A 72,089-nucleotide genomic window follows, 5' to 3' on the forward strand; every position below is an offset into this window, starting at 1 on the left:
AATTGCATTTAAAACCTGTAAATAACTTTTTCTAAAATAAGTCGTATTTAACGCTTAGGTATGAAATGGAGTTTAAAACTTTAAATAAGAAATTAATAACTTCTTTATTCATTCATATATTTTAATGTAGTGCATACATTGCATATTGTTTAATACATCGATAGTTCAAATGGCTTCTCAATGTACCTCGTCAGTCGAAAAGTGTATTAAGTGCACATTACTATTTTATTTTATTCTTATAAGAATGATGTAGTCTAGTGTATTGTTTGGTATAGTAGTCGAACGTGAGGCTAGTGTTAAGGCTAACATGCGAGGATTGACATAGGGGACCTGTAGTGGCGCAGACGAGGTGAAGGGGATTGCATCTCGCAAGCCGGGTCATGGGGGCTAACTCAGGTTACCGATATACAATATCACATCAAACACTTTGAACATCTGAAACAATAGGCATTGTATTAGACGTGTGGGTTTTGTGCGTGTGTGTGTGTGGATTAGTTTCTGGTTTCGAATGGGGCTGCATGTATTTGTTTGTTTATGTACGGAGAGTGTAGGTGTTACTGTGGAAGTAAAGCAAGGCGTGAATAATTCTTAATTTCTCATAATTTATTAGTTATATAAGTGATGTTCTTATTAATATGGTTGTCGCAGGTTTTAGAATAAAAATTTTACACACGTTATTTAAAAGTCAGCAATTTTATTTACAAATTGTTACTTAAGAAACACATTTTTATATAATAATACGATGGAATGTATCATGAACTTTGATGATTTATAAAAATCCTAATCATTTTTTGTGCTTCTTTTTCACTATAGGTCCTTCTTGTTTATTCTCTTTCTTATTTACTAAAATTGAATTTCGAAAAATGAGTTTCTCTTTGGAGTGATGATTTAATACTATTAAGATACATTCTGATTTCTCATGATGGTTGAGTGACAATGAGCGTCACATAGCGTCAACTACAGAAATCAACTTACGCAACAAGAATATTCTTTTATCCTTTTTTCGTACACCGCTAGATGGCATAGTTTTGAAAATATTCGCTATTTCAAGTGTAAGTTACGGCTTTATACAACACGTTTCATTCGCGGCGAATAGATGGCGTTTTCGATAATTTTACTTTTCCCGCTTTTTATTTATTGCCTATGAAGTTGCAAAAAAATAAATGTTTTCTTTTCCATAAAACGGGTTACCGACGCTTCTGAATAACGAGGAATCACTTAGATTCTAAAAAGTGACAACAATTTCCGACCAAAAAAAGAATCACGTCAATCGGTTGAGAAGCCCTCGACCTAAGAAAAGAAAATGTCGGTTGAAAATCAATTTATTTAAAATCTACTTTCTAGCTATCGCCATGTATTCAAAAATTAGGTTACTAATACTAAATACCGCGCAACAGCATTTAATACTCCACTAACAAGTAAAACTTTAAGCTTATTATAACTGAAGAGAATGAACTCTGGAGAGGAATGATGCTACTTGAAATATGAAGTCAGTGCAAGGTAATCCCGTACACGGAGTAGACCTTAGTGCAAGCAGTGAGGTATTATTAAATTGCAATTCGCACTACAGTCAGGTATTATACCAATTAATTTAGTTTCCTCCTTTTGACTGAAGATGAGCTCTAATTTCATTTCAAATATGTTGTTATTGCTTTCAGATTTTATAGGTTATATCATAAAAGTAAAGTATAATTTTATGTTTATCAATACGATATAATTATATATAATGATCGTATATCGATAAATGATATTGTAAGTCTCTAAACTTAGACATAGTTTTAAAAAATGTATGATATAATGAAAATGTATATTACATACTTATTTGCAATACTTAAAAAATTATGTCTTTTTTAACACTACTAAATGTAAACACAAATAAAAAAATGTTTAATGATTTTTAAATGATATTTTATTTAATGAAAAGTACTTATAGGTTCTCTCGCGAAAAATCAACTAACATTTATATGATTAAAATGTTATCTCAGACTAATAGAATTACATATTATATCATATAAGTAAATATAAAGAATGGGCCTGCACATTTGAATAATATGTTTAATAAAATAAATGTTATTAATATGAAATCAAATATTAACTATATTAAACAATATTTTTGAACTTTATTGATAAAGCATTTATATCTTTTTAAATAGACATAAAATACATCATAATACTTCTGATAAAAGAAGAAAGGTGGAGTGATGTTTATGACTGATAGATTATGATAACATTTTTAACAACGGTAAATTAAAAATAATTCCTCTTAATTTAAGGTTTAATTAATTCTTAAAGAGAAAGTTAATAAGTCCTACCATTAAAGGCAATGTCACATCTATCGAGACTTCTCTGATTGAATATTAAAACGTATTTAAAATCTTCTTCCTCTTAAACACGATAATCCACTTGGTTGTTTGAAGACTACGTACTTAATGTTGAGAGCTTTTTAAAGATTTTATAAGTCAATAAAATGCTCATGAAAATGTTTTCATGGGTCGTGTTTGATGTAACATATAAAATGAAATATTTCTTCTTTACTTTGAAATTACGAGACCTGTTATACATACGTAGTCTCAGAAAAGGGGTTAATAAATAAACTTTAATTATATTGACCAAATCTTTCATAAGTTTGATATCTTATATGCTAGTTGCTATGGTTTGGCAGTAAGATGCGGGTTCGAATCCCGCCTAGTGATAAAAATTTTTATATTGTTTAAATAAATCTCATTTATAAAGATTTAAATGCTATAAAACTAAATTAAGTTTTATATTTATACACTTTTTTATTAATTAACTCATTATACTGTTATTTACGATATAACTGACTTATACAATGCATTTTAGTGCTTGGAAAAATAAATAAAAAATCTATATAAGCAGAATTGACAAGTTTGTTTGATAAATATGTTTTGTTTGTCATGAAAAATGAATGTCAAATTTTATGTAAGTAATCAAAGGACAAAGGATCATCATATAGATATCTAATAAATATATCGTATTTTAAATAAAATTTATTTAAAGTTACTCACATTGATTGAATCTTTTCTAAGCATTGTATACATATATTTAAACGTTGGCTTTTTGGTTAGTTGGACTTATCTAATAAAGATTCGGAGCACGTATTGAATACGTGTTGGATGTGGACCGTAAACATATATAAAATGAGGTTGACGAAGTGGCCATTGGCGAGATTGCATTTGCCGGCTTCATTCTGAAACTTTGCATTTAGAAACAGGAATAGTTCATCTGAGATTCGCTTCTGGGAAATTCGGTAAATTACATTATTGATCTTAATATTGACTTTTAACGTAATATTACTCTATTAGGAGTATATAATACACGTCGTTAAGTACCTATGGCACTATCTCTTGTATTACTTTATCTATTAAGCAGAGCACCTGAAAACCCGTTGCTGAGTTTTAAAGATAAATACATTAATGGGTAAGGACATTATTTTATACAACTAACGTTATAAATGGAGACACAAAAATGTTGTTTAAATGACAGATATATTAAGTCAGATTACAAAGTAACCATTAATATGTTTAAATTGGAATACACGTATATTTGCAATCTTTTATATCATAATTAATGCAGCATCAAACAAGCTCTAATACTCGCTTTGATTCGAGTTACAAAGGCAGCACTACAACTCTGTTCTTTGTTATAACAGAGTCTTGTTAGATACGAATCAGGTGGTCACTGTTTGACTTCGAGATATTCAAATATTCTTTAGCATAATGTTTTTAACGAACATAATATTTTATGCAAAAATCTGCTGTAGCATGTAATATTTGTAAATAAGTTATATTACTTTGTGTGATTTATTTATTGTTGTTTTCATTTTAAACACAGTTTTAACTGTGAAAAATCTATTGTAAAAAGAAGAAATATTCCTTTATATGTTATGATATTAAAGGTGATTATGAGAAGCTCCTATTAAGAATTTTCACTAGTTTTATCTGTACATTGATCAGTCAACCGCTCGGTAATTATTATTTTTTTGAAGTTTTTGTTCTAATTGATGTAAAAAAACACAAAAAGCTTTTAGATCTGTTTTGCATCTCACAGCCTTCCCTTGGGAAATTACTTTCAAGAAGGTTCAGTACATATTTTTTAATATGACTCCGAGTCATTGTGAAAGAAACAAATTATTGAGTTTACTAAAATTTGAAATAGGATATCATAAAGGATACACTATTTGTTGATTTATTAATAATGTAGAAGTAAAACATTTTATATGATTTTTCCATATTTAAATTTAATTTTTGAATGAGTTTTTTTATATTAACCTTTTTTAATACGCGTGATTGATAAAAATATATATGAATAGGCAGTGTTTATGACATATCACTTATACTTTTGGATGTTTTTGTGATTACGTTTGGATGTTTTCCTAATTTAAAATCTCTTAAAAAATTTAATTCACGTGAGAGGTCACAAGGAATAGATTATTACGTTTATACAATTAATTACCAAATTATCAGTTATACTAATTGCGTATTGTTGTTAACTTTGATGTCTAATACAGTAATTAAATATCAAATAACAGTTTCAAGGTCTTTGTACGGTGTAGTTAAATTTAATTTAGTGCAACTAACGCCAAGTGTTCACAAACAATTCTAATTTTCTGCTGCTCTCTGACTTATATATGTTATCATGTAAAATGCAAATGAAATGTTTAACGTTCATTGATTTTTGTTTTGTGTGAGAAATGTACTCGTATGACACATATATAAACATAAATATATTCTACACATGAAACACAGAAGCAAGGATAAAAAAAAATACATTTATTCCGCCAATAATATTAAACAATTAAGATCTGGTTCTTACATTTTTTCTTATAAAGGTTTTAACAAGCCTCTGTCTTCAAGGACTGGGAGATATCTGAAACAAAAGATAAATTCATTAATATTAATAACACTAAATCCCCATGTAATCCTTACAAAAACTGGGTACTTTATTTCTGGAGGTGCCCGAATTTTATAGAAAGATATATACATAATAATTATTCAAAATGAAATATGTTTGTATTTGTGACCCTGGTTGTCGTAAAATAGTATTAAGTTAATAGCAATATGTAAAAAACCCTTAAGCACAGATTATGATTTATATCTGAGCCTAATAAACTAACTTCTATAAAATACGAGTACAACATTTTCTTTATATAAGATTCGACAAATCGATAGAAAATTTTATAATTCGTAGTCTTTATCGTAATCGTAGGCTCGTAGCCTCGTAGTTTCGTAGCACTGGACCATATTATAATGAAAGTTCATGGTTGAATGATGTAAATGAAACCTCAATAAACTGGTTTAAAAGTATGACGTACTATGTATATAGTATTACAAAATCATGTTTATAACATAATAAACAAATTATAGAAAAACGAAATATATTATAACATTGTACGTACAGGACGTATAAATATTAAATATTTTTAATCTTTCGCTTACAAAATACATAATAATCAATAAACCTTCCCCAAAATTTAGACCGCTTAATGTATTTATATTTTAAACTAAACAACAACCCTTCCATTCATGCGTAATATGTTATTATAGCTCAGATTGTATTAACGTATAAATACAAGGATAGATAAATATTTATTTCATTCGTAACCTATAATACTTAAATACGTATGAAACTTTGTAATTAATATCAAATAGAATTCACATTATTTTATTATTTTAAACACCAATAGCTGGCAGCAGCCCGCAGGCTTAATTCAAAGAATTAAATTTGTTTTCTAATAATATATATAAATTCAAATTAGATTTCAAATTTAATCAAATTAAAGTTACCTTACCAATGCGAAAAAAGAATTACGTGGTTAAATTCTCTCTCTTCAACCAACATCTGATTGTATTATTATTTTTGATTGGTTTGTTATAAGCCATGGACGTGACTTAAAAATAAATATCCTTGACAGATTGGTTTGAGTCCATTTGAATTTTCTGTATATACTTTTTAAATTTCGTGGGTAAGAAAGTTGTACAATCATTAAGTACTTTTGCTAAATTATATTTTTAAAATACCTTTATTTTGTAGCAGTACACATTCAAATATACTATGCTTTTCATTAAATTAATATAAACAATTGCATACGCATGTAAAAGTACTAGTAGAAAAATATTAACAGGCTATTTGAAGATCGTATACATACAGAGCATTACAAATAAAAATCGATTGTAGCTTGACTATGATAGGTTTCATGTTTCATTTAATACCAATTGTTGTTAATTAGGTTTTACACCAATATAGACTACATACACTTCAATTTATTTTAAAACAAGTTTACCATGCAGTATAGCTTTATTTGTAAAAATTATTCTTCGACATTTGCAAAACTCTTGAAGTAGAAACGTTTATAGGGAAACTGACACTGCCGCCTATATCCGCACGTCAGAGCTACGGATAAGAGTAGTCATTGCGACTCGTCGCATATGCCTAAGGTAACTTCCACAGTATTTTGTGAATATATTTTAATAGTTAACCATATTTTACACATTTCTGTTCGGAATTAATTGATGGTTTAAGATATTTTACGTAGATTGTCGTCAATATTAGAGGTATTTTAAAAGTTAATAAGTAAATGATTAGGAGGTGTATTTATGTAGTTAAGAATACTATGTAATTAATATTGAGACGATATCTGGACAATTATGTGAAAAACACTTAATTTGTACATATAGATATATTTAATTTATACTCTTATGTAGATGTTTTTTTGTATATACGGCGTACTACGTACGTAATAAAATGGTGTGTACTTCTTTAGAGAGTTTGGTCGATTAAGTTCTCACCCCTGTAAATCATTGGTTGGGTTGAAGTATTTTTTTTTATTAAAAAGAGTTTTAATAATTATGATGAATGTCAAATGCACAATACAGTCGCGGTTTTATGTCGTTGCCGGAACAATTGGAAAAGGTTTCCAATTTCCTCAAAGCTACGTTTAAAGGAAATAGCCGCTTTTAGCCTTTATTTTTGGCGTTTCACTGTATGAGGAGGACTGACATTGCAATTATTTTAAGGATTTTCACTTCCATTTCAACCTTTCGCGGCACTGTTTAATCATCTATCGAGGTGTATTTTTTAATGAAGTTTTGTATTTAAGTTTTGTGATATATCACGAAAAAAAGACATACATTGTAGTGGTCATACATATAACCACAAATATGTTTTTCATGAAGTACAATTTTAGGAAAGACAGGTCATTTGGTTATTCATGTATATATGGATAGACTTGAAAAATGTGTGATTGAAAATTCGTTTATCCGTTAAATATAGTACATAATTAGTAATTTTATGTAAGAAATAATTATTTTACTAAATCTCTATTATATATGTACTATGTGCAATATATATGTACTATGTTCTAAATATCTGTTCAGAAAACTATTATTTGGCATTTCAAACGAATATAATCCATGTGTACCACAATAAATATAAGATTTTCAATCTCTTAGTTACAAAATTACAGAATAAAACTTGATGAATGGAACCCCAAGACCCTTTAAGACTATCCTAAAGAACCTTTCAAACATCGAGAAAGAGGGTAAACACAATAATCTTCGGATTAGTTCCATCATATACAGTGGTTTGTACATTAATCATGTGATAAATCGCCATATATTGTTAGCTTAAGATTTATATGTCAGTATATAATCCAAATTTATGGAAATGCGTAAATAGGTTATGTCTACGGCTGCTGTAAATGATGTATTGATGTATTCAAATTTTTTGTTTGAAGATAATTATTTTAAACAAAAAACTTAACCGTCTTCAAATTGTCAGAACTAGACAAAACTTAACTGTTCAACCTACAAAAAATTCAGTCCGTTTTTAAATAGATGGATTCTATTTAAAAATCACAAAAATGGTACACTTAGTATAAAGTAATGAGGTAACAAACACAAAAAAATGTCGAATTGATATCGCCTCCTCCTTTTATGGTATCGTTAGTAAATTTGTATATATCCAACCATCACGCAAATTATTAATATATGCAATCAGTACCATTAATAATAAAAATGTTTCAAGTAAAAGCTGCAGATTTTAGATATGTCTATATAATAGTCTAGATATAGTCTCAAAAGTTCCCAGTATATATTATATAAGCGAAATTGTGTTTACGTGAAAGATTAACAAACACATATCGATCAATTCACTCACAAAGTAACAAGTAAGGAATAAAAGTATTTCATGATATGAATAATAAATATGTATAAATAAATTTGTTTTCATTTGCTTCAACCGCTGAGCAATCAGCAATCTAATCAGTAATTGATACAGTAGGTATACACTCAATATAAAACAACAGCTGTGACAGATTAATTGTGGCTCTTAGCTTTATTCAGAACATAATAACGGTAGCATTAATCTCTCGTTAAATATCATTTAGAGACCATCCATTTCGTAATTTATTTCAATTTCCTTAAGCCAGTCCAAATGTCTCTTTACTTTGGTCGCTTTTGGTACAATAATCCATGACTAATTAATGACATTAAACAATAATGCTATAGGTACTGACTTAAAGTTGTGGACGTGGAAATCATTCATATATTTAAATCATTTCAGATTCTTCAATGAGCTTAAAAAGTCCCATAATAATAGCGCACAAAGTTAATAATTACCAATTATTATTGTCATTACCAATCAATTAAATTATGATAAATACATGCCGTTAGTTTTATCGAAAGTAACACCGTAATAAACATATTTAACAATTAATACGATATAGATGAAACGATGGCATGCAAATTTTTTAAAACCAATTAAGGGCACTCGTGCATGAAAATTGGGAACTGACCAGTGTTTTGTATTAAAAACAAAAATGGCAAACACATGCCAGCTATGAGTTACCTATTCTGTCAAACTGTATGTGGGAAAGTTTGCAATATATGGTTAATCACTTTTCTCGTTAACGCCGCGAGAATGAATTTGCATATTTCGTTAGAATATAAATGCGTTTAAATGTACAGCAGATTGCAGTTTATGTGTGCTTTTTTATATAAAACGCTTTATAAATATTTATTAATTGCTTTCAGTAATTTAGTATCGACGCAATTTGATCACAGAGTTTCTAAGGATAAATGCTGATTGTTGAATTGTTGTCCGTAAACATAAAAAAGTACAAACACTTGCATATAATTTTTGAGAGTTGTATAATTGTGTGAACATTTATTTTGTGGTATTTTGTGATTGAACTCACTGAAAAGTGACCGAAACGAAGGGTTTTAAAGGTTCAAATTTTCCACCTTTTTATGTCCTCCTAAAGCTATATATTGTATACAAATGATCAATGTTAACCTTATACAAATAAATATAAAGGATTGATTAAGTAAGACACAGTTGAGCGAGTCAGTAAAACGGCTGTTACAAACATCTGCTCCGTGACCTACGAACCAACGGTCCTCTAATCTATAAAAGTTGATAAATTAAATAGAAATAAAGTTGGGAATTAATTTCGATAATGGCATCGACAAAGCAGTCGCAATCTGATTGCTTCACCACAAACAAACATAGTACGACTTTGATGTTCGGAACACAAATACCAAACTAATGTTTAAAACATTTTGGCAAACTTATGAACTGTTTCGTTTATGAGTTTCACTGATTAAATCAATTTCGTTTTATTGGCCTTTGACTTTGCGTCTCTTGACATTTAAGTTTGTTTCGCTTGGAAAATACACAAGAACTAAGTATGTATCATTGCATTGCGCACTTTTCATTTCTTTTAAATTTTTACCTTAAAAATAAAACAGGATTACTAAGATTCTGCTGTCCGTGTGTCTGCCTGTCTGTTCGCATATCATCAGATTGTACTTAATGAAACATAAACAACAAACAGTGATATTCAGGCGATTGACATATTTAGATACAACATGTTTCTATTGCCGCTACGACAACAAATAATAAGGAGCAACGGAAGGCACGGTCATAAATTGGATGACTAATTTTCAGCTCTCCCTCACACGCTTCAGCTTATTTGTACCGAGCCCTTAGGGTTATGAGTCAGACTCGACAGTAGACTATTTTTTATCTATTTCAGAATATAAAAAATTGCTCTGCTAAGCTAATTGGTAGCTTATGTACAAAATATACACTTTGGTGTTTATGATTGGATCTATTAAAATTTAGATGTTATAAAATTTATATGAAATATATATACAGCACTGAGTATATAATATAATTATTGCATGTTCATTGAAGCTTATGTTTATGTCCAAAAATTTCTTACCTATTCCGGATTCTACTTTATGGACGATATAACGCCGGGTATCAAGCCTTTTGTTTTAGCCAAACAATTAGAAATGATCAATCAAAAAAGTAATACTAAGAATATCTGTATCATATAAACTTGTTATGTTGTAAATGTTATAAATGTATTATGACGATTTAAAAAGTGCTCCTTTAAAAAGTTTAATTAAATGAATAAATGTTTAAGTTTGAGTATAAATTCATTTTGCTCCTCTTAAAATTTCACTATGTTTTTCTTTAAATATGTGTTTAAATAAATGAAGCCTGTCAAAGATGAATAAGGCTGAGACAAGTAAGTAGCACGATAATTATAGCCCAAGAAATAGCACACGAGACATATACGAAGGGGATCTTTATTTTTATATCTCCTTTTTAAGCCTAGAACCTTTGACCGCTGCTCTAAGCTGGGTCAAAAATATTTAACTTGGGAAATGGACTTAAAGCGGCGAATAATAGGCTTTTAGGGGTTTATCCTTTTATTTCAAGGAAAACTTATTTTGGACAGATTTTTCAAGTATCATATCTTCTTGAATTTATTCAATCTTAGACCATGATAATATAACCAATGATGACGAAATTAATTATTTCGTAACGCTATAACAAAAGCATTATTGGTAAGACGTACACAGATGTTTCCAGTGCTTGTTATTACTGAAATAGAAATTATAAAAAATAATTAAACTAGATACCTATATAGAATATGACGAAATATTAAAACAAATTTTAGCTTTGAAATATTTTTAATCAAAATACCGAAAACATTTTAAATTGATTAAAAGAGAATTTGTTAGCATTTCTATTTGATAAAGTTTGAAACTGCATATAAATTTGCAGGTGTATTTGTATAACTCCAGGCTATGTTGTTTTATTTCTACATAACTAGAGAGTTAATTTTCTGAAAACCCATTTTTTCTGTTATAATGATTAGTTTTCGTTAATTAATTATTATTTATTGGATAAGACGGCTTATTTCAGCTGTAGATAAAGAAAATTCATTTTTTTCGCAGTTATTTAGGTTTATCAGATGAATTTTTAATGACCAATGCATTATAATTAAGATTGCATTTTTATCTAAAACATTATAATTACGTATTTGTATCGGTGATCGAAATATTACAACGTTATCATATCAAATGAATTGGCCGAAATACTGGGGAAATTAAAACTTCAAATTAAATTTCAGAAGTTGGCATTAACATAAAGTTCGGTTAAAATAATCATACACACGATATACGATTCCAATCGACCGAACATGTCCATTGAGCTTTGTGATGCATCGAATCATTTCAGTGGCTTTTCACTCTAGTTAATTAGCAACCGACTGAATATTCCGCCCAATGCCGGACTACTTTTGTTCTACACACACCAATTACAGCATGAATACAGTCTTTTGCAACATATATCCACCAATCACGCTGTGCGGCCCCGATGCCAATTTAAACGGGGATGTGATCTTATTTTATTGATAGTGAGCCTATTGAAAAGGACTTAGTAATTAGTGGAGTCATTAGTATTCAAAGCTGTCGAACTGGCGTGCGGTTGGGGATTTAAATTTCACTAGTGAATAATGTTCTTGAAATGGTAAAGGCAAATGATATGGAGTTTTAAGCTCACGGATGGTTCGCTCGGTAATTGTGCCACAGATATGGAGCATGAAATAATCGGCTTTAATTAGCAATTTGTTATAAGGTGATTATCGTTTTGCAGTTCGAATCGATTAAAAGTTTTGGAGTTAACAATAGTTTTAATAGCGAAAGTTAGTAATAAGAACGCTGATGGGTCACATAATAGATAAGCAAGCTTAAAATGTATTTAGGATTTAGGTTGAAATTAAAATAGGAAAATTTTATGGTCACTGTTTTGAACATGTGGGAAATATTCCAAAATATATATTAAAAGAGCATTGAGTATTATGAAAAAAAAAAAAAAATTACGTCGTACCTCTTTGAGGATATCGAGAAAGAAACATACTGTTATCCTGCTATATTGCTGACATGGTAATAAACCCCACCGGCTAATATTCTGGAGTCAGCAATATTTTATGTATATAATGGGTTGATTTCTTCCTTGCCTTCTCTCTTAATGGTCGCAACACCACCTAAGCTACGGAAGGGTCAGATCTACCGGCTTAGTCTGAGAGAAGCACCAGTAACGCGCGGGGTACAGGGGACGAATCCCTACTTATACACTTGTGAATCAATTGTGTATATTAGATGTGTGTGGTGGAATTTATAAATTAAAAGTAATAAACTGATATTCAAGATGTTTTGTGTTTTTTTTAAAGCAAACACTCGCCAACTTAACAGTTCGTTATATATTATTATAGTTTGTTAAAGATAAATAATATTTTGCAATGGTTATATTCATAACATAATATAGTAAGCCATTTAGATTTCGTATTAATTAATCACAATTATTTGTTCATAATATACACTAATAAACATACCTATTAATGATACAAAAATCTTTCATTAAATTTTGACAAGTTTCAAAGTTTAAAAGTAATTGACTTACGAAGTTCTCTCTCCTTCGCACAATCTTTCGCAGACCTAAAATACTTTGAAATAAAGTTTAACAAATTTATTGCAGCAAAACATACTTTACACGTTTCTGTATTAGACTGTTTATGTTAACAGTAGGAGGGTGACAAGTTACACGACCTAGAAAAAAACTTACAAGAAAAAATGTCAATTCCCAATAGACAAATTTGCATAATAGAGAAGGTTTTATCTGAGGGTTTGTGTACAAATATCTACGCATAATCGAGTATTTGTACAATGGCAATAATATTGAATTCTAGTTTTCTATTTTATTTTATAAGTTTTTATGAAGGAACATGTTTTTCTGTTATTAGGAACTGTAAAGCGTGCAGAGCACGTATCAGAGCAGAGGCCTATGTTTGATTTATTGTTCATTAGGTATCAGTAAATTTAGTTCAGTTAACGCCGGTTGATTTATGGGTTTTAACATGTTAATACCTATCTTGCACAATGTGACCAAAACATTTATTGTAGATTCTTGTAACGAAAAGCTACGTAAGATATTTTATTTTATAGCATTTTCGTACCTAAAAGACAAAAATCCAACAAAAATGTAGGTATTGGCCGTTAAATGAATTATATATGTTGGTCCAAAATAACTACGTTTTGCGGGATATTTTTTTTTATTTAATGAATTTGACATCCTTATATTCAGCACGTTAGCTAAAGAACCAAAAGATGTTTTTACAAATTACGTAGTTATATGCTACCGTGGCTATTATTTATAAATGTACCTTAAACAAAGTAATGAAGAAATCTATCTCAAAAAAGAGATATTAAATTCACCAGATTGGAAATCTTTTTGCAATGTATTTATTTAGAACCTCAGACGTAATAGATTAGTTCTAAAAATAGATGTTAATGAATACAGATTTCACTGCAGCAATTTGATCATTTCAATTGTTGGTTTGCATTATTTTATTTTAATTGAGAAATGATTTATTATAATTGAGATACATTTTCGAATGAAATAGAGGAGACAATCGTTCATAGTTGTGGGCTGAAAAGTTTTCGTTTGTAAAATGGAATAATTATTAGAAGTATAAGTACCTACTATATTAAAAACATTCATTTTCAGGTAATTCGACATTTTCGATTTCGAAGGACAAGGATAGTTTGTATTCCGGTAATCCCTCAGTAACAGGAACTATGCGGGTAAAACGCTGTGAGTGTCTATCGTTTCTTTTGACTGCGCGGGTGAAGCCGCGGGACGAAAGCTAGTAATGAATAAACGAGTGTCCGCGACTATTATGTTCCAGAACATTCCCCTGGGGCAGAAATATAGCAAATATATTTCTACCAACAAAATATAAATTGTTACTTTCAATTCCTCAAGAGAAAGCGGTTTTTATGAAAAGTAATGTGGGGTTTTGGCGTTCTCTCTAAGGATTCTATTGTTATTAAATGTATATTGTTTTTGTCAACGTTCGATAAGGCAATCGATATCTTGAGAGCCAGCTAAGTAGTTTATTTTTTGATGACTTTAAATTGGTGCTATAATGTAATATACGAAAATGTAAACAAAGAACGGTTATTCATTTCATTCGTTAATTTTGAGTAAATTTTGACTAGAATTTTGCATACTTATACCGCCATTTGTGCATAATGTCTCTTTTGTTTTTGTTTCATCTATGTCTTTTTTTGTAAATGTTTGTGTGCAATAAAGTATAAAATAAATAAATAAATAAATACTTACCTCCAGCGAGAAATTAGTTAGTCATATAAGTCAGTGCTGATCTAGTTGCTGCAAATTATGTTAAGGTAAATATAGTTAATGTAGAAATATGCTGCATTTTAGAATCTAGCGACTTAATAGGCCGCGAACACACTAAAGGTTTTATTCGTTCCAGTAAAATGCTTTTAGTAATTATAACGAACCATTTAGCAGCAAATAGCAAAATGCTCCGCAAATTAACGAGACAAGTTATATATAGATCTAGTATTCAGTCCCTCTATTTATCTCATTCACTAGTCTTTTCCTTACGTTGGAAACGTTTGGAAAATAATCACTACAATAAAATTCTTTTTTTTTATGTCACAGTCAGCAATGGAACTGGTGGGACGCCTGATGGTAAGCGCTAAAACCGCCCATGAACATGAACATTTGGAGAGGCATAAGGTCCATTGCAGACCTTATACCTCTACAATTGGATTGCCGACTTTAAATTGGAAGAGGATTAAGAAATTACGAGAGGAACAAAGGAAAGTACTGGGAATGGTAGGGAAAAGGATGTGGGCCTCCGGCTCCCCCACTCACCGCACGAAGCACAGTAGAATGCTATTTCACGCCGGTTTTCTGTGAGGGTGTGGTACTTCCCCGGTGCGAGCTGGCACAATTCGTGCCGAAGCGTGCTCGACTACCACATACAGACTTATTTTCCGTAAATTTTTGGTAAAGAGGTTGAAAGTTATTTATAATTATAAGAAAAATATTATTTCAATATATAGGCACCAGATCGGAAAAATACATAGGCACAAAATAATTTATTTTACAGTAACCATATTTTCTCAAACAATCTTTTTACTATTATTTATTCGATAAAAGAAAACTTCATATCTAACAATGTGAATATAATAAGTTGCAAATAAAAAAATACCTCTTAACCTCGAGTCTCTGTATTTTAAAAGGGTCACTAATCGAGCGTTGAAATATTACAATCCATTATAAGCTGCATTAAACAAGCCCTTGTGTAATGAAGTGAATAAGAAATGTCAGCTGCAAGGGAACTACTATGGCTTAAGGCATTTATTTGTTAGTCGTGTTTTCTAGAAATATATATGTTTGTTAAATTGCAAATCATGTTAAGGAGATAATATCTCCTTGGAACTATATTATTGCTTCCAAGAAGTGATTAACATTGATACATACATGATTTTAAGAAGACAACTTACTTGCACCTGAAAAGCTGATTATAAAGCAAGGCATCTTTTCCTTTTTTTAGATACTAAAACATCCCTCCAATCCTTATTTGAGGACAACAACACAGTCACTTCCTTGCGGAGTGGGTACTTATGGGCGGTGTGTTTTTTACACCAGGCGACACGTCTGCTCGTTGCTAGCCTATATCATAAAAAACATACGTTATGGAAGCATTAATCTCAATATTTTGTTTAAAATAATCATGTACTACACGATAAACAACACACTTATTACGGACTAGTTTACTTCGCTATTCCCGCGTTCATTTCCAGATGAGAATTAAATAGTTGCCTTTCAGGGCACAAGATATTTACTCACAAATACTTCCTAAAATATCGTTCGCCGAAACAGCAGCAAAAATGCTTAGGTTCTGTTTAATTATTTTTACTAGCTTTGTGCTGCGACTGCATTTGTCTAACGTTATCGCCAGTCAGCCGTATCCCATTTATATTTCTATCTCTGCATCACTCCGAAGTACTTTTAGGGATTACATAAAAATTATAATAACACAAATAGGACCTACTAGTTCTCGAGCATAATCATAATATTAAGAAGCCAGAATATCTCAGGCAATCTAAAGTAATTTAAGTTCAAATTGCTGGAACAAGCTATTTCTGGAACATTTTTCTACTTATTATATAAAGACTTACTTGACTTGATCGTGGTCGGCTCCTAATATTAAATATAATGTGGCATTTAGTATGAGTGGCGAGCATATACTTCGCCCCAAATTGGGCCAGCACTGGGAATAGTAGAATGTCCCACATAAGATATAAGTGAAATAGTAATGCTATTATATTTCGTATAGTGAGGAATCAGGAGGCTTGTATCCTTTTCCTTACTCTTCAATCCTTTGTTTATTCTATCCTTTTAAAGTCGGCAATCCATTTGCAAACGCAAATGGCCTAACACCTCTTCAAATGTGCGTGTGTGTCATGACCCATGAGTGGTGGTAGGTGCTACCATTTGGCGACCCACCAGCTTTTTTGCCGCTAATACATACAAAATAAAAAAAGGATCCAAAAATAGACAAGACTTACATATAAATTAATTTTAAACTCAGATTATTAGATGATTACTATTGTGTTTATACAGTATAAATAATGCTATGTATTAAGTAAATTTTAGATGCAAAATTTATTTCTAACAGTCTTGGTAGTCTTTATGAGTTCTATTGTAAAGGTTTTAATGTTCATTTGGAGACCCTCTCGTAAAATAGCCTAATCTCGATTAAACTTTCCATCATTACAAAGTTCGGTCTTAGGGCCTTAAATCTATATTGATAGCCACCTAGTACTTAGAGATGGCTTTCGGAAAGCTTCGGTTTCTTTTTTCAACGAACCTGAAAATACATCACATGAAGCCCGTGTATCAGATACTAAAAGATAACTTTGAAGGCTTTGAAATCCATCGTTGAATTTGTTTTTTGTATATTTAAAATCAATGGCTCAGTGGGTATTTTTTGACGTAACAATGTTTTTATTGATATTATACTATAACAGAGTATTAAAGAATGTTGACATTGAAAGATTAACGAGTAATAAGTATGTATAAATTAACACTTTTTTGGACGGTTGCTTCTGAGAAAAAAAGGAGTGATGACCGAGAAGAATCGGGAAGAAACTTAATAGTTATTCTTTTAAAGAATCTTTGTTCATATAACACAATTTAACAATATAATTCACTGGCAGCACAATAACTGTTTCCTTGTTGATTTTAAACCTATAGGTACATTCCATGCTCCTTTATCATCTTTCATCATAGTATTTTGTTGTGTTTGATTTTACGCGAGTATTATTATTATATACTAACATAGTTTTTAAGAATTAATTGTTACTAACAAAATGAGTCTGAGTTGCTCGAAATTAAATAAAAATAAAAAAAATATACATTTAAAAATTGAAAACATCATATTTTTAATTTCTAAATTTTCATCATCATTTTAATCAGTGAAGATTAAACACATAATTAAAACTGTATAAAACCTAAGTTATATAACAAGAAATTATTATAAAAGTGAGTCAAGGTTTAGCACCCATAAAAGTGATATGAATTTTATTAAGGCAAAAAGTTGGCATACTAATTTTATATTTTCTCCGAGTTTTATAATCTTATGTGTCACCTAAGGTTCAAAATATGTCTGTTCTAGCATTAAAATAAAATATTGCTAAATATGTACTGTGATGCAGCTATAAAAAACCACCCGTCTTAAAATTATCACGCTAGGATTCTTTAAATCCTAACTAAAATATTGCACTCACACATTGGTTAATATATTTTATTCTATAGTTATCATTGTAGACATAAACAAGTATCTGTAGCTGCAGCTTCACTCACGTGGTAAAAATAAATTTTCATGGTACAAACTTTAATCCCCTTGGAGGTAGAAGTTATCCTTTCTTAGCGGTTTCAAATTTAAATGGGTAAACCCGGGTGACACCAGCTTTGCAATAAAAAAAAAGAATAATCAAAAACCGTTTACCAAGTCAAGTTCTGAGGTGACAAATCTTAAAAAAAAAATACAATTGAATTGAGGTTATATCCTCCATTTATTTATTCGATTGGTTTTTTTTTTCATTTACTCTTATTAATTTGTCAATAGACCATATGGCTACAGAGCTATCTCTCCAGTTAACGAGACAAGACAGTTACTGAATGTAAGATACAATAACTGAAACATTAGTATAAATTTTAGCAAAATGGAAATATTTAGAATTTCATTAAAAGCATAATTGACTAACAAACATACCTCGAAATAGCACGGATCGTATTTCCTGTTTTGTATTACACGTTTTACAACGCCGTACTGGTTTTGAATTCCATTTATATCAAAACATGCCAGCTGAACCCGTTCAAAATGAAATTCGACATATTTGGATCATTTTCAAGCCATTGTTACCAAGATATTTCAATAGATTTAACAGTTTGGTGTCTTGTTAATTCTAAATACAGGGTTACTATCTGGGTAGGATAATTATAATCCGCATTGAGTATGTAAAATAAACACATATTGTGTAGTCGGATGGATAATGCTTACAAAAGCTACGACAAGGAACTACAGATATAATGATGTAACAGATGTTTTGTTAAACAAGTTTTTGCTAGTCCTGGATTATCGACACCCATAACACCAACCAAAATACGGCGATCTTATATAGGGGTGCGGTGTCTTCCTCGGTACGAGCTAGCCCAATTCGTGACGAACCATGACCTGACTCCTACGAAAAGAAGTGAATGGTAATGTAATGCATTTTCACATTATCTTTTCAAAAGTGCCAAAACAAATATTGCGTACCTTGCAATTTTTCTTAAAACTGAAACATATAACAGCTCACTTAAATTTTACATAAGCGAAAAGGAGAAATGCCTGAAATTTTAAAAATTACATAGACATTTTTGGTATTTTCCATTTGCAAAAAAACCTTTTTTACTTTTTTAATACCTTCATTTATGCGCAACGTCATGCGACATAACTTCTATAAACCAGTGTAAATACGCCTTACACTGCTGGTCAGATTCCATTCATTATGTTTACGACATTCCTCTAATGAGACGAATTCTCTTTGACGCTACTCCGCAGTAATTCTTCATGCTCACAAAGAGTACAATATGTTTTGGAAATATAAGGTTAGGTAATGAACAACATGATTAATGATTGTTTATACTCGCTTCAATTATTTTCGCTTCTTCTCTAAAAGGATTTAAATATAATTTTTGATCTAATGTCAGCTTTAGCTTGTTACGATTTTAATTTTTTTTTCGTTGTTGTAGTGAATATTTTAGCTTTTGAGAAAGGTGTTAAATATTATTTAATTTAATCGTGTATACATAAATTTATTATGACATTCGTCACACCTTGAGGATACTGTAGTGATAGATATATCGTTCTCAACTTAATATCACAATGAAAAAGTGCGGTTATTTGTTTGTTTGTCCTTGTTTTACGGCTCATAACGTTCACATATTAATGATTAGCAATGCCAAGAAAAATTAATAGGATTTTTAAAACGTCAAACTTCGAATTTATTAATTCCTTTTTTTCTATTTACATAGCAAATCATTGAGATACATAGGTAATATGGCTTTTCTGAATAAAGGTTTTAAGACGAGTTCAAATAAATATTATTAAGATATTATACATAGTATCTACAAAAACTTCACACAAGTCTTCAAATCTGCGCTATTCAGCGAAATTTTATTATGTTTGCTTAAAAGCATATAATAGTAGGCGTTTACGTTACATACAATACGTTTTTATCATGTTGGGGTAAGTGTTGGGGAAACACGAAAGAAGCATTATCTTTGAAAGAGGCTCATGCATGTTTTATTTTATGTATCCTAATAAGGATGAAATCCTTATGGATTTAAGAGTGGATATGTCAGTGTGTTGACAATGAGATGTATACTACATTGTGAATATTTAGTTAGGTATATTAATTACAGTTTTACAACAATAGTGTATCACATGATCGAACAATAAGACCAATCAAAATACAAACTGTAATTGTCTATAATTAAGCAAATCTAGTATTTTGGTAAGAAATAAATTTTATATAATATACCTAATATACAAACTATAGAACAAGTGGTAAATAAAATCTGTCATCTTTTTGAGTAATTTGTTAATTGTATTGTGCAATCGTTAAAAAATGGTGCAAATTCTATTTATTTCTTTTAATCTTGAAAATTATACCGGGGATCGAAACAGATTTAATATTAATCGTGGACCTCGGATCTAAATTGAAAGACAATTTACTAATAAAATTGACAACGCTCGTAGTCCTTATTCCAGCGGGATTTAAAACTGATTAAGTAACTAAATACCTGAAGAATTTAAATCGGGAGTAAAAAATCAGCTTAATTATATTTGAATACATGAATATCCTGTGATACGAATTAAGAAGCAACATAACGGGGTTTGAGTTCAAAGCATAGCTTTGTTTAAGATCTTAAAAGCAAAACTGTTTCTAGGTTCATCTGAATGCTCAATTGTATTTGTTGGCAATGTAAATTTAATTAGGATGAACGAAATTGTATATAAAGCAACGCAAAAGCTTTGTTTGAACAGAGATAACACTAAAAAGAACTGTTTAATTAATTTTTTACGGTTCGCGAAGGTTTGTGTTCTGTTTTTTAAATTAATTTACCGTTATTTTCCTGTTAACACAACATTCAATTACACTGAAAGTTTAATAACATGGTCTTTATCGCTTCGGAGATAATTACAGGAGGTTATGTTTATCAAAATATATTAAGAGAATATATGAGCTTAAAGGAAGGAAAAGATGATAATAATAAGAAGAAAAAATTTTAGTAATGTTTTTCTTATTTCTTATGCGTAATGTCTAGTCTTTATAAACTCTTCCTGTCATAAACATGTAGATAAGGATTTACTACCTAAAAATGCAAATGATTCTTTAATTTATTTAATAAAATATTAACCTTGTCTCAATTCGGAAATTTCAATTTAGAATTCACTAAAATACAGAAATAATAATCTATTCATTATGACAACAATAGGATAGGTCGGTTCATGAATTATTGCTTGAAACAAATTATTCAATAAACAAAAGGGTCAGGGTGGATCCCTTCTAATATCCAAGAATTGCCGACCCTTTTCATAAACTTTGTATAAAAATGTATACTATTTAACCATGCAGGCAATAATTTAATACCTATTGGTTAGTTCTACCTAGTATATACTATACTATCTCATTTGTAGTTCCATCTAGTATAGTATTATGTTATCTGTGGTACTACTATGGTTCTAGTATTTAAGCAGTGTTTTTATTGAGGTAGAAAGAAAGGCATGTATTGTAATAAAAATAATGCAGTTTTTGTTGCTTATTCCAATACTATTGTTACTATTATAGTATTATGTTATATGTGCCATTGTTTTTATAAGTAATCATTTGTCGTTAAGTATAGACCTTTATAATTGCGCAACAGATTTTGATGTGTTTTTTTCTATAGATAGACTGATTTAAAAGGAAAGTTTGGTTTATTGTAACTATGCAAAGAGAGGAAGATCGCTTGTATTATTTAAATAAAATAATACATTTTGTCGAGCAGGTGCACGAAAACCAGTACTGCAATCAATTTTGTATACCTCTGGGCTTTCTAATTGCTGTTAGATTTAAGGGTGTACGCAATTGTTGTAAGATTTATTAAGGGAAAATTAGAAAGATTATTGTCGAGTAATTAACTGGAGAATTATGATACGAACCTGTTTCTTTCTGCTATTAAAAACGACGACTGAAAGGCTTTCTTAACTGTCGATGGTCTGACTGGTCGATGGTTCATGTTTATTTTGTCATTCTCTATGTTTGGGAATTAATGAAATGAATTGAATGGTAGCAAAATGTGGGTTTTCAATAAATCTATTTTGGTAGTCAAGAAGTAGAATGTACCGGAAAGGAAAAAGAGAAGTACAAAAAGAAATAAACTGACTTTGCCATCGCACTAAACAATCTAATTCAATATAATATGTTATATTATTTGTATTTACATTGTATCTCTATGCGATGGCCTGGATGGATAGATTAATTAATTAATTTAAAGCATACAATATTTTCCTGCACGCTCGCCCGGTCTCGAATCCCGACTTATCGATTTTGAAGTCCGAGGTTCTCACCACTGAGCCACCACTGCTTCAATTTATCTGCACATGGGGATAACATCACCACTGCTTAAAACGGTGAAGGAAAACATCGTGAGGAAACCGGCATGTCCGAGAATCAAAAGTTCGACGACATGTGACATCTGCCAACCCGCACTTGGCCAGCGTGGTTGATTATGGCCTGAACCCTCATAGGAGGCCTGTGTCCCAGCATTGGGAACATATGTGGGCTGATGATGATGATACAATATTTTTAATAGATATTGATATGGTCTTCTAGTAGAATTGTGTTGCGAGACTTAATTTTATCTTATTTTTTATGGAATATGATGGTGATAAAATAAAGTAATTGTAAACTCGTAAAATTATATAGCAATCAATTCCAATGATACTAATTACTGAAATAATTAGAATGCAATTTAATATTCATATCACAAGTATTGTGAATCAAATATGACCATCAAAATAGAGGAAATCCGTACACCAATCACTGCTCAATCAATCAGTTTATTGAAATATTAATAGATATTTACTTTGCAGCGAAAATTGGAATACAAGTGATTGGATATCGTTTGCATAACAGAGGTTTTTGTGCAAATGAATATTTATTAAAATATATTGTGGAAATGTTAAAAGTTATGTTTACTATTTGATGTTTCGTGTACAGAGCGAGGCTGCATGAAATGTATTACCAGGAATTTCGGTATTTGTTTTAAAACAAATGAACGCATTTATAAATTACATTGGAGTATGTTTGGAATGTCAGAGATACAACAGTTTTATACTGAAGCGTAAGCAACTTTTAAATAAAAATACATGAGTGATTTTCGGGTAGGTATATAATGTCATTTTAGCTACAGCATTGGTGATTCAGTGGTTCGATATTCAGACTTAAAGAAAGAGTCGAATCGGGGATCGGGACCGGACTAGCGTACAAGAAATAAATTGATTTTTCAATGTATTTGCATATCACCACTGTTCGAAACGGTGAAGACAAACATCGTGAGGAAGTCGACACGTCAATGGATAATAAATTTGTCGACATGTGACATCTGTCAATTCGCCCTTGGCCAGTGGTGGTGGTGGTGTATTATGCTCTATACAAACCCTGTATCCGTGCAGTGGGAACATATATGGGCTGATGATGAATATAATTTTTAGGAACGAAGATGTGTTTAAGTTTTCCATATAAACATTTTCAACTAATTGTTAGTTACTAATCAATATATTTTTAGATATTATGAAACAATAAGTAAAAAAGTACCTTTTACAAATACATTGTTAACCTATTTAACCGTTTTTAAATATAAATAATAAAAAAATCTTAGCTAATACATTTAGTAGGTATCAAGTGAACAAATTTAATCTGAAATAGGATATAACAAATGTTTGAAATACACCGCATCGAAACAACGTACATAGCTTTGTTTAGAAATAAAACAAACCAACTTAATTAAAGTGGCTGTCGATATTTTTACTTATTTATACTAGAGCAAGAATCAACAGTATGTTTGCTGAATGTTTATTTAAGTTGCAGTGAATTTTTTATATCAAATATGACTAGATTTATTCTGAAAAAAATACGGGCATCTACAAATGGATTGTCGGCTTTAAATTGGAAAGGGGTTAAAAAAAGATTGACCAGAGGAATACAGGAAAGGTGTGGGAAAAATAAGGAAAAGGATATGGGGCTTCGGCACCCCCCTTTCACCAAACAAAAACGAGCAGGCTACAAATTCACGCCGGTCTTTTGTGGGGGAATTACTTCTTCGGTGCGAGCTTGCCTAATTCGTGCCGAAGCGTGCTTGACAACCACATACAGATTTTTCTAAACTAATAATTATGAGGATCATCTTTTTTTTTAATGAAGGTAGGTACACTAGAATGACTTTCATAAATTTAATCTAAAATAAACATACTATACACATGCTATAAATATAATCGATATCAAGAAATGTAACCGTTTATTTATTATACAAATACTATCTTACCGCCAATATAGCATCTGGAAGCGTGAAATCCAAGATTATTGGAAAATGATCCGACGAAATGGTTTCCGATTTCGCGAATATCTCGTAAATCTCTTAAGAACGGATTCCAAACGGAACTCTTTAAATTTCCATCAAAATATATAAAACTCACCTTTATTGCAATCCATTTTAAAAATCACTGCTCATTGTGAACATTTGATGCTATTATGTAAAGTTAGAAGGACGAATATTATAAAATGAAAGCTTTATTACAATTGAATAGGCTTTATTTGTTTTATTTTTTAGCATAAAACGCCGACATATACATAAGAATTTTTAAGAATAGAATATAATACATTTCAAGAATCTATATTGAATATTATGTACATTATTAGTCAAAGTTTGGAAAAAAAAAATGGTAAATAGCGCAACTTTTTGGTAGAGGAGGAATTCATAACCGAATTAGTATTTCCGAAGATTACCTCCAGCAATCATACAAAGTCATTCAGTCGTATTCAATAGACTGAAAGAAGTTAGAAACTTCAAACAATAATTTGTCGATGTTTTTGTACTGATTGTTATTATTCATCCCGATACTTCACAGGCTCAGAAAAAACAACATTATTCCTAACAAGATAAAGTAAAAAGAAAGTGAGTAAATTTTCGTAACTTGTCGCCGTCTGATAAAAATGCAGAACACGCATTTTGTAAATAGAATATGCGTAAAGGTTTGCACATCAAATAAAAAGTTAGCGTACATCATTCATAAGTTTAAATTATGTGTATTTTATTTCGATATGTACATATTTGTAAAATGTAATAATCATGAATACAGCATTTGCCAAGTTTAAAGATTGTCTTTGGAATAAAGAGCTACAAAGCCAATTATATCATATCAAATTAGACTAAATTTCTTAGACATCTCCTAACATAACATTTCTTTTGGTGATCTAGCCGTCATTTATACAATAGTGTGAATCCAGAACAAAATGTTTCAATTGATTTTACGCATAACTTCATTATTATTTGTTACAAAAATGTAAAATATTGTAGAAAACATTTTGGTTACTTTGTAAAATACAATACAATTTATTGCTAACTATTTCTGTAAAGCTCAGTGCTTGAGTATTCAATAAAAGTCGAACGAACTGCAATTCATCGTAAAATATATTATTACGTGGCAGGTACGTTGTCTACCTCGTATATAATGTAGCGTGGGCAGACAATACATCTGTTTTATTTATTGAAAAGTTCAATCCCGGTAGGTATACACTTTATTCTATTCTATACATTGTATTATTTTCTTCCTGTATTGTGTCTCGAATAGGTTAAAATTTGAAATCTAAATTTAGTTTTAGACTTTGCTCTAAATAGACGTTTAAAATAACTACGATGTAGAAACAAAATTCGGATTAATACTGAGATATAATATTTTCTTGTGTTTGGTTTCACGCGAGTATTATACATTTAGAAATTAAAAACTTTTCAACGGATTTTAAACGCGATTTATTCATTATATTATTAACCCGACGTTTCGAACACTTTACAGCGAGCGTGGTCACGGGGAGACTCCAGACAGTCTCCCCGTAGGTATGTCTAAAAAGAAGGAAAGTTGATATAAGCTTAGTCATTTAGCGTTTGATAAAAAGTGTCATCAAAATGTAAAACAATGTAAAATGCTTTAACTTTTTTACTTTTCCTCTGGAGTATTAAGTTATATAATATGTATGGAGAAAAAAAATTGCCACCACAATGACTTGAAATGTAATACTAATGCTCTTTTATCAAAGAAACCCTTTAGAGGCGTAAAAAATGAAACAACCAAATACGGAAAGCTAATGACACAAACTTGACGCGATATAATAAACTTAGAGACGCAAAAGTTGTTACATTTTCTCTTTATTCGTTTTCTTTATTTTATTTTAAATACTTTATTGTGATGCGAACATAACAAACTTTCGACCTACAATTAAACAACACTTAATCTAGCAGAGAAGGCGGCTTTATTAGATGATTATAATTAGGTGATATCTTCCAGGCACCCATTAGAACGTGTGAAAAAGAAATAAATAATTACGTATTACCAATATTGCATCTACTTTTGCGGACGTTGGATACGTTATGCATTTCCACCAATGCCATTAGTTTATGACTAATTGCAAGCAATGATAATTGATAATATCGTTGGAGCAAAGCTGATGCTACACATTAATTAGCAATATTAATTACTTTATTAATGAATTGCAATGTCTACAAATATAGAAGATTATGTTTGCTTCGTATATATTGTGACAGTTATATGTTTTAAATCAATATAATTTTGATAACGAGCTCGTGTGATAAAGGATAATGTTTTAAATAAGCATAAAACGTAATAGTTAGGTCCTCTAGTATATTAATAAAACGTATGTGTCAGTCTATCTGAATAAAGTTTTAATGTTAATGATGATAATAATCATATGAGATTTACTTATTTACAATAATCATATTTTGCAATCAGAACTTGAAAATTTCATAAGGTGAAGATCAATATTTGAATATTTCAAAAAAATAAGCGTTTAAACATTTCATCAATTTTCCTTTTTTATTGATAACTTCTTACGTGATCATTTCGTTACGTAACGGGTTACGGAGTCAGTCTATTTGTTTTTCCTTTCTCTTACGCGCATGGCACCGGTAGGCAGGTACCTCCCTGGCTCTTACTTACACTAAGCTAGCTTCTTAGTTAGGGAAGCGAACTGAAGGGCACACGTCATTGTATTACGTTATATCATCGGTTTACTGTCTCAATATTAAAAATACTCAAACCAACTCAGCATATTAAGCGGAATACCAAATACCTAGTTAATTTAGTTACAGCATGTGAGTATTTGAGTGGAGGCCGAGGCAATGAAAATAATTTCTGATGTATGCAATTCGTAGACCACCTTTCTTCATGAATAGCAGCTTGATTGGATACAAGGTAAGTTTTCGTTTGAATATAAAATGGGTCGACGTTGAATCGCTCCGTATATACATATTGCTTTTTTCTCTGTTTTGGCCACGCTATTTCAGTGAAATGCAAGTTACATTTTAAGAAACATGAATTAAAATTATTATTAATATTGTTCGTATTTTTTAAATTTTTGAAGACCAAGGTATTTAAACCTTTTATCAATATTTTCAATAAGGCAAAGCAAGCGGGGGAGAAATAAGACAAATTTTTTAATGAATTTACCAACATTTCAATAGCTCACAGGAGATTAATCAATTATCTAAAATTATGATATTTTATTGTATATTGAACAATGGTATCAAGTAGCAATTCTTGTTAATATATTTTCGTACTTATCAACCCAGATATTTCAGGTGCAAAGAGTATTTTTTAGGCTAGTTATGCATAGTAGAAATTTACAATACTGTTTTTGCGGCCTATAGGTATAATAAATGAAAATGTTTATTTTGTAAATATAAAAGTTACATAAAACGGTTGTTAAATGAGGAACGTATAATATTAAGAATATGAGCAATCTGAGACGACCAAGTTGCTGTTTTGGAAGCCACGAGTTTTCTAATTAAAGTTGTGGTCTTTAACTTTTATTGTGAAAGTCAATCAACTTGAAGCTGGCCGGCAAAAGTATATTTAGTTCCACGTCAAAAGCATTGTTGAGCGGGCCATGGAAACTCAGAAAATTGAATAACCAAAATAACTTATCGATCTTTGCGCTGTTTGCGAAATGTATGCCGGAGGTTTGTATAGTTGTTTAAAATAGTGTCAACTGGAGTTTGTATGAAAAACAAAACGTGCAAAGTAGGTAGTGGCTTTTTGTTTGCGTTTTGCATTTGTTTAATATACTCTCCTGTATCCATTTTGTATGAAACATTATAATAACTCTATCTATTTAAACAAACTCCATGGAACTCAGTTGCGCAGTTTTATAGATCAAAGTATACGCAGGGACAGGGAGTATGAACTGAGAAGCGATTTGTTTATCTATATAGAAATAACCTGTTAATGCGTAAATCAATATTCAGATCTCACTGGCTGATAGAATTTTTTTATTGAAAGGTTGTTATAATTAATTAGGCAACTTATAACCAATGCCCCTTTTGCTTCATAATTTTTTAGCCCCGTCTGATAATCACGTCAGATTGCGTTTGCTAACGTGCATTACTACATAACAGGGTTCTGGGCATTGGCTCATTTTATACCTAAATAAAATAATATCAAAGTAAAATTACAGAGTCTAAAATCCAAAAAGAAACATATTTATTAAGATCTATAAGTAAGTATTCCATTCTGGCTATACCCTAAACGTATAAATGCACCCTTCAACTATGTAGCTTAAGATTCTTTCTACAAAGCGGATAAAAATAAATTCACCCCTTGTAATAACACGGTTGGGCAATGGCCTGTAGGCTCGGTCTTCTTGACTCCGCTTATGACACTATATATTGAAATTGTCAATTTTGTTACACTTGAATTTGAAGAATTGAATTTTTGTCTCAGTAATGAAAAAGTAAAAGTGAATACTCAAGTACTCTTGTCTGGTTAGTGATACCGACCTTGGCCTTTTCATTTTATACATTATTATATACTGCTTTTAACAAAAGCAAATCTATATCTATATATATAAAAGAAAGTGGTGTTAGTTACATCATTTATAACTCAAGAAAGGATTGACCGATTGGGCTGAAAATTTTTGCTAAAAGGTAGCTTAAAACGAGGAGACAGAAACATAGGAAAGTTTTATTCCGGAAATCACACGGAAATGGGAACATGCGAGGAAAACCCCGGGTCTATATTTTCTACCATTATGCGCAAAACCGCGGGCGGTAACCTAGTATAAATTAAAATACGAATAAATGATTGCAATTCTTTTTCACGTAAGTACATACTTAATAACATACTTAATAATAATAATGAGTACATCTCATGTCATTAATCTATCTTCAGAAATGGCTTCTTAATAATATATTCAATCTCTAACGTTGTCAGGTAAAAAAATACAACAGAAAAACTAATTCCCTGAACAATTTAAGCGTTTTAGATCGAGTTAAAGTTGTTACATGTAGAATATATAGAATATATACATGTAATATACACGTACCCAACATTATATACCTTCAAATGGCTCTCAGTGATGCGATCTTCAACACAAGGCCTAATGATAGTGTAACATGATCGCATCTGTGATCTTGATTGCCTCACAATGGTATGAGACAATGCTTTGTGATAGATGCCTGAATTGTATATACCATTGCTAATTAACGCTTTTATCTCTGGTAACATTAGCTGATTGATTCCGAATATTAGCTTTGTATATTGCTTGGTTAATATAAAAATAGACAAATATGATATTATGTTTAATTGATTTATGGATAGTTATAAAAACAATGTTGTAGTCAAAATCAGATTCATTATTTGTAAAATAAATACTACTTGTTTATTTCATTTGCAATACACGATTAATTTGGTAATTTAGTCAATTCCAAACCTCACAGCTATTACGATATTTGAAATTAAAAAAAAATGGTAAAAAATGGTAAATGGTTTAATTTTTTTGTATTGTATTAATGTGATTCAATTATCTTATTATATATTATCTTGAGTTTAATTTAATCTAGCGATAAGCAATAATCAGAAATCTTCTTCGGAGATTACTTAAAATAAACGTTTTAATGTAACATAAACAATTTGTGGCCAAAACACGATAAATATAATTTATTCGACCGTGATTTTTCATCCAGTATCCTTAAAATGAGAATAAAATGTTACCATGCCCCATAAAATTTCTCGCAGCGTAAAAATGCGCCTCCTTTCTCCAAATGAACGTAATAAGCATAAAGGCTATATGGTTATTTGTGTGGAAATGTAAAAAACAAAATGGAATAAACGTGAAGCGAGGCTAGCGGCCTGTTGAGTAATAAATGGTCCACATAATAGGCCTGTAAATGGCAGCCTCGATTTATATAATACTAGCGGTATGCACCGGCTTCGCTCGTGGTACATGTACATGGGTCTCGTACAACCGTGAAATAATTTTTGAAATCGGTCTAGTAGTTTATCATACAAGCGCATTTAAGCAAACAAATGAACAGATAATTATTAAATCGCCAACAAATTGCCAGAATTGAAAAAAATGAAGGCACTTGCTTTAAAAAGATCGGGTCACCCAATCAAAAGTTCTGAGGTAACAAACAAAGAAAATTACAATCGAATTGATAACCTACACCTTTTTTTAAGTCGGATGACAAACTATTCAGTTCAGTATAATTAGTTTAAATTGTCGATGAGTTTTCAATATTTCTTTATAGTTTACTAATTGATATTGATCGTCAGACGTCTACGACAAAAGATTATTAATTTTTAACGAACTTTGAATGTGAATACAAAATTAAATTTTGAAAAAATATGTACTTGGATACTAATTGGAAGGAATTTGATAATCGAAATATGAACCCTGAAAAATACAAAAAAATTGTTCATAGATAGACGGATAACCCAATTACTCACAGTACGTCCGAATAAAAACCAAACGCGAACAAAAATCCATGAACAACATGTTCTAAAAATAGTTTGATGAGTTTTGTGTATCGAATAATAAATATGTTGTTATTCATCTATATCTATCTGTATCTGTTAAACGTTATCGAATGACCACGATTTTAAAGCTAACGATATTAAAAAAAGAGTTATTGTTGTCATTAAAACTACTTAATAATTTTATTATATTGTTAGTTATGTTATTAATAACTAGCGGTCCACCCCGGCTTCGCCCGTGGTACATATATAGCCTATAGCCTACCTCAATAAATGGGCTATCTAACTCTGAAAGAATTTTTCAAATCGGACCGGAAGTTCCTGAGATAAGTGCGTTGAAAGAGACAAACTCTTCGGCTTTATAATATTAGTATAGTTATGGTGGGTACACTTTACTGAGAAACTGCAGGACTAAGTTTTGGTTAGATTTGTTAACTATCATTTAACAGGAATTGTATAATACAAAAACAAAAATAAAGCTTGACAAATCAGAAAGTAAACATAACTACTTGAGCGCCACTGTTTGCGAGTAGGTATTCTCTATCTTCCTTTCAGACCTGGCCCTCATGAAAATTACATTAATTTATTTTTCACTTTTGAATGCCTTTTTGATGTCGGCTTCATATTTTGTTTTGAATATAATTCATAATATTATAACAATTTGTTGTAGTTAAAACTATGTAACACCAATTAAGCTTTAATCAACCTGAAGTTAATTTTTATTTTATCCATTGACATAATTTTTTTTCATTCATCAAATGAAGAATTTTTGACTGTAAAAGCCCAGCAAAATCTAGTTTAAAATAAAATACGACCTTAATCCGTGTTTTCCTTTGAACGGACGTCAACTTTAATAAATGATTAAACTTTTATGATCGCAATTGCTAAGAGTTACTTGCAAAAGTAATTTGCACGCAGTTATAAAGCAGTCTTTCTAACGGTCTTAGCCGATTGCTACTTTCCTTGTTATAAAAATATAATTAAACTTATTTCATTATGGAAAACTTGGAACTATATTAAAATTTCAATAAGATAAAGGAATGTGGGTGATATCTGACGTCACAGTAAAACCACTAGGGTTGCGGGTTAAGAAATAAACTGTTAAATTACACTTTACATAGTATTAAACATAATATGGCTCTTATATTTTGTCTCGTTTAAGCCTATATATGTAAAACATGTAATAAGACACAAAGGAGATTTATTTTCGAATTCTTATTACGTTAAAATGTGTAAAAATACTTACGCGTTTAGTTACAATAACTTTAAAATTTAAGTGTAGTTATTATTCTTCCTCTTGATACTTATTAATATGCAAATATTCGTACCTGAAGCAAAATTTTGCTATCGTGGCATCGAGATTACTTTGGATTAATCGGATTAAATAGACAAGGTAAAACTACTTATTGGTTCAGAATATTGTTAAAGAACTATCGTTGCTTTATTTTATGTAAATAACAAAGAGTTTTTATTACAAAAATGTATTTTTTAATCCGTGAAATGTACATTTTCTTATAAGATACAAGCTGCCAACATTCGAACCCTTTTTTGAAGGGGATAATGTATTTGTGCATACCTCATTCGTTACAAAAATAATAAAGATTCTAATATAAAAATTATATGAAATAAACAAAGTTGTCATAAATACTCTCGCTAAATAAATTTACAAAGAATTAGTATCTACCTACCTACCTCGTAAATGCTTATTAGAATTTGATTGAAGTAAATTTATCACATGTGGCTTTATTTTCCAAATCATCGGGCGTGACTAACCCATTTACCGCACAAGATAAAATATCCTTCATTACCAAGAAACCGCGATGAAATATTATGTATAAATATCCAAAGATGAGTAATTTTAATAACGTATCGATCAGTATTCTATTCTACATTAGAGTGGCCCAGTTTGGAATGATAATACTATATTATGTCAATAATAAGATGATTATGCAATTAACAAGAAATATATTTTAAGCGGCACTCAGCGCTTAGGAAACTTTCCTAGTTAATCTTTTCTATTCACAGTATATTGAAACAAAGCTAAAATGTATAAAGAATAATCCTCTAATATATTAATTCAATAAATCTACATAGCTCGTGATACGCAAAAAGTCAAGTCACGATTTGATCGAGGTTCCACGAACGGATATTAATTCTGTTGCAAATAAGCAAACTATAACTCGTATTTAGCGGACAGCTAGTGTCAAAAGCAGCTGCACAGTTCAGTAACAAAGCCCTTTCGTTATCTCGTGTATAAATTAACTACAAAACATATCCGTCCCTTAAATATTTTTGTCTTGTACTACCTTTGCGATACATGTTAAATGGGGCCAATTTCCTGAAGTTTCGCTTGATTTTCAGTGCGTTCCTTTTTTGCAAATAAATTATAACATTATACAGCATGACTATATTTTCACTCATTTATAACACCTATAATTAAGACTAGCAGTCTTATTAATGAAAAGTTATATACATCTAAAGGCTCGCTATAGTGCGATTACGCAAAAACGTTATTATAGTATCGTATACATGTCATAAACTAGTCCTACGTTTGGTTTGAAATCTCTCTCTGGTGTAGTAACAAACAAAAGTGTATATTTTCACAAAATATATCACAAAGGTTTGCTATCAATCGGCTTATTTCCTTCTTGGTAAGCCGTTCATATGAAGCATAATATGCAAAGGGTAAGTTTTCCAGGTCACTTCTAAAGGCATTCACATATCATTATGCCTTTGTTATATTATCGTATGTAAGCCTTCACGTGTATGAAAGATTTTTTATATAAAGCAGTTCAGTTCATTTGTACAGATTGCTTCAATTAAATGTTACAATTAACAATAAGAATTCGAAATAGGTCTCTAGTTGGGAATATATCAATTTTCAATTTCCTCAAATCGTAAATTAAATAAAGAATTATATTCATATTCAATAATTACAGTTTTAGAATTGATATGATACGATTCTATAAAAAATGTTCTTTTATACTAAGACGAACTGTATTCTGACGATGCAACAAGTGAATTCAACAACCCTACGTAAAATCGATTCAAATTAATGAAACACACCCGCATAAATATTGGCTGAAAATAGACTTGTATTAAAAAATAAGAACAAATATCATAATTAAAGATTACTAAACTATATTCGCTAAGGATACAACTTGTACTAGTCCCTCTATGGTTTTCACTTGATTAATTTTGAACAACCAATACATTAACCTCAAGCGTTCTTGTTTATTCTCCTTATAGTCGGGTCTTTCTTGTTCAACCTCAAACCGAATAGAAATAATGGAAAGGGGAAGAAAAATTGCCCGAGATATTAAAAAGGAAGAAGATTATAGAGAAGGTAGCCTGTCAAAATTTCTCGGAAAACTTTTCTGGTTATTGTCATTTGTGTTTATGGAAAGAGTATATGACGAAGCGCATCTCTGCTCTCTGCAGCGTTGTATTATTACAATTTAAAAACCGGGTATTATTTGTGATATTATTTTATCAAGAATAATGCTACAAAGGGATTAGAGAACTAGCTTCAAAAAAGGAGGAGGTTATCAATTCCATTATATCTTCTTAAGAAAAATATCAACTGATAAATTGACGAATAAATGAAATTATATGGTTTATTGTTATTTTGCCAGTGATTATTATTTTTAACTACTCAGAACGAACCATAAAACGCATAAAGCTTATTATTATTATCCAATAACAGGGTTGTAACTTAATTGAAACATATATTTTCTCTTTTCTTTAATGAATATATTCATAAATATATGTTTATTTATATTTTTTAAGTAATAGCGGGCAACTGAGCTTGTGGTTCACCTTATGGTAAGCGATCACCACGGTGCGAGCTGGCCCAATTCGTGCCGAAGCATGCTCGACTCCCACAATAATTTTTGGTACTTAATAAAGCTTTTTTAATCCGAATTAAGGACTGATTTGCAAAAACGAATTTATCTTCACATATAAAACACAAAAGGTCTCGACTGACATTAACATATTTACTAAATCAAACACAATCATGCTATGTAAACTAAATAATCTTATTGTCTTACATTCTGTACTACAATATCGTTTCATATTTCGTCTTAATTCATTAACAAATGTACTTGTCTTGCTCGAGAGATCTCTAGAGAAATCAACACTTAAGCAAGGCAGTATCAAGAACCTCTTAATACGATAATTAAACATCTGAAGCATAAATTATGTGGGGAATTTTCGTGTATATAATCGTAAAATTTTTCATTTAACACTGCTACCAAATGACAGCAGTGTCTAATATATTCAATAGTTTTGTTTACAAACTATAAGAGAAAAGATTTGAATATTCCAATTTCAGTACTGAAAACAATAAATTTTATTTCTAAACAAAATGGCCAATACAATCATAACAACTTAGATAAATGTGTCATTGCATAAGCAAAAGCTAAGCTTAATAGTTAAGCTGATACTAATATAAGCAGACATTAATCGTATAATATTAACCGTTACATACAAGTATTAAACAATACTCTCTAATATCAACTTATCTTGAACTACAAATAACCGAATGTACCATTAATGGAGTAAATAGTAACAATTATTCTCTACTCATCCTCTCTAATCACGTGATATAAGGTCTCCTGAATCGGGATTAACTACAAGTTGTAAAACCTATAAAATCGAAATTGGTCTCGGGAGACTTTTTTACGTGATAGGAATAAGAGTGCTTTTATATTTATTGAAGAACTAGTCGTTCTTCCCGGCTCGGGTTGACCTGTTTTAACGGTTGAAATTGGGATAAAATATAGTCTGTAACACTTACAGATAATGTGGTTTCCTATGGAAAAATAATTTTAAAAATAACTTCAGTAAATATAGATATTAGTTTCTAAATTAAAATATGATTAAATATTTTTTATGGAACGACAAATGTAACATTTGTTAAGTAAAAAAGTATCGTGAATGATTTTATATAACATAATATTTAAACAAATTTACTTCAGTAAAACATAATTTATCGGGTATTTGTGCGTAGTATATACATAAAATTAAACCCGATTGATTAAGTAAATAAAGGTGTTGTAACTTGTTCTTTAATGTTATAAATTTTACTGTTATTTATTATTTACTTAAACAATCAAATATAAAAAATAAAACAATTATTGTATAATATCAAATGTTTACAAAAAGCTAGTAAACCGTAAATGTACCTTCAAATACTCATTTAAATTTAAAACTGAAAAAGTCCTTAAAAGCTTTTGCGTTTTAAATCGCTTTCAAATGGAATATAATCGGATTAAACAAGTGATTTCGTAGTTAAACTTTCGTATATCTATCGTTGAATCCACATTAACAAAACATATTCAACCTCTTAGAATTTCAGGTTGTGGGGAATAAATGCATCCATTTTTTTAATCTTGGTAAAAAAGAGATTACATAATGTATAATACCATTCATTATGTAATGTATTACATAATGAATAGTATTATATATGAATAATTACATATTTTAAACGTAATTGTAGGCAATCGATCTGGTGGATCGCCTGATATCGCACGAAATACATGACATTCGTATGCTATTATTTGACATGGATCTTCAGTGGGGGCGTACCAACCCCGATGAGAACCAGCCCAATTCATGTCGAAGCGTGATTCACACGGTAATACGGTATTTTTTCAGATTCAGAGATTTAACATTAGATCCGATAAAGTACAGCCTTCAAGGAGATATGTAGTATGGAGTAGGTACGAATTCACGGTGTATCATTTCAAAGCAAAGTAAGCAATATTATAATATTTAATTAATATTATTTTGTTATATTCCGGTGAACTACATGAACTCATCGTTTTAATTATATGTGGTCATAACCACAGAGTGTAACAATAAATAATTCATTCGAAAGAAATGCGACCGCATCATGAGGATGTTTTTTGTACACTGATTACAATTAATATAAAAAAACCATTAAAATTTAGTTAGCACCTAAAATCTTTTAGTAGTGAATTTAAGTTTGAAGTGAATATTATAACTAAAAATTCATATCAAAAAGAATAGTATGTTAATTAAAGAGAAAATGTAATAAATCTTTAAGATGTTTAATAATATGAAAAATACAAAGACACAGAAAGTTTTATAATAACAACAAATAGCGAAAAAGTGGTGAAATCTTTAAAGTTTAATATGATTTAAATACACGAGAAAAGTCTACGTTGAAACGCAATTGTGTCAAAGTTTCAATAAAAAAATCACTTACAAATAATAACAAGTATGGTATTGGAATTGAAGTAGAACTAATCTCGTCCAGGAATATTTAAATGATTATTTAGCAAAAGGCACATTTTAATGGTGGAATTTCTACTTTTCCCTCCATTAACTTATTTAATACAAACAGTTATATCCCTAAATTAAATCGAAATAGGCCTAGCAAATTCAATTTTACATTCCTTATATTTTCGAAATCAGTTTATGCACATAGGGGAATATTATTTTTCAACTCTTGTTTGATCATAATAAGAGTAACACACATCTAAACAAATTATTAAATAACACTTAAATTAAACACGTAGTAATTGCATTTGGGTGATCGTTAAAATGTCGGATGTCGACCTTTCATGCCCCTTACCATTTCAAAATGTTACGTCGAGTCTTAGCAACGTCCGTTTTTATATCAGATAGTTATATTGCCTAAAAAAAATACAGGAAATAATTTAATTAAACTAAATCCGTATTCACCGACGTTATCTATTACTCAAAAATAAATTCAAACTCATTCAGCATTTATTCAATTAAATAGACTTCCTTCAGAAGCGCTTTTGAATCGTCAAAATAAATTATTTAATATTTACCACCGGTTTAGAAAACACCGGTTTAGTTTCTACAGTGACTGCAAAAAACTCTGTGGTTCCTCCATTAAAATCACGTCAACTTTATATTTTTATTTTTTATAATAATACATCACAATAATGTTGCCAAAGAACTGTCCTGTGATTCTTGAGCGAACCTACCATAGATCTGACATGATATATTCATTAATGGTCAAGCATTAATGTAAGTCAATACTGACAACTAATTTTAATAGGTTTAATATCATTCATTTTATAGAGAGGAATCTTTTAACCAACTCTGTAGGATGGGATGTAATACAGTAACTATCTATTGGGAATAAAAAGAATCATGCCGATCATTGGAACCCTCTTCCTCATTTTAAAGATATTTCAAAGTGTCAATAATGAATATTGCTTATATACGTATTTAGAAAAGAAAAAAATAAATAAATATTTAGTGTCATTATTTACTCTAATCATTAGGGGTCACTGAACTATAAGCTAATAGCTTTTAAATAGGAAAAAATCTCTTGCCCGTTAGCTTTTACACTTATACTTACATATATACAATACCTTATATCTTTAAATACGACCTTCTAACTTACATCAGATACTTAAATAAGTTAAGCTAAAAGGGTTTCTCCGTCTATTTCGAGGAATATCATAAATTTTATCTATCACAAAAATTCGAAGTACGTTGTTGTCTGTAAAAAAAACGATTATCTATATTTTAAACAGCATCAATTACTTTGTATGAACATTTTCCGTTTCCGACGCATACACGCTAGTGACATAACTAAAACATTCAAGACGTGAGTGTGGGTGTGACATTGAATATGAAGAAATCGCAAGATTCATGGGAAATGTCTGTGAGACTAATATGCGACATAGTTGAGAATGTTGCAGATCTTTTGGCACCATTTAATGGATGTTGAAACTGTGGTCAATTCCCTGAGTGGTTACCATACTTCGATAATTTCGAATACGAATCATGAAACTAATAACGATTAAGATAATGTGTTTAAAAAAGAAATGCGTATTGAAACTTGTGAAAGTTTACATGAAAATAATAATAATTTGAGTTTAGATACTGTTGCACTGGTGGTAAATAATTCATTTATATTTTTAGGCAATCGGAAAGCATAATATATCTATCATATCGGAAAGCAATAATAGCTTACCTAATAGAAGTCAAAATGAATGTTTGAATTTAAGTACATTTTTTTTTCATCTACGCACGCTCGCTGTAAAGAATTTGAAACGTTGATATAAATAATATTAGAATCCATTTTTTCCTGAGCAATATTTTAAAATTTATTTACAATTAAATATTTTGTGTATACAGGTATATACAGATATCGGATACACATAATATAAAAACAAATGTTATGATGTCAAAGCTTCACCACAGACTAAAGCAAATATGCGACTGTTTCAGTTGCAAACTTGGGAATCGAGTTTTGATGCTGAATAATCATGTTCCAACATTCGTTATCGATTTACCGGATCTGGCTTGAGCGATGCGTGTTTTATCTGTTGCATCTACGTTCGAGATTGCAATATTTGTACACGATCTGTGGCTAGCTCAAAGTTACATGTATGTAATTCTGTAATCCTCATTGATCTTTTTTTTGAGAATTGTGAAGGAATTATCACGACCTTTATTATAGTATGGGAATGTATATTTTAATTGATGATCTCGTTTATAAAGTTGATGCTAATAAGAGACATCATCCTATAAAAGTGTTTCACTTGTGAACAATGTTTTCATCAACTCTTTGACATGCATTCAATAACAAAACAAACCTTATTGCAGACGCTTAGTAAGGAGCCACTTATAAATTTAAATAAGTTTTTTTGCTTAACACAGAGGAACAGTTTCTCGAAGTTTAGTTTGTTAAGTTGGTTTCTGTCTATTCTACAGCATCAAATGAACGCTCCACTGGAATATTAGGTCAGTGAAACACACTGGTTAATATTATGTTAATATACTATAGAAGTTTTAATACAATTCCAAGGCGCACGTTCTTAGCTTAGATTAAAGAAGGAAATGTTGCACTAATGAAACTTAACACTTCAACTCGTCCTTCGTGGAGATAAAACTGTTTCATTAGACGTATATTATAAAAGCAGCAAGCAAGCAAGTGGGTTATAAATTATATTATATGCTGTATTCATACCACATTCATTGTATAGAGTACATATTAGAGTGAGGACAGCTATCGTGCAGGACGGTATCATTTGTCTTGTTCATATCTCATAGTGTTTCTAAAGTAACTCATTATTTTTAATATAAAGGTATTGTGTATTGATCCTGTGAACCTGCGATCTTTCTAATATCTTTAACATTAAAGAGATTGAACAATAACACCAATATACGGTAACACATAATGATAACCTAATGACAAATATTAATATGTTTCAAAAAACTCTTTCAGTAAAATAACAGTAAATGATGAATGAAATAGAAATGTTTGTTGAATACTGAGGTAGTTATAATGACTGATTATTTATTAATTTATACAAAACCTTCATAAGACATTTGATTAAGCAATAACAATGATAGTGTCACTTTACAGCGTTGTCGTAAATTTTATAGGTCCCTTATTACCCATTAACATGGGCAAACATATATGTATATGACCTTATGCGACGTAAAATCTGAAATAATTTGCTGACCATGTCATATTTATGGCTTAATATATCTAGTAGCTGAACTACAAACATTAGAAAATCTATGGTTATATATTATACTAAATATTTGTTTTGATCTATGTGTAAAAATAAATACGTCTTTTAATTATACCAGCGTATGACGTACGAATAAAGTTCGCACATTTATTCAATCAACGTGATGGTGTGTGTCCAATCAGCGATTTCAGCAATCTCGTATGCACCGAACGCAATACAAATTACACGTGTATCAAGTTAAGAAATAAGAATACGCGATTTACTAAACAAAAACTATTGATTGAACATAGAAAATCACTATGATTTTAATTTAATTCCATAAATTTGCAGCATTATGTTTTCAACACAATAGCATATATCCTAACGCATATCATACTTTTGCTGTTGTTTTTTTGTTGTATTGGATCATATACTTTATAAAACACGCTTTTAGCTAATGTAGTCCCCGTAACATTATCTATGTTAGACGAAACACTATCATTTACCTTTTCAATTTATTAACTAATCCTCTTAACTGTGAAGTCTATAAAGGGCTTAATTACCTAAAATGTAAAAGCAATTTTGTCGGTTTAATCTTTTTATACGTTTAATTCGCAAAAGCCTATTCTATATTTTAACGAGCACAAAATCAATATTCATCTTTCACCTCATCAATAGTGATGACAAAGCGAAACTTATCCCGTGCAAAATTGAAAAGGTTTCAGTTTCAATAAATAACAATTAATGATATTTGATTGGTATTTCTTGGTAATTGGAAGATATAATTATAAATAGATTTTAATTGATACTCATAAAGAGATTTTAATTCAATCTGAATATTTTGTTCAACGATAATAATCTTATATATCAAAATCAATTGCTGTTCGTTATTCTCGCGTGAACTCTAGAGTGGCTGGGCCGATTTTGATAATTTTGGTTTTGATGCATTCATAATAGTCCAGGGAAGGTTTAAAAGAAAAAAATACGGATAAATGTTTAAAAATGTCGATGGCTTTGCGAAGTTCGCCGGGTCAGCTAGTAGTATAAAAAATCAATAATGTATTTTTATATTACGGAGTCAAGCATAAGCATATTCGGCACAAATTGGACCAGCTCTCACTCTCTCTCACTCTCTCAAGGTATCATACTCCCATATAATATCGGTTTGAAATAGTATCATGTGTATGCAGTAGCATGGTTGTACTACTCATCACATTAAACGCTACTGTGTTTGTGTAAGCAGTTTCCTCGTTTAAATTAAATTAAACACTTCCAAACTTTATTTTATTATCAAATTGTTTTATCTAAAGCTTTATATTTAAAGTGTGTTTTGTGTAATGCTGCAGTAAAGCTTTTAACTTGTTTATGAAGTGCTCAAAGCAATAAAGGTAAACCTCATAGTTTACCACTAATCGTGATTTCAGATTAGTTTGTTGAATTTGCGATTTACTCTGAAGCTTCATCCAATTAGAAGATATTTTATGAAAAACTGTGACTTTCAACTTACAATTATAAATAAGGAGAATAACTACACTATCTATCTTTTGTATTATTTTCACAGAAAAACATAGTAAATAATTTGTTGTAATAAATTTTTGAAATAACTATCAGCTATATTATCTAATGTATAAAGTTGAAGCATCTAAAGTATCTAGATATCTAGGTTATCATTTAGGAAATCCTGTGAACACGATTACCAATGAATGTGCGTGAATGTGCTTTGACACGAATTGAGCCAGCTCGTACTGGGAAAAGTACCATACCGCTACAGAAAATCGGGGTGAAATAGTAGCTACTGCTTTTCGTTTGGTGAGTGGGAGCGCCGGGGGTTCTATATATAGAGTATACTAGCTGCGCCCCGCGGGTTCACCCGCGTAAGTCCGTATCCCTTAGGAATATCGGGATAAAAAGTTGCCTATATGTTATTCCAGTTGTCCAGCTGTCTACGTACCAAATTTCATTGCAGCCGGTTCAGGAGTTCTTGCGTGAAAGAACAATAAACACACACACATCCTTACAAACTTTCGCATTTATAATATTAGCAGGCTTTTCCTTACCCTTCCCAATCCTCTCCTTTATACTCATTATCAATCCTTTCTTTTTCCCACTTTTCTTAAAGTCTGCAATCCATTTGCAGACATAAGCCCTCCGCAAATGTTTATGGGTGGTGGCAGCGCTTACTAGCCCTCCCACCAGCTCCTTTACCGACTATGATATAAAAATACCATCTATGATAATGTCTGTATCGTATTTATTTTTTTTTTTAACCAATTGCTAAAGGGTTGAATTGAATTCGATCGTGGTTAGCATTTGCATTTATACGAGCAATTATTGCGATGCTTTAGATCTCTTGTCGAGTGTCGAGTCCCTGTCTATTGAATTATGCCAGTCAATATTTAAACACTTGAAGGGGCTTAAACTTTAGTGTTTAGGATAGTGTTAGAATTAAGAATTAACTAAACCAAAATTAAAGTTGCGTGTACAAGGAATTAAAGATAATAAGGATATTTTATACGATGCTTGTACGTAAGGCATATCAATTGTCGCTTTGGTTTCTAAAAATATCCATTACGTTCTGTATTTTAAATATAAATATTAATTACATAAAAATAATATAAAAGAAAGAATCCGGCTACTGATGGAAATTTATAATGGATAAATTTACATAAAACCAACCTTAATTATATAAATATATCATAAGCTCGCTCTAAATATGAAACGAAATTAAATTATTGCATTTATAGAAGAATTTTAAGATAGCGGTTCGTTGACTCGTGGATTTTCAAAGAGAAGCTTAATATTAATTAGTAGCTCTTTATGCGGGACCTTTGCGAGCCCTGCAGGTCGGAGATATTTTAACGGCCTTAAAATTGTTGCTGTGTGAAATTGTTTACGCGTCCTTCTTTTATGAATGTTGGACGTATGTACAAAGCTGAAATTTTAACTTTGTTTGGAGTTTTAATGATACAAGTATTTAACCACAGCTAAAATTATGGGGTGGCTAACTTGTTACTAAACATTCACGCACCGGTAAACCACTAGGTTGGCCTGTGAGTGCTACGGGTAAGGTTATTAAATAATGTTCTGGATGGAGCATTAGTAATTGCTTCGCTGAGTCGCTTCGTTACGAAGACTTGACTTTGACATTTAAAATTGTAACGTCGTGTTTTAATAAATGACTGTCCAATATTTCTGTGCACTTATTTCGTAGCTTCGTTTATATTAAGAACCTATTATACATATAAAATTAAGTATGATTTTAAATTATTTATTCATATTACAGGTTAAATAAGAATACGTTTATATATATTAACAATTATTCTTCAATATGTCTCCCCTGTTGCCATTATAATAAATCCCGTCGAATACTAAAATGAATGAGGCTCCATCTAATTGATTAAGGCTTGTTAAAATCCCGTCGGTGTATCTCCCGATTGTACCAATTAATTATTTTATAAAGTCTTAACATAATATCTGATTATTGCTACCATTTTCTTATACGGAAAACGCGTTTCACAAGTGAAATAAAGAAGTCTCCTCAAGTGAACACAATACCTAGAGGGAAAGTATAGTTCCATCATCTATAAGGTTATGATACGTACATTATTGACATTGACACGTCCTAAAAGCGTGCCAATAGAATTGACACGACCAATTAGTATTAGAAAGGCTGGTAAAATATTTACTGACGCTAAGTATATATTTTTTGTTTAATATTTTAATTGAGCGTTTATCAAGAACTGTATTTGTACTTCTGTATCCACGATCACGATAGCGTATATGTACATGCACATACACACACATACATACTTTAGCTGTTTGCATTGTACTCTTCTCTTAAAAACTATGAAGAACTAGCTGCGCCCCGCGGTTTCTCCCGCGTAAGTCCGTATCCTGTAGGAATATCGGGATAAAAAGTTGTTGTCCAACTGTCTACGTACCAAATTTCATTGCAATCGGTTCAGTAGTTTTTGCGTGAAAGAGCAACAAACGCAGACACATCCTTACAAACTTTGGTATTTATAATATTAGTAGGATTGAAAAACTCGATCACGATAGCGTGGGTAATTGCATTTACGACTATTAAAAAACAATACACAAATTAAGACGCATTTGCTATACTATTACTTAGATATTTGACTTATTATGTAATAGTGAACAATGTGTTAAATTTGCCAGATGATAAGCGACTCCCAAGCATATGCAGAGCAATGGCTCCTGCAAATGCGTTGCCGGCTTAGTTGTAAAGGGCTATGGAAACGATCGACAACGTGAATAAAGGAAATGAATGTGAAGAGACAGGAAAACTGTACAGGCTACCGATACCAAATAATAATCTATCAATGTTATAAGTCGGCAAATACTCAAAAAATACAGTTGTTATATTGCGTAAATATCGTCAAATAACATGGTTTATTGTACATCTTGCTCAACAAATAAATTGTCAAGAAATATTCTTCGGAATATCAATACCGATAACATTAATATCGGTACGTTAAGAAATAACGATGTATACGAGGCAACGTATATGATTTAATTGAATCAATAAGACTCGGGAATCACGTAATCTAATGTAGCCTTGTCGGTTTGTTTTCGTGTCCATCTCTTCGAGACATTGTCCATAGTTATATAGAAAAAAAAATATATGCCTTTAGTAATGTTAAAGTCCTATCATCATCAGGGTTTATTCAGTTTGGAAAAGGTAAAAAATTATTAATAAAATTAAGTAAATTTTGATATTTGGTCTATTAACCTTATCTGATAAGGAATATTGTATGGTTATCTGAGTGGGGGAGCCGGAGATCCGTATCCTGACCCATCATAGTCCTTTTCTTCATTACTCTCATCAATCCTTTCTTTATCTCGTACCTTTTAAAGTCGGCAATACATTTGCAGAGACGAATAGTCCGTGAAAAAGGGTTTATGCATTTGCAAATATTCATGGGCCGCGGAAGCGCTTACCATCAGGCATATAGACAAACATAAATATGATTGAATGTCACATAAATGTTTAATAACTGTAAACTTAAATTTATCTTGGGTAACATTTCTTCTCGAATATACAATAAGCGAAAGTTGAAAAAGGTACAGTTTTATAATACTTTCATTGTTAACAATCGTAGTCATAATTCATTTACAATGTTTTTCAAGGAATAAAGGATTTATACCTACATAATGAATAAATTCTCGTCCGATTCTATTGTTAGACAACAAAACAAATCCTTTGCAGCATTTCTTTGTAAGCATAATAAATTTTAATCATTGGTTCTTCTTAGTAATCTAGGTTTGTTTATCTATAAAATAAAATATTGTTTGGATAAATGTTGAGACATTAATAGCTATAATAACTAATTGGGTATCAATTAATAAAGTCTATGTTTCACATTGCATATAATCTTAGCGAGTAAGACAAAATTTATATCAATACATTGAATGATTCGTGAGGTTTAACAGATAAGATTAAATTTAACGAGGTCTGTTTGAGTGCTTTAATTTATATCTCTGCGAATTTGTCTACTCGTCTCAAATGAAATAAACGCGATAATATAATTCTGTTTTATTTAAGTTGTTAAATCGTTAGGAATGATTTTATTTGAAGGTCTTTTAAAACGAAATTACTTATAATGGACTTGAATTTTTTATAAGTATTAGTAAAGTGTTACACTTTATATAACATTATATTTATATCATACTAAAAAAACATTCCTATTATCCAGCATTGAAATTAATATTAGAACACTCTGTATTAGTCTATGTCTATACATAGACTAATACAAAAAAAAAATGCCGAAGTCCAAATAAATTCAAACCTTTACATTCAAACTTACATTTTCGTTTATATATAAGATAGAAGTCACATCTACACAGAATGTGCCTATTTACTCGTGTTTTGAAAGTTGCCATGTTTTGTAAATCGTTTTTACATAGTTACCTACCATTTCGCTATCATCTTTGACACTATGGTGAACTCATTTCTCCTTTCCAAATACAATTTTATATACAATAGTATGTTACTTAAGGAAATATAGGTAAAATAAATGTATTGTGTTTTATCGAAACAATAAAGCTTGCTTGGGAAATAATTCCATATTTTAGCTCTCAGATCGTGTCGTCAAATCGATGACATTGATAATGTAAGTAAGATTTATCAACGTCAAAATAGCCGAGAACTATGCTATGATATAAAGCACCGCTTTAAATCAATATTGCGTTGATTTATGAAGGTATCTGCGCAATATATGTATAACAAGCAATTTGGCTGGCTTCATATTATCTCGTTACACAATTGCAGGCAATTTCCTCTTGTTAAATCCGTTTTGTGTTACAAATTTAGATAGCTAGCTTATTAGTTTTCTGCGGAAACTTAATCTATTTAAATACAGTATATATACATAAAATCAAGGTTTCAATTTCGGAACAACTATCATTTGTGCAGATAAATATATACAAGTTTGTTAGCCCGACTTGACGGGTAGTACCACTATATCTAGGTTATCTTATGCTTGAAAAATATTGTCGATAGAGGTCTGGTGCATGCAAATGGATTTCATGCTATAATATGTAAAAGGTTGAGAGCTGTATCTCTGATATTTTCTTAGTTTTTCTTTTTAAAAACAATTATGTTAACACTATACCCCCGTTCGTGTAACTCGAACACACATACTTATTAAATAAATTCACCGTTACTTTTCAATCCATTAAAAACATAAACGAAGATTTGAAAACATTTTTATGTCATAGAATTACTAATGAGACAGAATAATTCATGCAAATATGAGCTCTAATGTTATAAAACATAAAACAACAATAATATTTCTCCTACATCATTTACAATAATAATGCACGATATTTTATATATTAAACACTGCTATTTTACGCAAACATATGTACTGTATCATGAATCACTCGACAGTTATTATTATTAAATTATAAAGAGGAACTATGGAATAGCAGAAAGTTATTTAGATTAAATAAAGGATCACCCAACAAACACAATTTCTCATTTCTCTTTGAAGTCGATACAGTTTCAATTACTTCGGGAAACTGTTATTACACATGAGTCGCTTGCAGTTGGACAAGTTAACAATGAAATGTGTTTTTAATATAATATATTTATACAAAATTTTTATTTTATTTAATATATATTACAAATTTGGTATTTATTATCTTATATACAATTTATATTTATATACAACTAGCTGCGCCCCGCGGTTTCACCCGCGTAAGTCCGTATCCCGTAGGAATATCGGGATAAAAAATAGATGTTGGCCGATTCTCAGACCTACCCAATATGCTTACCAAATTTCAGAGGAATCGGTCAAGTCGTTTCGGAGGAGTATGGCAACGAAAACTGTGACACGAGAATTTTATATATATAGACAATAACATTATTTTTATGCAAACAATAACGTTTATTTATTTAAATACAAGTAAACATTACTTACAATCGTCAAGTTGTAGTAGTTCTTAGACTATGGCGCATATTGTCTTGTATCAGCTGTAACAATGGAAAAGATATACATGAGTATAAATTGTATTCAACAAACAACGACGACTTCTTACCACTTTTCATGCTACGCAGCTTCATGATAACATAAAAAAATGAATATTAGAAAATTAACGGCTTTTAACATAAGCATAATTATTTTAGGAGTGTTGTGTTACGAAAATGCCATGTTTTAATTATTCACCACAAAAGACATGCTCGATGAGAAAAGGTAAATGTTTCAATAAACACTAAAATGCAAAGTTATTTTTATTACTTAATTCCAAACAACAATTCTATTTAAACAGAAAATAAATTGAAGTTTTCATTCATCTTTATGAAAAAAAATCTATAAGCATAATTATTATAGATAGAATATATAATTATTATAGACAGAATCCTAATTTTGGACTTTGAAGAAATTATTGATATAAAAAACCTCAGGTTTTAATAATCAAGACCCAAAGAATGGCAATACCGAGCCACCTTTTGTTATTGACCTGAAAGTTTGAAGAAAGATCCTCAGTGGGTGTCGAGAAACGAGTTTTATTAATTGAAGAGTAACCCCGGGCGAAATTACAGGGCGAGTTACACGATGATTATGATTTGCTTTCTTTGTCGTTTTGCAGGGGTTAGCGAATCAGAAATTACATCTTATTCCATTTTAATTGGTTCGTTAAAATACAAGCTAGATTTTGGGAAATTTTCGATGCCTCTTTTAAATCATTTATAAAGATTTTGGAATTATTACTAAATAAAACTTTTACGTGGAGATCTTTATAATGAATTCATTGTTTAGTCGAATACACTTGAGAATTTGAAGTTTGTTTCTATTATTTAAGGCACAAAATAGAGCCATTATTGTTTTTGTGGTTGTTATAAGTTTTTTCTCAAATATTTCTCAAATAAGAACATTCGGTATTGTGAACGCGAAATGTATGTTATACTTGGTATTTTTTCATTTAAAAGCGATGTAAATTGTGATAATATTATAAATGTAATATTAAAACAATCTATTCCAATGTTCTAATGCCTACTTCAAGGGAAAGGCGATATTTTTGTTCACTTCGGCGTTCGAAGCGTGAGCTGTTGTAATTAAATTTCAATTAAAAATATGATGAAATGAACATAAACAGAAATTGAAAACGATTTAGTAGTTTGTCTTCTTCTCCGCATTTTCATGGCATTACTAGCTGCACGGCCGGGCTCCGCTCGGGTAGTCATTTTCCATAATTGAATTATATAAACTATCCTATCTTTTAAGTTCGATCAAACTGCACATGGTGTGCAAATTTGGACACTGAGTTGAGTATTTTAGGAGTTCATCGTGAACAAACAATGTGTCACGTAATTTTTATATATTAAGATAGCTAAACCATAAACTTCTAAACAGACAGGTTATGCTACGAGGATCGTATACCTATAATTTATTCTGTCGGTACATTAAACAAGCGTCAATAATGTCCTGTTAGTGTTTAGTGACAAAAGCAACCCGATTATTGCTCGTTTATATGCAAATTGTAACCACGATCAAGCCCGCAGTCGTTATATTTGCAATGACACTTTCGGTCCTACTTTGTAAGGTAAAATTTAATTAACACCGATGTCTGTAATATGATGCTCATTATACCTTAAAGGGTTGATGTTATAAGCAATCGTTGTTAATACATCCAAAGATTAGTTTATATATAAATTCGCATAATGTATCTAAAAGACTATCACTGTAACGGTGCATCATGATTTGATGAAATGAGTAACGTCAAAGACTGATGGAAATAAGATGTTGCAACGCGGCAAAAAGTAGCCCATATAAACTCCTTTTTCAGACGAAAGAAACATGACACAATATCGCTCCCTTGCCGTGTGAAAGAAAGACAAACTAAAAATAACACTTTCCCATTAGTAAGGATTCAATAAGCTAGGCAAAGTTCAATTATTATACAAATAATATATAGCAGGATTAATTTTAAAAGTTTAAGAATTAATGTAACGACAATAAATAATTTTAATGCTACGAAGTTGTTGGATCTTTAGGAAATTTAATAAATCACACAATAATAGCAACACTTTGTTTAGCGTTAGGTGAAATTTTACGGCATAAAACATTTTCCTTGTACGAGTAAATTGTATAATGTCATACCTTCGTTGATCAGAATAACTAATGAGCTTAGCATGTCATGTTAGTAATGTGATATTATTATATTTTTGTTGTGATGGAAATTTGGAAGAAATTTACCAACTTATGCGCAATTTGTTTTTACATTTTATCATTTGTAAAAGTTGTATTTAGATTCTATATATGAGTCAAGATCAGTATATTTTGGGAGATACCTATTTATATATTTATGATTTAACGATACATAACACTGAGTTTTATTTAAACAATACAATACAATATGTATATAATACAATATAATATGTGATGTTGTATTGTAAATTAAAAAAAAGCTTATTAAGGATTAAGGGTTGTTAATAGGATAACTAATTATTTTTTATTATCTCGCAGTCACAACTTTCTAAGATCATTAAAGTAAATTTATAGGCTCTTACATTGATTATGTTATAAAGGACATCACTATACGAAGGTTATAGTTTCATAAAGTGCTATATTCTAGACCAGACAACAGCCTATAATATTTTATGAGTGTACCTGTGAACTGTAAACTAAGCTCCAATTTATTACATACTTGTTTTAATGTCCACGATTTGAAGGGACCACTTCAAGCGCATGCATAATTAATAGTCGTTCAAAATATGTGAATTAATTTAATATTTGTTTTATGAAGTTGACTATCATAGGCGTATCCAGAGGGGTTTAAGGGTTCAAGTAAGGAATTTTAAGATATAATTTTTTCTTTGTATTATTATATTGTATTATATTTACATTTTACACTAGCGTTCCACCCCGGCTTTGTCCGTGATACATGCTAATACATACTAATATGTAACTTTTAGCCTTCCCCAATAAATGTGCTTTTTTTTGCCTTTAGTGCATTCAAACAGACTCTTCAGCTTTATAATATTAGTGTAGATAAAGAAATTATTTTTTTCCATTTCATTCATTTTATTAAGCCTAAATTCTTCCAACACTCACACATACCAAACCAAGTAAGACATTCTAAATGATTTCTTATATTTTTTTGTTTTCTTGTGTTTGATTTTACGCTAGTATTATAACTTTTTAACGGATTTTAAACGCGATTTATTCATTATATTATTAACGACGTTTCGAACACTTTACAGCGAGCGTGGTCACGGGGAGTCTACATTTTTTTTTGTTTTCCGTGTAAAATAGAGCAGTATGCTTACTATATTATTTATATGTGTCTCATTCCACGGAGCGGATCGGATGGGGACCAACTTAGTTAACACGGAAACTAAACTTTGCAAATCACCTATTCTACGTATCTATGGTAACTTGTATATTTCTCTCATGGCTTCCTTAACTCTAAATTTGGTACTAATTGTGTACGTTGATGACGGAATCGTGTTCATGTAATTCATTGATAAAAGCTTGACAGTTGTACAATGTTGTAAATTTACTAACTGTTACCAGCGGCTTCGACCGTTATTACTGGATACATGTCACATTTTTAAAATACCGCCATCTATCAGGACTTTTAATTTTTGGATTGATTTGAATATGCATCATAATTCATATTCCCATAGAAGTAAGATCTTTAACGGTAAGAAGTTTAAATCACTTTCTCCTAACTCAAAATAACAAAATCCCCACATAAAATTGCTCCGTTGCGACGTGAATGAAAGACAAACTAACAAATAATATTATAACATTAAAAATAAAATAAATTAAATAATAAGCAGGGAATTAAACACATACATATAATATAAGAATAATTATATATTCTATTCATAATAAGAAATTATTCTATTATATTAAGTGATAATAAGGATAGTAATTGTTGAGGCATTAAACGTCCTGTCTATATATTACTATACATTTTAGAGCCATTTTCTCTTGGCTTGATTTTGTATGGTGAAAGTGAATTCTATTATAATTTCGTGTTATAGCTCATTAGCTAAATGATAAAAAAATTACCAATACACAAGTGGATGAAAATGATCTAGGATTAATTTAGAAACGTTCTTTTCAATAAACGGAACATGCAATAACTATAACTATAAACCGTAAACTATTACTATAAACCGTCGTAATTTGATTCATTTTATATTTTTTAATTAAAAACGATATAATATGAGATAAGTACTGAAAGATAAATGTTTCGAAGTGATACATAAATATTGCTGCCTCAATAACTTAGGGAAGCAACAGATTGCATCGCCGCCAGTGATTCCGTGAAATCGATATCGTGGACAGTAACTCGATTATTGGACATCTAATCGATACCCAAGTTTTATGCGATATGTGACCTTGCAGATATGCTAGTTTACATATGTGATATTTTAAATATTCGATGCTAGGACGAGAAAAAGTGATAATTATTGATTATAAAAATATCACACAGGAATATCTACGACAAATAGCTACAAATGGGTTGTTAATAGAATTTGGGATTAAGACATTGTTTCGGATCTTCAGATAGGAATTGGAAGGGCTGTGAATATCCGGTCCCTTCAATCATTGTACGTGAAAGGTTAGTGTTGATTCATCCCGATATGAGATGAATTCATGCCGAAGTTATATTCTGTTCGATCAATTGTTTTACTTGCACAATAAATTGATATATTTCAATCCAGACTTTAAATGCTATATCTCAAGAATTAACTGCGACGCAATAATAAATTTAACATCTTAAAGCTGTAAAAATTTAAGACTATTTAAATGTAATTGAAAGCGAATAACCGTTTTAGTGTTTGACCGTAACACCATTTGGATTTTATTTAGCCGTTACTTTAATAGCAGACGAATAATGAACTTCATTCCTTGTGTAGAACGTAGATAGAAAATATGTTAAAGCTAATTTTCACACGTTTCCAATCTAGAAAGTCATTGGAGTGAAATATGTAATTTTATGTAGATGTTTATCGTTAAATTTTCTATCTTGTCTCTCATCTAAGCATAATGGCAACGGGTTGGTAAAAATATGTTCTATAATGGAAAAACTTATAGAAGGAAATTAGTCAATTATTAGATTTATCATTGTGAGCGTTTGTTTAAAAATATTCGTGTTACTATCATTCTTTTCAGTAACTGGTATGTAATAAAGTATGAGTGTATTTAAAGTTAATACATAGGTATTTTTTATTATTCTTCTTTTTATTGAAACAATTTCTCCAATTACTGTAGACGTTTCAATATTATTTTCTTATATGTAAATTGTAAAGTCGAGATACAAATGCATTGAATTCAAAACTTATCTGAATAAACAAATAATACGTTATATGCTCTTTAATATTCTTCAAATCCTGTCAAGAAAATTGTGTAATGAAAACTAATGCTGAAAATCCCATTTGTTATCCTATTATGGTCCATTTTCTAGAGCTGGTAATCCGTTATACGTTTTATACGCTTTTAAATATTTGTCCTTTTATTTCATGCATCAAGCTAAAAGATTGGACGCACCTTTATTAAAATTCGAGATGGACTTTACTGAAAAGGCTATTCATCATTTTGACAACAAATGCTATTAGATTTATAAAATTTTACATGAAATTTCAATTTATTTTGTCGTGTATATGAAATTAAAAGTTCTCGAAAGGGGTGCTTCTAATTTTCAGTGTTTTAATATTTTCATAGTGTTAGTTTGTGCAGTATTTCACATTCAAACAAGTATAATCCTTTCAAGAGGACTATTATAAGAAATTGCTTAAAGCATAATAATGGTTAAAGAGACATAACACTTTCTTTTTTTCAATGAAAATAGGTCACACATATAACAATTTGAATCCCTCGTCAGACTAATTCGAGATTAATACCGTACTCACGAAATACATTCAACACGAAAATAAGAGCCCGAACGATTCGTACTCGACCTGAATGGAGGCAATATTATATTCGCAGGAACTCTTTCCTAAAAGGGACGTCAATATAAGCGTGTCCATATACGCCCGTCACGTCGACCAGCCCGCGGGAACAGCTATTTCAGGTTACAGCGTGCGGTAAATCCCGACCCATTATATCACGTGATTAGGTGGATAAGTGTAGTCTCGTTGCTGTTAGTTGCCAATTATAGTGTACATGTCGCTATTGTTTCTCTTGCTGGCTTTGTTTCGAGACCGCTACTTTCTTAATTTTATATATAAAACTTGTTAAAGGACTTGTCTTATTTTTTATTCATGTTGTAGGTTAGCTTTTTATGTTTTGTGTCACAGCACCAGTTTAATAAAGATAATTTAATTGTTTATAATCAGTTTCACGTTTGAACTAGAGTTTTTAACGAACAATTTTTATACTTTTATAGTTGTATAATAGTTTTGTATAACAGTTTTTACGATAAAAATAGGAAATTTTCAAATTAAGAACAATTTTCATTAATAAAATCTTAATGTCACAATATATCTTGCTGTTTGTTATTACACAATATGATATAAGTAAATATTATAATCATAAATATAATACAACAGAGCTTCTGTTATCCAACATAAAAAAGGACTCACTTCACTAGCCGCATTGCTATATACTTTTTAAATTTTAGTTAATATAGTTAAGAACGTTACTGTCAGGTATGTAAGAAAGTAAAATACATATAAAATACCCAGCTTTACCTACATTCAACTCTTGCATTGCTTGGTCTCTATTCTTTCACATAATCAATACATCGACATTGACACCGCATTGTCTCTTTAGGAATAGTTATAGATACTTACCAATGTTACGATCACGTACAATCAGATTGGTATATTTTCCAAAGCCGTAGGGTATAAGTAATTGATCGTGGTACTGGATGGAAGGGAACATGAGTGTGACGCCTCCGGCATTTTTAAGCGTTGGGTGTTTTTTTTTTTTAACAAATTATGTATCTCCAACATCATTCACTAAGTGGGTTGCTTATTTTTGTCTAAACAAGGGTATTTCAGTATAGAACTGATAAACTCGAAATGTGGCAATTTACGTTTATAATTTATTCACTATTTATTTATTTCAGTTAAGAATAAAATTGAGTAAATTTGATTTTATTTTTGTTTGAATATAACTTTATTCATTTTTACGTAAAATGTTCTAAGAAATACCCACGGGCGACTAGAAATCTGACCCTTCAAGTATCCGGATAAAATTTAACGGTTTTCCGATAGTAAGTAATAGAATTGATATTTCATTCATGAGGCCGTGATACGAGCGGCTGTAAGGTGTTTTAAAAAGCATGAAAAAATTGATAAACCGGGAACAATTAACAGATTTAATTTTGACAATTTTTTTATTGATTGCCTATTCCTTAAATTGGTTAAGAAAGACATTATTATTGTAATTTCTTCTATTTAAAAATACATCATTTTTTATTTCATAATAAGATTCTTGAATTAAGTATTTATTAGATGTAGGTAATTAAATTTTGTTAGTATATATTTATAAACATTACTTAAGTCCTGATTCCCTTATAACATCATACTAGCTGTGACCCGCGGTTGAAACCGCGTAAGCGTGCTGCGTAACCGTATCCCGTAGGAATATCGGTATAAAAAGTGCCTATGTGTTATTTCAGTTGTCCAGCTATCTACGAAGCAAAATAGTATTATTATTCACCAATAGATGTCAGGAAAAAAAAACACGAATAAAACACGAATATGACATTTTCTAAAAAAAATTCCTAGCTAGATCGATTTATCGCCCCCGAAACCCCCTGCATACTAAATTTCATGAAAATCGTTGGAGCCGATTCCGAGATTCCAATTATATATATATATATATATATATATATATATACAAGAATTGCTCGTTTAAAGGTATAAGATAGTATATTATATTATCTGTGACATCATACAATAAAGCATTTACTATTTTAAATACTCGGTCGGTTATTATAAATATTAGAAATTATGTTTAGAAACACAAATGTGAAAAGAAAAAGTGACAAATGAAATTATAGCTTCTCAAGCAAATATTACGGAACAATTTATGCAAGTATAAAGTAAAATGAGATATCTGTTATATTCTATCTAACAGAAATTGATATTGTAAAGAAGTTACCTCATCATAAAAAAGGTCGTTTGATTTCTCTCAAGAATATGCGATCAACTTTTACAAAATAGATTACATGTCAGGCAATCCGCATTACTTAACATTGATGATAGAATATACAATAATTTATACAATGTATGTTAAAACAAATTTAATGTAAAATTTCTAAATTAGCAATCAGTTGCAAAAAAAGTTAATGTAGCAAAAGTACATACATACAAAACTGTTCTCTATATACTTTTAAATTCTGACTCACTAAAACAATTACAGAGTGTTATATTGATTTAAAACATTTACACACATAATTAACAATTATATATTATACGACTGTGACCCGCGGTTTTAACCGCGTAAGCGTGCTGCGTAACCGTATCCCGTAGGAATATCGGTATAAAAAGTGCCTATGTGTTATTTCAGTTGTCCAGCTATCTTCGAAGCAAAATAGTATTATTATTCACCAATAGATGTCAGGAAAAAAAAACACGTATATGACATTATTTCAGTTGTCCAGCTATCTACGAAGCAAAATAGTATTATTATTCACCAATAGATGTCAGGAAAAAAAATCACGAATAAAACACGAATATGACATTTTCTAAAAAAAATTCCTAGCTAGATCGATTTATCGCCCTCGAAAACCCCTATATACTAAATTTCATGAAAATCGTTGGAGCCGATTCCGAGATCCCAATTATATATATATATATATATATATATATATACAAGAATTGCTCGTTTAAAGGTATAAGATAATATACAAACTTTCCTCTCGAATCACTCTATCTATTCAAAAACCCACATTAAAATCCGTTATATAGTTTTAAAGATTAAATTTTGATTAAAAAGGAGACATAGCAGAAAGTGACTTCGTTTTATACTGAGATATGAATTCTGGAAGACGTATAAATTTAAAGAAATTTCCATGCAATATTGTAAGCAAAAAAGCTTTACAAATATACTCGGGAATAAAATAAGCTTAAATAACGATTAATAATTTTTTAATTTTTTTTTTTTTTTTTTTTTTTTTTTTTTTTTTTTTTTTTTATGTCATAGCGGGCAGCTGAGCTGGTGGTTCGCCTGATGGTAAGCGATCACCACCGCCCATAAACATTCGCAAAGGTAGTACCTCCGTGAATGCGCTGCCCGCTTTTATGGGGTAAGGGAAAAGGAAAGGATTAACGACTGGAAAGAAGGAATGGACTGGGACGGGTGAGGAAAAGGAAACGGGCCTCCGGCTCCCCCACTCACCGTACGAAACACAGTGGCATGCCACTATTTCACGCCGGTTTTCTGTGGGGGTGTGGTACTTCCCCGGTGCGAGCTGGCCCAATTCGTGCCGAAGCGTGCTCGACTCCCACAATAAAATAATTAACGATTTATTAGCTAATTAACGATTCAATTAACGATAACGCAGTGGTAGTAGTACCCAACCCCACTAATTGGTTATCAAAGGGAAAAAGTTTATTATAATCATTGACTGTAACTATTTGAAAAATAAACTGAACTTTGGAGTGCATTTATGTAAGTGCATACATGAATATACCAAAAAATTTTTGTGGAGCAAAATATGCGACCGGACACCTGCGCTAACTTGCGAATGAGTGCTTTCCAGCAACCGCTATGCACATAATATGTGGTGCCGTGTCCTCCCAAATTTAATGGCTCTTGCATGATATTGCATTTTTCGTTTTTCATCTGCATGTTCAAATTATCTTTCGAAATATATTTCTCGGTCGCTGTAACATTGTAAACATCGTTAGATTGTTATGTAATCCACGAGATTGTTTACAATTTTAAATATTTGTTTTCGCTGGATTATAATCGTCATCTAAATGAATACTCATTATGCAGTACATGATATGGTAAATAGATAGGCCGCGTTACACTTGCCTAACTTCGACCCTAGACGAACGTAACTCTTAGTTACATGTAAGATAACTTGAGAACTCAATTAAGACTATTATCAACAAATTACACGCCTATGTAACCAAACTTAACCCAAACATTTGAAAGTTCTTCATTCACATTTACATATTTTGCAGAATCTTATCTTACTATTGTTTATAATGTAGGAGAGACAATAATTTTCATAAGTTGGTAAACTAGATAAAAAATCAATCATCGTTAGAAATTTACATTATCACTATCTAACTCAACAAACGTTGTCCTATTAGGATATCATAATAATTATGAGGTATGAAAGTACTTGTAATAAAAGTTCATGATCATCGTCTAAGGCATTTTTGAGGAGTATGGAAAATAACGTCTCAATATGAAATTACTTTTCTCTGTAGTTACACATACACTTTTTTTTAAAACCTCACTTGCATACTTTTTCCTTATTTGCCTCTAAATCGGAATAATATACTTATGCATGTATTGATATTTTCTGCTGTAATAAATTAAATAAGTTTACATTGCGTAATTGATACTCACCAACCAATAGTTTATCGTTTACATTACGCTCTGTACACTAAAACTCTTTTTACGGACATTTAAAGGAATGTTTATCAGCTATCGTAGATTTCACTATACCTAAGACTACGCAATTCAATAAATAGCCACGCCGATCCAAGTAATCCATTCGCACTGTCAATAGAATTGGAATATAGTGTAAATTCGTATTATAAACAATCAAATCTTGTTACGTACGTTTAATGATATATCTATGGGTTGATTCAAGCTTCATTAATATGTGATACATTTAATAAAATTATGAGAATAATATATATACGTCACTCAATCTTTATACATATAAAAATCTCGTATCACTGTATTAGGCATAGTAAAAAAATATTAATTATCTTATTGTAGTGGTACTACCAAATTAAGAATAGAAAGGTTAATTTTATCCCACAGATTAAATAAACCTTTTTTGTTAATTACCTATCAATTATGCTTAGCATATTGGTTTATATATTTATATCCCTATTCGAGTCATATGTACAAATACTCGTACAAAAATACATTGATATGAATATGTTATTCCAAGTCATATAAAAACAAAGGACAAACAAGACAAGAATTATCTTCGTATTACTCGTTTATTTAGTTATGAGCTTGATGTATGAACACAATAATGGCCATTAGCAAATTACTTGATAGTATTAGTGGCCGAGCCTTTTCGGACATTTTCCCAACCCAACTTCTATGAACATCGGAATTTATATAAAACACACTATAATTTCGTTTGAAAAGACTCTATATGTAGAAGGAAAAATGTGTTAAAATTGCATTTTTAATACTTTATAAATCACACTTATATAACTAATATTGATTTGAAAGGAATGCATTAGAAAAAATTCGATCACGGGGCGGGATTCGAACCCGCGTTTCTTGCCTAACCGTAGCAACCAACGCCTAGCCTCTCGGCCACCCGTGATCCCGCCACAGTAATCGAATTTCTTCTACTCTTTCGGTTTCATGTGCCTAAGGTTCTATTCTTTCAAAAAATTTATCATTTATAACAGCATTTCAATGCTATAAAACTAAAAATTAAAAAAAGGAATGCATTAAACCAGAAAAAGAACTGCTTTGAAAAGTGCTTGTAAAAGGTTGATTTTTTAAATCAATTTAATCTCATTGGGGATATTGTTGATCACATCGGGTGGAAATATTGATGAACATACAAAAACAAAGGAATATGGAAAATCCGTTTTTGGTAAGTAATTTAAAAGGCGACTGTTGGTTGAAGATATAGATATTCAAAGTCGATGTTCTTTAAATTTAAGTGTTTTTAATTTATCCGTCTTCATTACTTACACAAAACATAATAAACGACATTCTCTTTTTGCTTTAACATATTGGAACCTGCATATTTTCATGATATATCGTATGATTTATAGGTAATTAAGTTATGCGATTCATATTAAATATGTACTTCAGATAATATATGTACGTGAGGGTATTAAAAATATTAACACACATGAAAACCGTCATTATTTCTGAGCGATTTAAGCCTAGAATTGTGTGCCCCAATAATATTGAATATTAGCCAGAACTTTTTGAGACCCTTATTATAATATTGAATCGAAGGAGACACTTCAGCCTTCATGTTTATATTTTATCAATCGAGGAATATTATTAATATTAATGGATGTCAATGAGTGATATTAAATATGTATTTAGAAATTTATGAGTTCAAAACTTGTCGAAAACAGACATGAAACGTAATGTTTTATGATGAAGACAATGTCGAATGCCTTTATAATTGTATCTCTATAATTTAATTAAAATAAATAAATATATTATTTTGGGTTGAAAATTGAAAATGCAATATAAACGAGACTTGAAGAGAGACTCTAAGAGAGAATTGGACTTCTTGCAATCGTTGGAGTGTACTGCAAGAAATATGATTTGCGTTCTTTTTATAACAAGAAATAAAATAAACAACGAACAAATTTATATGACATAACATGCAATCAATAAATTTGGAATTACTCAATTTTGTGCAAATGAGAAGAGGGAAATTACTTTTCCAAAGGTAAAAGTAGGTACAATAAATGTTTATTTTATGCCATAAGCGGGCAACTGAGCTGTTGGTTCGCCTGATGATAAGCGATGAACCATGCCCATGAACATTCGCTTCTACGAATGCGCTGTTCGCTTTTAAGGTGTAAGAGATAAGGAAAGGATCGACGACTGGAAAGAAGAAATGGACTGGGTGGAAGGAAGGGAATGGAAGGGTGAGGAAAAGGAAACAGGCTTCAGGCTTTTATGCATTTCATTATTCTCACATTTACATTTCATTTACTGTTCATGACACTAGCCGTTCGCCAAGAGAATTTACATGTCATATATGAGGAACCTCCGCCATAAAACCATCTACCAGGAATTTTTCATTATATCTTTGAAATGATGAGTCGTATATTTTTACCTTAAAATATACGTATAAGGGAAAAGGTTGTGTATCTCTATTTTCGAAACAATTATATTGATTACTAGTTACCACCTCCGGCTTTGCCCGCGGGGATTTAGGATATATAATTTAAGAATAATATATTGCTATACAATAATAACAACATTACATTAAGAAATAAACATCCCTGTTAACATTATAAATGTGAAAGTATCTGTGTCTGTCTGTTCGTTTGTCATTCTATCTGTCTCTATTTCACGCCTAAGCCACTGAATCGATTCAGATATAGAAATTTAGCACAAAGAAACATTGCGATCTGTAAATGGTTATAGGATAGTTTTTATACTGGAAATCCCGCGGAAACAAAAACCATGCAGAATCAATTTTTCATTTGACTACGCGGGCAAAGCGGCGGGTGGAAAGCTGGTATATTTATAATACCAATATGATTTATAAACTAAGAAATTTACAACAATAAATCTCTTTCTGTCCAAATTGTCATTGAAAAATACCTAATTGTTTGAATAGTGCCCACCTAAGTTCACCAAAATGCATCAGTCCATTAAAGCTTAGCTGAGGATTATTTACGAGGCTAGTCCAGTCACAGCAGGATAGTAGTAAATCCTTTTAAGAGCTATCAGCAGGACTTCCACAACACAAGCAACGAAGGACGTGAGTGGGAATACATTCAATGGATTAAGTTGTGTGGATAATGGGAAAAATTGAGATGAATATATACATACTACACGAGGCTAATGTTAACAATTTTCATGAAACCAATGTGGACATGAGTTTCCAGCTTTTTCTAGAATAGTTCTCTAATAACGTTCTTGGAAATTTTAAGTTATTATTCGATTTTGGAAGTATAAAAAATATAAGAATTATGTAGTATGTGTACATTGTATAAATTTTAATATTTACCAAGTCCGAGGTTTTAAATTTATTCCAAGTAAATATCCGCCAGCGAATGTCGAACTAAAACTAATTAAAATTATCTCAAACATCAAGTCCAATAAGCAAAGTTCTGCAGTAATATTAGGTCAGCGCTATTTAACAACTTTAGGATGAAACGCAAATAGAAGGAATACCTACCTGGCTATCGCGCGCAGGTGGAGGCAAACATCATTTCATATAAAATAAGATGGCATCAGCGGCTTCTTTATACATGTTTGAAGTTTTCATACTATCGAAATATTATATGTTTATAAATGAAAGTTTCCAATCTAATGACACAAATTGGGTATGTTTCAACCAAAATAATAACCTTATATTCAATTTTTCAATTCAATTTATTCAATTTATTTCATACATACATACATTATTGACATTTTTAAAATTACAATTTATAGCAATTACAATTTAGTTTATATAAACGGTTTGTCTTACATATATTTTTAAAGTTTACATATATCAAGCCGATGTTTCCCTAGCTAGATTGCAGGGCAACCTGTATTTAGGAGAAACAGCTTGCTTCTAAAGTAGATTCACAATTTGAGCCATTTGACAGCATTATTATTATAAATTATAATTGAATACAATAGAGAAGAAAAATAAATAAATATCTATATACTGAGTTGCCTATAAGTGGAGGAGTTTGAGTATGTACGTGTGTGAGTGCGTGTGTATGTGTGTGTATGTGGGTGTGTGTGTGTGTACAGTGAGTATTTTTTAATAGCCGTAATTAAGAACTTTTATATTTATGTTTGAATTTCAAGAAAGTGCTCTGTCTCATCATAAGTTTTTGCTAAAAGAAAGGTACGGACTGATAATTTACATTTAGAGTAAGATAAGGAATAGATAGTAAGAGTTTCGTTAATTTTGTTGTAAAGATAGGGTCCGAGGAAGTAAAAGAACCTCTTAGTGAAACTGTAATATGGCTGCGGAACAGTGCAGATTTTGTTCTGTCGCCTCGTCGAGGTTGTAACTTTTGGGGTTAGTCGATGTTGTAAGATAATAGTCTGCAGGATAAAGTGTTGTCTATATATATTATTTCCTTTACATATGTATTTATGCATTGTTTGATTAGACTTAATATTTGGCTGCGAGTTGCGACAAAACAACATTTGATACATTCTTTTTTAAAAAAAGATAATAGAGAAAATGAGAGGGTAAAAATTCCAGCAATGGAGCAGGAGACTTGGTTCTTATTTAGGTGATAGTCTCCGCCTACGATTATTCACAGCATTAGGAACACTACGAGCATATTGCTGTCTTTTAAAAATAAATCTCAACCTCAAAAGAATACAAAATGATCTTAATAAAAAATGATTAACTATTCAATTATGCATAATTATCATTAACGATAGTGTAATATAGTGAAATTCTATTATCCACTAATCGTAGTGGTATTTGGCTTTTATACTTGCATTTCACGGCTTATCGTAAAATAATGAACCATTCTGTTAATGGACGATAAAAATTGTCAGCTCAGGTGGCGGTGCGTTATGGCTTCATCATAAATCAGGAAATGTGACGCTCACAAAGATTTTATAAATGTACGACCCGTTAACAAATAAACGCCCATCTTTCTACCACTTTTTTATGAAAAATAAAAAAATCATCCCCCGGCTCTGGTTGTGAAGGTATTTTGATTTATTCTTAATTACAAATCTTGTAATCAAAGCTTTGATTACTACGCTTTCAGTAATCAGAGTTTCAGAAATTTGTTTTCAAGTAAAAATTACCGATAGCCATAATAAGGCGATGAAAGTGAACAAATTATTAATTATCGATGATTATTTTATGAGAAAATGTATTACTATTATATCGTATATATCATGGTTAGAACATATGTTTATAAATGTTTAAAATAAAGCAACAAACAAACTTTTCAGTTTATTTTATTAGGATATTTGCATGTACAAAATCAACGCGTGTAAATGATAATGAAACAATTCTGGCGGTCGTGCGACACGTGCAATGTGATGGCATTACGTTAATCCGATTATGAGCCAAATGACGAAATCTATCGTATACATAACTATTTGCATAATTTACCACCATTTTATACATTATGTATTACATAACTATAATTAATATTTAGTACTTCATCAGAATTTGATGATTCATTTACCGGAAAGATAAGGAAGGATATCTATTCCAAAGATAGGGAACAAAATACATTAAAATTAATTGTTTTTAAGAAAGAATAACCAAACCGAACTAAACGGAAGGAAAATATAAAGTTGAAGTCGGTTCTCCGCAAGTAAAACATTTCAAAGAAAGGATGTAGACACTTTTCAATTCGACAGATAGATAGTTTGTGTTTTTATACATCAGTTGATACTTCACCTAAATTTCTGCTGGGTGAATCGAAATTGATGATTCTTTTCCTATTTAAAATCTGGTACCGTTTATGCTTGTTGGAATTCTGACAAGGCGATGACAATTTTTTTTTGTTATAAGTAATAGTTTTTTTATTCATCTTAAAAACGTATCATCAATTGGAATATTCTGGTTTATAACGTAAGTGTAGATTTATTTACACAGTTGTACATTAATGTATACAACCAAATAAATTCTTAGCAAAATGTAAAATATAACAAAAATCCTCTTACTCATGAAATCAGATGTTTCACAACACGTGTTCCAACTATTTTCCTCGAAATCACATAAAGTACTATTCAAAGCAGATTTTAAAAAATGCTTTGTCATCGCGAATGCTCTTTGTATACGGGACGACTATAGAGTTTCACAGTCCATTGTATAGTGTACCAAACATTCCGTATAAATGTATTTCAACAAAAAGATGTGGTTTCAAGATCAATAGGGAATCTTCGTATGGCGAATTTCCAAACAACCGTAAGATGAACATTGTTTGACGTGGGTCCAAATGGACAGTACTTTCCCAAAACTTGAAGGGTTGATTGACTTTTTCATAATACAAGTCGGGCAGAAGTTTAATTAAAGTCTTGCAACAATATCGGGTAGCTTAATTGTACGCCGGAGAATAAAATTACCCTTTAGCAAACATTTACTTATTCAAACCTCAGTTTTGTATATATTTAGTATAATACCCCTATATATTTTGGGTTTTAACCACAAGACCACCCCCTATAACTTTTTATGCATCCGTGAATTGTATACAATATGCTTAAATTTGTTGTGGTTTTTAAAGGGACGTTTTTAAAAACAAACAATATAAAGTTAATTAAAAATTAACAAAGTTCTTTTCGAAGCAATAAGAAATTAGAATATTTAAATAGAAATTTAACTTAACTCAATATATTGTCGAATATGGTTTCACTTCAAAATAAAGATCAATCATAAAATTGGTTACAAATAATTTAAACATTTCGTAGAACTTTGTCGTGTTGGTATAAAGGTAATTGTGTTAGGTAATTTGCAATAGTTTAGGAGTTGTCCTTCCCGTTCCAGAGTCAACAGACAATTTATTAACGGGTCATGAGTAGCTTAGCAACGATCTGCAAACTAAAGCGGAATAAATTAGAGAGAATGTTATTTTTGTTGCCTATTTCCTTCTTACTGTATTTATTATTACAGTTTATTTCGACAAACAAATAACCCTAGACATTAAAGATAATTTGCGTTGTATTTTATATTCAATTTAGATAGCAACGAAAAGTGTTTTTCCCATAAAACGTATGAGGTATGTGAGCAAAGCACACTAAATCCAAAAGACGCTTCTAAAAGTCTTGAGTTCGAAGTATTGTTCCCAAAACATATCTAATAATCTATGTTGCATATTTCCGTGCTCATGACCTAGAAACCTAGCGCACGGTACCCTCAAATATTTCGTCCCACCGGTTTCCATTCCACTTGCCGCTACCCAGGACACATGTTTATATGTTCCCGCCTTTGAAGTTGGGGGCTCATGTTACAAAGATACATGTAATGTTATTTACCCGCTCTCATATTTTGAAACGAAATTATATTAGCGTATGTTCCGTGCGACGCTTTCTTAAGTGCACACGAATTTACGAACGCTCGCATTTAGTATTTATTTGCGATTTTTTATTATATATTTAAAACATAGATTTAAGTCATATTATATTGTAATGTTACAGTATTCTCATAACTGTAATAGTTATCAATATGATACGCAATAATGTTCATCACATTATAGCGTACAATTCGTTAGCTATTACTACAACGAAATAGCCTTTATCGCTAATGTCTGTCTTCATTACTAAAACGTTAGTTACTTAGTCTGTAATGATTTTTAACTAAGGAAAAGGAGCTTTCTGTCCTCACTTGCGAGTGGTTGCAATATAGCCTAAAAATGGGATACCTATTTATTTTCATCGATTTTTCAATTTATCTGCACATGTGGATAACATCACCACTGTTCGAAAAGGTGAAGGAAAACACTGGAGGAAACCGGCATGTCTGAGGGTCAAAAATTCGACGACGTGTGCCATCTGCCAACCCGCACTGTGCCAGCATGGTGGATTATAGCCTAAACCCCTCATAGGCTTGTGTCCCAGCAGTGGGAACATATATGGGCTGATGATGATGACATAAATGAATGATTCACTTATTTGCTTTAACCACTGTTCTGCCAATAAATTGATATTTACGTAATAAATGTAGCATCGAACTATGCCATGTAAATTTGAATGATAAGATATTCGTAGTTTGTAGATTAAAGTTTGTTCAAATAAGCAACACTGAGTTTCAGGGTGCTACCGATTAACAAGTTGACGGTTATTGCTTCTTTATATAGTTAATGTATCGAATAAAAATAAAAATCTTCGTTTTTTATATTACATTCGTTGTTTTCATACGTAATCGTATTTTGTAATATTGCCATTACCATTCTAACGGATCTTAACATTAAAAAGTTAAGGTATCTATAAAAAAATCTATTTTAAAATGGCTTTGTTACCTAACCAGTCTCTCACCTCTGCAATCCAACTTATTTTGTATCTATACATATACTAGAAATAATCATGTCTATTAATATGAAAGGTTGAATATAAAAAAGTGATTAGGGCATTGTATAATCTTTTGGCTTCAAACTCATCTCTGTTATCCTGATATAATGGGGTCGCGGATGAATTCTAAACAATACACGCAGCCTTGTCCCCAAAAGTAGCTCAACGGAACACAATGGAGTTTAGTCAGTAGGTACTCCACTGTTGCAGTGATAGTTGGACATAAACCCGAGTCCTTTCCCCGGGGGACTTGGGTATGCGTAAATGCATTTTCCATTACAAAAATACAATAAATCTAACTATAGTTAAACACTTTTAATAGAACTTTTTATATTTGCAATGATGCAGAACAAGGAGGGTGTTTAAATGGTATCATTTGTTCTCCTAACCCTCCCTGAAAAGAAGCCAGCGTAGCGTTTTTCTTTTGCCTCGTGATATATAACTGTCCGTAGTGATCTATCAATATCGGATTAAATTGTGCGGCACACGTAGGACAAAACGAAACGAATTTAGAAAATATATTCCATACGAGCAGCTCGCAATTTATTTTTCGTATGTTTTATTTTTTTTTATCTGGCAATATTTCCTTTTTCCTTTATTCAATAGTCAAGATTTAAAATACGTAATGAGCGTATTTAGACTCGTGATACATTTATGGCTCCATAGCATTTCTCTTTTTTTTCTCATAGCATTTCTGAGCAAAAAAAGGTTCAGTGACCTTGAACGATGCACACACTTAAATACAATCAACGATTCAAACTAGTATACCTAGTACATATTATATAAACTTGTTCCCACGACACAGAGAATCCTAGTTTGGGAGCAAGGGTTTTTAATCTATATGTTACAATATTTTTTTTTTTGATAAATAAATTATTGTTTATTGTTTATTATGTTATCTATGGATTCAACTATATCGGCTGGCATTGTCAGTATACTGGGCCGCACGCACACATGCTCAGCCATTAGAAAACGCGATATACTTAAAATTTATTGTTTGGACTAAATAAATAAACCATTAGTACCTTTCAAAGTTGCTTGAAGAATAATTGGGCAAACAATTAAAACTATTGCCGTAATTAGTTTGGCATTTAATCGTTAAAAGATACGTTTAGTTCTTTATGTGCTTTTTTCTCTAGTATCTTTGTAGCGTTGTGATATTTTTTTCAGTTGTCTTTATTATATTTAACTATTTTTTATATTTACCTAAATACATAAATAGTATGTTTAAATATTTATTATTATGTAGTATTGATAAATAGTAATATTTTATTTTGGAAAAGTAAAACTTAGTCTGCCCATTTGATCGACGTCGAAAACCTTATATTTTACGTTTCGCAAAAGTAATAAAAGGTTTTTATTTTTATGAAAAACAATCAAGCGTACTTTTGATTGACGTTTAAGCACTTTCTCGAAAAAAACTTGTTACCAACTTTTTGCAATAAAAATAAATAATGGAATTCTAAGAAGACTTAGTATATGGGCTTATAAATTCAGCAATGATAATCTTGTGAATTGTTATGTGGATGTAGAGAAGCAGCTTTTTATGTGTGTGTTAGCTTACGTGTTATACGTATAAATAAAAATATGTACAGGCTATACAACTAAAATATATCGTAACAGTATGATCAGGTGTATTTTCATATAGGATTTAATTTATACTTCTGTACTAATAATATAAACCTTAAGGGTTGTTGGTTTGTATGAACGCGTTCAGTTTAGGAAATACTGACAAGTTTAAAAAATACCGTTTATTCGATACGATACGTACAATGTGTACGAGAGATTTATTCTATAATATATGTACCACATGCGAAGCCAGGACACCCCTAGTTGTGTATTTTGAAAATTACCCACCTGATGATTTAAAAGAAATGAGGGGATTTAAGTAAAAAGGCAATATTAAAAATATATAATAAAATGATGTGTTATCATTCTAAAGAACGTGTCAAATTCAACCGTCTAATTAATCTATTTATAAATAAATCTTTTAAATTAGTGGATAGTTAGTAAAAATTGAAATATATTTTATTATTTCATTCAGCTCTTATAATATAACCAAAGGATAATTTCAACGCACGCATGTATTAATTTATTCAGTTTTGAGTGCTTAATTAATTTTCATGGCGTATAATATTGTAATTTTTTATTTAAATTTTCCCCAAATACAACGTTGATTATCATTTTCGCTTGAATATTCATAAGGTTTAAGGCGACAAGTTTTGTAAATTTCGTAAGATTTGTTTCTTTAATTAAACTTGTTTCACTTATTTTGAAAGGAGTATGGGTATGTGTAATTAACGTCGATGAAGGATAATATTAACAATATATAAAAATTATAAAAAATTGCATATTCGCATTATACTATACATTTCGCGCATTATACTATACATTATAATTTTGAGCGTCTAAATAAAAATTTGCTATAGAGGCGTAAATGACTACTAAGCAATTGAGCGATTGCAATATTTTTTTCAAATACCTGTACATATGTATACATTACTTCAATATTTTTGAAACAAAGCTTTTCTAATAAATGAGTACTGTACGAGTATATGAAAATTAAATTTCCAAGTATATTCGTAAAAAATTGCTTTTATTTTGTTGGTTTGATTAATATATCTACCATAAAACCCGTATCCGGTTTCTCGGAATTTAATATTCGATGTACACATTTCTGCAATACCTTTGGAAATTTAAAACTATTCAGCTGTTTATTAAAAATATTCCACGTATTTTATTTGTTGAGAATTTAATAATATATGTATTTTGTATTAATTTTTATTCATTTTTTGGAAAATTTTCATTATGGTATGTGTTTTAACTATGCGAGAAATACATATTTTAAGAGAGTCAGTGATAAAATTTAATCTCGACCATTTATTTATCCACCTGTTCTATTGTATCTGTCACCTGTCATCTTGTCTGCATCTATTGATGTCCTCCCACACCGAGAAGTTTAAATGATCACTTTTCTATATTTTTTCTTTTTTATTCTATTCTTATGAAATGCGTTTAGCATTTTCATAAGAAATTATTTCATAATCGGTCAAGCAATTCACACGTGGTACCGTTACCAAGTGAAATATTGGTTTATTTTTATGTACACTTAATACATATAATGTACACTGAGATATGTTTTTCCTTTTATTCTTTTTAGTCTCTGTTCAAGATTTATTCAATTTTCAAAGTAAGTTTTCAGAGAAGTGTATAAGAATTTATAACCTCAAATATACCAACCTGTTAATCGTACGCTAAATAAGTGTTTTTTTGTATTACAATATTACGTTACATTACTATTTAAAGAGAGTATCTATATTTTGTGTATGATATACATCTTTCCCAAAATATACCTCTTAAATAAATCTTCAAGATTTTGGTATTAAATTAGATGACGTTATATGAGTTTACTATATATAATCCATGAAATAAACAAGACTGCGCAAACATATTTTACATAACACGTAATAGGGAAGAATTGGTCGGAGCTCATTAGTTTCCTCATTATATTAATTCACCCTTGAACATGAATTGCAAATACAGAAACTACATATAGCAAATGAATTATTCGAATAATTAGTTATACGTTATTTTCATCAAAGCTGCGTAGGTGGTATACAAAAGTATGAAATTTACTTCCAACATAATGAATCCCAATGAATGTGTATTTTCATTAATCCCTGACTGAAAATTCCACATATTAATTGACTACGGAATGCAATAAATTGAGGGAAAACATAATTTAAGTAATATTTAAAAGCATGTTATAAATTAATCCGGCGTAACTTTATGTGTACCGTTGAATTAAATTAAATCAAACGAGGATTTGTAAATTCATGAACACCATAAAAACAAACGCTGTGTCGTATATTTTTATGTCTGCAACATTTCAAAGTAAGTCCAGGTTTATAACCCTATTAGAAGAGCATTTCCACGTCTTCAGGACATTTGAAAAAATAACAATTTCTTTCAATACCACTTCTTCTTGCCTCGTTTAATTAATTGCCAAGCGTACAATTTTAAACCAACGATAATTAATGCTCATTGAATTAATTTATTCAATATATTAAAACACATATTTGAGACTTCACTGTCGTCATTGACCCAAATAGTTACAATCAACCCAGCCCAGATGCCTTCATTCCCGAGGTCTGTGCAGGATCTAGGACAAATAGTTCCCAGTAAACAAATTACAGGTGATGCAAAGCCACCAGAGCACTGGGTCAAGGTAGGCGTAAGTTAGTTATCGAGAACTAATAGTCCCTGTAAGTTCATATATGGAGGAAATAAAATTATTTGAAGGGCACAGTTAATGCGGCGCGTGTATGAGATACATCAAACAACCAACGTATGGCATATAGGCTCACCTTGAATAAATTTCATGTAGGGTCTCTAGGATGTTTTGTTTTTTCATAATGATGAGTGTAGCCAGTATGTCTTTTTACTTTATTAAATAAATTGTAGTTCATTGTTTGACCATTTCCTATCTTAAATAAAAATAAATCACTTGCGCGTTACGAATATTTTAGTATAGATTTGGTTGGTTATACAAACTTCGGTCGGTAAAATGATAATGTTAATAACAAATTTACAATGAATAGGTACACGTAAAATGTTTGATTAAGTGATAGGAACCTTCCACATTGGTAGTCCAATTGTTAAACACTTTTTAACGGTTTTGAAATTAAATTGATTTCTTATTGGCACGGGTATCGATATTTACGGGGTTTCTCGCATGAATCTCACTACTTCGGGATAAAAGCACCACAACTACACACATATTTTGGTCCAAAATCTCGCACCAATTATAAACAGTTAAATTCACCTAGAGAGATGTACTATTTATATCAACGTTTTGAACACAGTATATCAAGTACTGTATTATGACATATGACATTTACAATAATTCCCAGCTTTCAGAAGTTTCTATAAAAGAGCAAGCGTGTGCTAATATGTGTTGCATGTATTATGTATGCAATATTAAAATAAACATTACTGTGGTATAAATAAAATAGACGAAGGCTCTCAAAGACTTCTCCGTTTGATATAATGAAGTGTTATCCATTGAAAAGTTACAATGAGAGTTTCTCAGGGCATCGATTGCGTTTTGACATTGCATTGCTGGTCTATTAACCACATAATATACAAACATTGTACATCGTTCCATAGCTTCACTATACACCAAAGCGTCAAGAATCCTATAGTTCATCTCTTGAGAATTACGTGGTTTGGTGCCATAATAAGTTGTGAATATAAATAACGATGTATACAATAAAGAAATGTGACCTTTGCAGTTTCTTAATGGCCACAATGTTTTATTCCAAGAAATACTAATCATTTGCAAGGAAAAATTTTATATATTGCGGATAGCCAATATCCGATTTGCGTAGAATTACATCAAAGAGAATTCTTTCAGTTAAGGGAATAGGATACGATTGC

The sequence above is a fragment of the Zerene cesonia genome, chromosome 16 (assembly GCF_012273895.1).
Source record: "Zerene cesonia ecotype Mississippi chromosome 16, Zerene_cesonia_1.1, whole genome shotgun sequence".
NCBI classification, from domain to species: Eukaryota; Metazoa; Arthropoda; class Insecta; order Lepidoptera; family Pieridae; genus Zerene; species Zerene cesonia.